At 37.3% G+C, this 72,089-nt stretch overlaps 2 protein-coding genes across 2 annotated transcripts; one reads left to right on the top strand and one right to left on the bottom strand.

The window, feature by feature from the left end:
- Positions 1 to 21,326: 21,326 nt before the first annotated feature.
- Positions 21,327 to 66,555, top strand: ZNF25 (zinc finger protein 25). Its single transcript, XM_045568296.1, has 6 exons — positions 21,327 to 21,434; positions 25,554 to 25,670; positions 52,559 to 52,685; positions 52,985 to 53,080; positions 63,410 to 63,473; positions 63,960 to 66,555. The coding sequence occupies exons 2-6, from the start codon at positions 25,656 to 25,658 to the stop codon at positions 65,026 to 65,028; spliced, it is 1,371 nt and encodes a 456-aa protein (XP_045424252.1). The 5' UTR covers positions 21,327 to 21,434; positions 25,554 to 25,655; the 3' UTR covers positions 65,029 to 66,555.
- A 1,307-nt stretch (positions 66,556 to 67,862) lies between these two features.
- LOC123649896 (histone H3.3A-like) lies at positions 67,863 to 68,320 on the bottom strand. The gene has a single exon (XM_045568201.1). It carries the CDS (start codon positions 68,293 to 68,295, stop codon positions 67,894 to 67,896), a length of 402 nt encoding a protein of 133 aa, XP_045424157.1. The 5' UTR covers positions 68,296 to 68,320; the 3' UTR covers positions 67,863 to 67,893.
- Positions 68,321 to 72,089: the final 3,769 nt, after the last annotated feature.

Below are 72,089 nucleotides of genomic sequence, written 5' to 3'. Positions count from 1 at the left end.
AGGCTATTGTATTAATAGTTAAATTTTCAGGAATCAGAAGATACATGCAGATTTACAACTGCACAGGGGCTTGGTGCCCCTAACCCTTGCATTTTTAAGGGTCAATTGTATTCTGAAAATTTGATTTAAAAAAAACAATTGAGATGTAAGCAAACAGTATTTCCCTTCAGAAAAGTTCACACTGCTTGCATCTGACTGACAGAGTGAGAGGCTGAGTAAATCTGATCTACCCTTAAACTGGGTCTGGGATCTGTTGCAACTTAAGTTTGACTTAGTTCACCATTTCTTTTAGTCAGCTCAGACTGTCATAACAAAATACTATAAATTGGGTAGCTTAAACAACAGAAATTTATTTCTTACAGTTCTGGAGAGTGGGAAGTCCCAAGATCAAGGTGCTGGTCAATTTAGTTTCTGGTTTCTCTCTTCCTGGCTTGAAGACAGCCACCTCCTTGTTGTGTCTTCACATGTCCTTTCCTTGGTGCGTGCATGTGGCAAGAAAGAAAGAGATAACTCTGTCTCCTCTTCTTATATGACCTCTAGTCCCATGATAAGGGCCCCACCTTCGTGACCCAGTCTAACCCTTACTAATTGCTAAAGGCCTCATGTCCAAATACCATCACATTGCGGGTGTTTGAACATATGAATTTGGGGGAGATACAAACATTTAGTCCATAACAACTTTGGTTTGAAATATTTTGAGAGTAGTGATCAGAATTTCCCTTACATAGGGTTTGGGATCAGAACACTGCAATATTCCAAAGATCTATTTTTGTTTTCAATCACAACTCCAGCTATCAAAATGACAGAAGAGCTCTCTCTGTTTTAAAACCTGATTGCCAGATGTTTGGGTCACTGAGTCTTCCTGGCTTTCTGTGCATTAGGACAACTTTCTGCTGATTTGTACCAGCCTTTTGAGAGTGGCTGCTTTATAGACTACGAAGGCCCAGAATACTCAGAGATTTCCTTCAGTTATTTTGCCACACTCCCACCTTTGATATCTAAATTCCAAGAGTTTCTTGAGTAGATTTTTCTTAGCTCACCTCCCACAACGTTCTACCTTACTTGGGGGAGCACTCCTCAGTGGGAATTGTGTTCCCACTTTTGGCTTTTTGTATACTCCCTAAGCAGTTGGAAAAGGCCCTATAGGAATGAGTGAATACTTACACTCTAACTGGTGATCTTTGGAATTCTAATCAGTCACATCTACCCAACTGTAGCCATCAAGAGTTCATTACAGATTTGTCTGGTGTGATAATTAATATTATATGTCAACTTGGCTAGGCTATAATGCCCAGATGTTTGATCAAACACCAGTATAGATGTTGCTATGAAGGTATTTTTAGAGATATAATTAATATTTAAATCAGTAGACTTTGAGTCACCAGATAGTGACTCCAATTACACTTGCTGTACCAGATGTGGTTTTATTGCTTGAGCCTGCTGTGCGGCAATTGATCTGGCAAATACATTTGGCAAATACATTTTTCTCCATATCTGTTAGTACAGTCCAGCAGAAGCAGCTTACTTTCAGCAATTCACCTTCACTACTCTACTTCAGGGATAAATCAATCCTCCAGCACTATCATAAGTTAGTTCATAAGGATCTCAATCACCCTTCTCTTCCACAAGACATCACTCTGATTCATTACATTGATGACATTCTGCTGATTGGATCTAGTTAGCAAGAAGTGGCAACTACTCTAGTTATACTGGTGTGTCATTTTTGTATTGGGGGTTGGGAAATAAATCTGACAAAAATTCAGGGGCCTTCAAACTCAGTGAAATTTCTAGGAGTCCATTGGCATGGGCTTGTTGAGATACCCTTTTGAAGGTAAAGAATAATTTGTTGCATCTGGCCCCTTTTACCACCCAAAGAGAGGCACAATACCTCGCAGGCTTTTGGGGATTTGGGAGCAACATATCCCTCAATTGGGTGTGCTACTCTGGCCCATTTGCTGAGTGATCCGAAGAGCTGCTACTTTTGAGTGAGACCCCAAACAAGAGACGGCTCTGCAACAGGCCGAGGCTGCTGTGCAAGCTGTTCTGTCACTTGGGTCACATGAGCCAATTAATCTAATGGTGCTTAAAGTTGCTTAAAGTGTCAGTGTTAGACAGGAATGCTGTTTGGAGCCTTTGGCAGGCCCCTATAGGTGATTCACAGTGCAGGCCTTTAGGATTTCAGAGCAAGGCCGTGCCATCATCCACAGGTAACTACTCTCCTTTTGAGAAGCAGTTTGGCCAGCTTCTGGGCCTAGTAGAAACTAAATGCTTAGGCATTAGTTTCTATGAATGCAAGGGCCAATAAGTTACCGTGTGACCCAAGCTACCCATCGTAAACTGAGTATTATCTGAGTCACCAAGCTGTAAGGTCAAGAATGCACAGCCATACTCCATCATCAGATGAAAGTGGTGGATATGAGATTGGGCTGGAGTGGGCCCTGTACATACAAATAACTTCCATGAGGATGTGACCCAAATGACAATGGTCCCCATGCCTGCTATATTACCTTCTCTCTCCCAGCCTACACCTATGGCCTCATGGGGAGTTCTCTGTGATTGATTGACAGAGGAAAAGAAAGAAAACTCAGGCCTGGTTGACAGATGGTTCTGTGTGATATGTAGGTACCACCCAAAAGTGGAGAGCTGCCACTCTGCAGCCCCTCTCTGGGACATCTTTGATGGACAAAGGTGAAGGGAAATCCTCCCATCAGGCAGAACTTGCAGCAGTGTGCCTAGTTATTCACTTTGCTTGAAAGGAGAAATGGCCAGAAGTGCATCTGTACACCCATACACTGGGTATGGCCCATGGTTTGGCTGGATAGTTAGGGACTGTAATTGTTATGAGGACTCTAATTGTTAAGAGTATTTCTTCATTATTTTGTGTATCAAATTGTATATATATATTGCTTATATGCACATGTATATATATGCATGTGTGTAGATATATATAATTCTTTGTTTTCTTCCCTCTTTTGTTCTATTATCATATACTATATATATATATATATATATATATATATAACCTTAATATCATAGTATTTAAGTTACTGGATATCAAGTGCAGTCAACATCACTAAAGGGCTTTATATTCTCTTCTGAGGAAGAATTAGTGCAGTTTTGTGTTACACAGGATAGTTGTATCATGTTAGGTGGAGTTATGACCATACATAAAGAAATATGTATGAGTGCCAAATTGATAAGAAGTAGATTGTAATGTTTAATGTTATGTGTCAGCATGACTAGGCTATGGTGCACAGTTGTTTTTATAAACACCAGTCTAGATGTGCTATTTATGTATTCATAGACAGGGTCTTGCTCTGTCACCCAGGCTGGAGTGCAGTGACATGGTCATAGCTCACTGCAGCCTCCAACTCCTGTGCTCAAGTAATCCTCCTGCTTCATTCTCCTGAGTAGCTGGGGCTACAGGTGCACACCACCACATCCGGCTAATTTTCTTCTTATTTTTTTGTAGAGATGGAGTCTCACTATGTTGTCCAGGCTGGTCTTGAACTCCTGGCCTCAAGTGATCCTCACACCTTGGCCTCTCAAAGTGCTGGGATTACAGGCATGAGTCACTGCACCTGGCCTTGAATGTATTTTTTAAATGTGTGTGATGGTTATATGAACCTATACATTCTATTAGTTCTAGTTCTCTGGAGAATCATGACTAATACATGTACTTTCTGTCTCCACAGATTTCCCTATTCTGAACTTTGATATGCGATGAAATAATATAGTATGTATCTTTCTATGACCAGCTTTTATTTTCACTGAGCATAATGCTTGTAAGTTCCATCAATATTATATTAATAGCATGTATCAGTACTTCATTTCTTTTTATAACTGAATAATATTCCATTGTATGGATATACCACATTTTTGTTAATCTGCTCATCTGTTGATGGAAATTTAGGTTGTTTCTGTCTTTGACCACTGTTATTAGTGCTGCTATAAACATTCATATACAAGTTTTTGGTGTAGATGTACGTTTTCATTTCTCTAGAAGTAGAATCTCTGAGTTATACGGAAATTCTATGTTTAATTATTTGGGGAATTGCCAAACTGTCTTCCAAAGTGACCACACCAATTTATTAATACATTCCCACCAGCAGTGTATGAGAGTTCTGATTTCTCCAGTTCCTTATCAACACTTGTTATCTGACCTTCTGATGCTAGCCATCCTATTAGGTTAAAAGTGGTTATCTCAAGGTTTGATTTCACGTCCTTAATGACTACTGATGTCAAACATCTTTTCATGTGCTTTTGGCCACTTGTATATCTTCTCCAGAGAAATGTCTAATCAAATCATTTGTCTATTTTTTAATTGGGTTATTTATGTTTTTATTACTGAGTTGTAAGACTTTTTAAAAAATATCTTCTAGATTCTCTCTTTTCTTATTTCAATAGATTTAGATGATTTTTGTTACATGAATGGTTATATAATGCTGAAGTCAGGGCTTTCAGTGTACCCATCACCAAAATAGTGCACAGTATACCCAGTAAATAGATTTTTATCCTTCTCATGTTCTCCCCTTAGTTTTTAATGGCCATTACACCACTTTATGACTATATATATCCCTCATTTAGCTCCCACTTTATAAGTGAGAACATGTGGTATTTCCTTAGGGTGATGGTCTCCAGTTCCATCTGAGTTGCTACAAAAGACATTATTCATTCCTTTTTATGGCTGACTAGTATTCCATGATATATATGTGTGTTTTTTTCTTTACCCACTCATCAGTTGATGGGCACTTAAGTTGATTCCACATATTTGCAATTGTGAATTGTGCTGTAATAAACATTTGGATTCAAGTGTCTTTTTTATAAAATGACTTCTTTTCCTTTGGGAGACACCCAGTAATAGGATTGCAGGATCAAGTGGTAGGTCTACATTTCCACCAAGGGTAAATAAGCCTTCCCTTTTTACCACATTCACATCAACATCCATTGTTTTTTGACTTTTTAATAATGGCCAGTCTGACAAGGGTAAGGTGGTATCTCATTGTGGGGTTTTTTTGTTTGTTTGTTTTTTGTTTTTTTGAGACAGAGTCTCACTCTGTTGCCTGGGCTAGAGTGCTGTGGCATCAGCTTAGCTCACAGCAACCTCAAACTCCCGAGCTCAAGCAATCCTTCTGCCTCAGCCTCCTGAGTAGCTGGGGTTACGGGCATGTGCCACCATGCCCGGCTAATTTTTTCTATATATATTTTTAGTTGTCCAGATAATTTCTTCCTATTTTTAGTAGAGACGGGGTCTCGCTCTTGCTCAGGCTGGGCTCAAACTCCCGACCTTGAGCAATCCACCTGCCTTGGCCTCCCAGAGTGTTAGTATTACAGGCGTGAGCCACCACGCCCAGCCTCATTGTGGTTTTAATTTGCATTTCACTGATGATTAGTGATGTTAAGCATTTTTTCATGTGTTTATGATTCATTTGTCTAACTTCTTTTGGAAAAAATCTGTTCATGTCTTTCATCTACTTTTTAATGGGGTTACTATTTTTTCTTGTTGATTGTTTGAGCTCTTTGTAGATTCTGGATATTAGTCCTTTGTTGGAGGTATAGCTTGTAATATTTTCTTCCATTCTGTAGGTTGTCTATTATGTTGATTATTTCCTTTGCTGTGCAGAAACTTTCTAGTTTAATTAAGTCCCATTTATTTATATTTTTTGTTTTTGTATTTGCTTTTGGAGTCTTATTCATAAATTCTTTGCCTAGGCAAATGTCCAGAAGAGTTTTTCCTATCTTTTCTTCTAGAATTTTTATGGTTTCGGGTCTTATATTTAAGTCTGTAATCCATCTTGAGTCAATTTTCGTATATAGTGCAAAATAGGGATCCAGTTTCATTCTTCTGCAGGTGGCTATTCAGTTTTCCCAGCACCAATTATTGAATAAGGGTGTCTTTTCTGTAGTGTATGTTTTTTGTTTTCTTTGTCAAAAATCAGTGATTGTAGCTATATGGATTTATTTCTGTGTTCTCCATTCTGTTCCATTCATTGATCTATATGTCTACCTTGATACCAGTACCGTGCTGTTTTGCTTACAATAGCCTTGTAGTATAATTTGAAGTCAGGTAATATGATGCCTGCAGATCTGTTCTTTTCACACTTAAGATGACTTTGGCTATTCAGGCTCTTTTTTGGTTCCATCAAGTTTAGAATTGTTTTATCTAGATCTGTGAAAAATGACATTGGTATTTTGATGGGAATTGTGTTGAATCTGTAAATCACTTTGGGCAGTATGGACATTTTAACAATGTTGGTTTTTCCAATACATGAGCACAGGATGTTTTTCCATTTGTTTGTGTCTTCTATGACTTCTTTCATCAGTGTTTTGTAGTCCTCCTTACATAGAGATATTTCACCTCCTTGGTTAAGTATATGTCTAGGTATTTTATTTTCTGCGCAGCTATTTTAAAGGTATTAAGTTCTTGATCTGATTCTCAGCTCGACTGTTATTAGTATATATAAATACCACTGATTTGTGTAACCTGAGACTTTGTTTGTAACCTGAGACTTTACTGAATTCATTTATCAATTCTACAGTTCTTTTGGTGGAGTCTTTAGGGTTTTCTAGATATAAGATCATATCATTGGCAAACAGGGATTGCTGTTCCCCTCTTTCCTGATTTGGATACCCTCTCTTTCTTTCTCTTGCTTGATTGCTCTGGCTAGGACTTACAGTGCTATGCTGAAAAAGTGCTGACAGTGTGGGCATCCTTTTCTTGTTCCAGTTATAAGAGGTAATGTTTTCAACTTGTCCCCATTCAGTATGATGTTGGTTGTGGGTTTGTCATATATGACTTTTATTATTTTGAGGTATGTTCCTTCTACGCCTAGTTTGTTGAGGGTTTTTAACATGATGAGGTGCTGGATTTTATCAAATGCCTTTTCTGCATTTATTGAGATGATTAGATTCTTTCTTCTTTTTAATATTTGTGTTGTTATAAATTTCCATCAAAACACTGCTTTAGCTAAATCCCATTGTTTTGGTTCATTGTGCCTTCATTTTCATTCATATCAAAGTTTCTAATTTTCCTTGTATTTTTTTCTATAACCCATTGGCCATTTAGGAATATGCTGTTTAACTTCTGAAATCTCTCTTTTGTTATTGATTTCTAAAGCATTCTATGTGGTTGGAAAATATATTTTGTACAATTTAAATCCTTTTAAATTTAAGAGATTTGTTTTATGTATTATCATATGGTCTACCTCAGAAAATGTTCTGTGTGCATGTGATAAGAATCTATATTCTACTGCTTTTGGGTGAAGTGCCGTATAGATGTTGGTTAGGGTAGGAGCTCATAATGCGGGCTGAGAGAAAATTCTTGACTCAAAGATTAGGATAGGTTTTAACACTCATACACTGCTGGTGGGACTGCAAACTAGTGCAACCTCTGTGGAAAGCAATATGGAGATACCTTAAACAGATACAAGTAGACCTACCATTTGATCCAGCAATCCGATTATTAGGCATCTACCCAAAAGAACAAAAGGCATTCTAACCAGCCTGAGCAAGAGCGAGACCCCGTCTCTACTAAAAATAGAAAGAAATTATCTGGCCAACTAAAAATATAAATAGAAAAAATTAGCCGGGCATGGAGGCACATGCCTGTAGTCCTGGCTACTCAGGAGGCTGAGGCAGTAGGATTGCTTAAGCCCAGGAGTTTGAGGTTGCTGTGAGCTAGACTGATGCCACGGCACTCACTCTAGCCCAGGCAACAGAATGAGACTCTGTTTCAAAAAAAAAAAAAAAAAAACGCATTCTATAAAAAAGACATCTGCACCCGAATGTTCATAGCAGCACAATTCACAATTGTGAAGATGTGGAAACAACCCAAGTGCCCATCAATACATGAGTGGATTAATAAAATGTGATATATGGATACCATGGAGCACTACTCAGCTATAAGAAACAATGGTGATATAGCACCTCTTGTATTTTCCTGGATAGAGCTGGAACCCATTCTACTAAGTGAAGTATCCCAAGAATGGAAAAATAAGCACCACATGTACTCACCATCAAATTGGTTTACCTGATCATCACCAAGGAGCACATTTAGTAATAACACTGATTGGGTGTTGGGCAGATGTGGGTGGGGGAGGGGATGGGTGTATACATACATAATGAGTGCGATGCGCATGGTCTAGGGGATGGACATGGTTGAAGCTCTGACTCGAGGGGGAGGGGGTGCAAGGACAATATATATAACCTAAACTTTTGTACCCCCACAATATGCTGAAAAAGAATTAAAAAAAAAAAAAAGATTAGAATAGGTTTTAAAGCACCTCCTCACTTTCCAAGAGAGGAGGTGTCACGGCACAAAAGAAAGAAGGAATACCGGCCATGAGGATGAGTGGCTTGGGCTTTTACTGAGATAAAGGATAGAGTAGTTATTGTTGCAAAATGATAACAGGAGGCAGTTGTGTTTGTTTTTTCTCTGTTAGGCTGGCTTTACGGGACTTCTCGGAAAGTTGTCTGGCAGATGTGGAGAAGGGTCCTACCCCTTCTGTCTGCTCAGGACTCTTCAAGTGCTGTAAAACAAATTTTATATAGATAGCATATACTTTTTTTAGTTCAGCCTGACAATCTCTGACTTTTGATTAAATTGGGGAATCCATTCACATTAATTCTTATTGATATAATTGGATTTACAACTGCCATTTTACATGTTATTTTCTATATGTCTCATATCTTTTTTCTTCCTCTATTCCCCCTTTACTGCTTTCTTTTACATTAAATAAATATTTTCTAATTCAGTAATTTAAATCTTTTAATGATTTTTTTCAGGTTTTTAAAGTTAATTTCTTCATGCTTGCTGTAGGTTTTATCATATGCATCTTATCAGAATCTACTTTAGACTTTTACTAAATTCCAGGGAGACACAGAAACATCACTGTCATGAATCTCTATTTCCTCTTCCCTTTTTGTGCTATTATTTTATACATGTTACACATATATAAGTAATAAACCCAACAATACATTGCTATTGGTAGTACTTTATATAATTTTTTGTCTTTTAAAGAAGCTGGGAGAAGGGGAGCAGGTATACATTTATAGTGTTTGTTATATTAACTTTCTTATTTACCATTTCCCATTCTCCTTTGCTCCTGTGGATTTGAGTCATCATCTGGTGTGATTTCCCGAGTCTAATATAACTTTGCTTTCACCTCCTTTTTTGTGCTGTTAATAAAAGTGTGCATTTAAATACATAACTTTTCTATATGTTATAAGAAAAAAATACAATTATATACAGATTGTTTCATACAACTGCTTTTTAGGAAAATAAATATGCATTTATACTGTTTTATACTTATATATTTACTTATACCAGTGCCCTTGGTTTCCTCATTGAGTTCAAATTACCGTCTGGTATTTGATTTCAGCCTAAAGAAATTCCTTTATTATTTCTTATAAGATGTGTTTGCTAGCAACAAATTCTCTCAGTTTTTTGTTTATCTTGGAATTTCTTTATTGTACGTTCATTTTTTAAATAATTGCCTGGTATTTTTTTTTTTTTTTCATTTCAACAGTTTGGAAGTCATACCCCCAGCCTTCTGGCACCTGTTGTTTCTGATAAAAGTCTTCATTAAATTTATGATGATTCCCTTCGATGTGACAATTCATTTTCTTCTTGCCACTGTTAAGATTTTCTCTTTATCTTTTGACATTTTAATTCTCATGTGTTTAGGTGTATCTCTTATCTTTAGCCTACCTGGGATTTATTGAGTATCTCAGATGTTACAGGTTAATGTTTTCCCTCCAATTTAGGAAGTTTTCAGCCATTATTTCTTTTTCCCTCTCTTCTTCTGTTAAAGGTATGTTGATGTGCTTAATAGTTTCCACATTTCACTATGGCTCTGCTCATTTTTTATTCTTTTTTTTTCCTTCTGTTGCTAGGACTGCCTAATCTATTAATATATCAAGCTATCTTGAAGTTCCCTGGTTCTTTTGTCAGATCAAATTTACTGGTAAGCCCCTTTATTGAATTTTTCACTCTAGTAACTGTATTTTGGACTCCAGAATTTCTACTTGGTTTTTTTTAATAATATTTTCTCTCTCTTTATTAAAATTTCCATTTGAAGAGATATTATTGTCTTTATACCTTTATTTCCTTAAATGCTGTAACAGTGGAAGGGAGGCTTAATGTAACTAGCTCCATTTTGTTTCTGATGCCCTGTGGTAATATCCTTTAGGTTAAAAACTTCTACTTAGCTTGGCAGTAGGCTAGAAGAAAGGTGACAACAACCTCTTTTTAAAAACCAACTCTTGGGAAGATGAGGAAAACATACATATGAGTAACAATGCTATATTGAAGATTTGTAGAAACATTCTTTCATCCTTCAAAGTTAACAGACCAAGAACAGAAAAGTTTTACAATCTCCTCAGACTCTTGCTGACTCCCAGATGTCTACAGTCCTTGGTTACCTCTTGCAACCCAAACTTCCTGTGTTTCCCCTTGCCTTAAAAGAAAAAGATGCCTAAAGTTCATACTCACTTATGGTGGTTCTTTAGGACATTAGTCCTCCATCTTCCCAGTTTTCTTGCTCTCCAAATAAAAAGTCACTTCCCTTACCCCATCACTTTGCCTCTTGACTTATTGGCTGTCCAGCAGCAAGTGGTAATGAGCTTGACCTTCGTTATAGTTTCATTTAGTTTTTTGAACATATTTATTACAGCTGCTTTTAAGTCTTAGCTAAATCTGATACCTGGGTTCTCAAAGGCAGTTTCTGTTGCCTGCATTTTTGCTAGCATGTGGTTATACTTTCCTGTTTCTTTGCATTTCATAATTTTTTTTGTTGAAAACTGGATATTTTTCATAATATACTGCAGAAAGTGTAGCTATCAACAGCTGGAAAAATATCCAGTTTGAGCCCCCCACCCAGGGTATATTGTTGTGTTTAGTGACTTGTCTGGGCTATTATAATGAAGTCCATTTCCCTTGCAGCATACAGCCTCTGATGCTGTTCCTTGAAAGTTCAGTCCTGGGCAAATGTACAGTTACCCTAGAATAGCAATGTTTCTAGCAAGGCTCTTTTAGATTGTCTCTTTCCCTGATCTCTTTATTAAACTGTCTGCCTCAGTTGGCTAGTCATTACTAATTTCCAGCTGATAAAGCTATTGTTTTTCACAATGCCCTAGAGCATAAGTTGCTCTTCAGTGATCCAGTTAAATTCAGGCCCCTTTGCAGGTGTAGTCTTTGAGGTCAGGCTTTGAGATTCAGTTTGATTCCAGGAGCATTCTTCATAGCTATCTTTGTGCCTGGTTTTCTCTGGTAAACTTCTAGTTGGTTTGTGGTTTAGCTTGTTGCTCTCATGGACGTATTCACCTCCTTAATTGCCAACATCCCAAAATCTCCATTGTTTTCAACAGTTTCCTAAGCTTTAACTTTCCTACACTCTGTTCCAAATACAGTCAGTTCTCACAGAGACAGCTTCAAAGCTTTCTGTTCTTAGGGCCTGTTTCTCCCTCTGTGCAAAAACCTCTGTGCCACTGCTCTGGAGCTTGGGGCAGGAACAGTGGCCCAATTCTCTGAGTAACACTGCTTTGCAGGCAAGCCATTGGATGAGGACAATGATCTTTGGTATTCTTGGCTTGCCTCACCTGTGGCAAGAGCAATCAGAGTCCCCGTATTTTCAGTCTGCTATGGCTGGAATAGAGCCTGTGTTCTATGAGTAAGGGGCTAGGTAGTGAAAGGAAGCTTCTGAACCCTCAGTGCACTTACCTGGAATATATCCTCTGGAAGAGTGGTGAGAAATTCTAGTGGCTTGTCCTTTCCAGAGAGACCTAGGAAGGCGAGTGGAGCGGGAGCCCTGTGTTCTTTGCTGCACCTGCCCATAACTGGAGCTCCCATTATGCTGAGCTGAGTGGATGGGAGGAAACAGTTCATGGTTCCAACGTCAAAGACTCTTGCTATGCTTACTGAGATTTAGTAGATTTTCTTGAGTAACCGTTTCTTCATTTTCTGTATACCCTTAAAACAACTTCCAGAGACTTTAAATGGCTGTGTTTTTTTTTTTTAACATTTTCACTAATTAAGCTTGCTACACTAGAGAGAAGGTCCATGGAAATCCTCATTTTGTCATTCCATAAGTCAACTACTTTATTTCTTTTTCTACTAGTAGACCCTCTGAAACAATGTAGAATAGAAGTGGTGTGAGTGGAATCCTTGCTGTGTTCCCAATCTTGGGGGAAAGCATTCAGTGTTTCACCATTAAGCATAATGTTAGCTGTGAGATTTTCAACAATGTTCTTTATGAACTGAAAAATTATCTTATATTCCTGTTTGCTCAGATTTGTTACCATAGTTGTTGAATTTTGTCAAATTCTTTTCTTGCATCTATGGAGATGATTATATAGTTTTTCTTTTTTTGGTTTGTTAATATAATGAATTACAACAAACTGATTTTTAAATGTTAAAACAACCTTTCATTCCCTGTAGAAACCCACTTGGCTATGACATATTATTCTTGTAAAATTATTGTTGGATTCAATTTGCTTAAAATTTAGTTTTGAAATTTTGCATGTATGTTTTCAGGAATATTGGCCCATAGTTTTATCTTCTTACAGTGTCTTTGTCTGCTTTCATGCCACACTAATGTTGGTCCCATGAAATAAATTGGGAAGTATTCGCTCCTCTTTGATTTTCTGAAAGATTTTGCATACAATCAATATTATAATTTTAGTAGTTAAGCCATCTGGAACTGAAGTTTTCTTTGTGGGAAGATTTAAAATATATTCAATTTCTTTAATAAATATAGGTTTGGATAATTTTTTTCATAAATGATACTAGGTAATATGTGTTTTCAAGGAATCTATTTATTTCATCTACATTGTCAAATTTATTGTCAAATTGTTGTTCACAATATTCTCTTATTTTCATTTTAATGTCTATTGAATCTTTAGTGATGTAACCTCTCTCATTCCTGATATGGGTCATTTGTTTGTTCCCTCTCTTTTCTTAACCAGTCTGGCTAGAGGTTTATCAATTTCATTTATTTTCTCAAAGAATAAGCTTTTGAGTCCATTGATTTTCTCTTTTTTTTCTATTACATTGATTTCCACTCTGATGTCTACTATTTCCTTTCTTCTGCTTACTTTTAGTTACATTTGCTCTTATCTTTTTAGTTTCTGAAGGTCAAATCTGAGGTCTTTCATTAGAGACTTATCGTTTTTTAAAAAAAATGTGTTTGGTGCCAAGTGCAGTTTTAGTGGCATCTCAGAAATGTCATGTGTTTTTACTTTCATCCAGTTCAAATCACCTTCTAATTTCCCCTTTTGATTTCCACTGTGACTCATGAGCTATTTAGAAGTGGTTATTTAGTTTCCAAATATTTGATTATTTTCCAGATATATTCAGGTATTAATTTATAATTTAACTCCAGTATGGTCAGAGAATGTATTTTGAATGACTTGAATTCTTTTAAATTTATGAGACCTCTTTTGTGGCCCCAAGTGTAGCCTCTTTTTGTAAATATTCCATATGTCTTGCTGTTGAAGCATAGAGTGTTTTATAGATATTAGGTTGTTTAATGTTGTTTAAGTCTTTTATTAATATATCCTTGCTTATTTTCTATTTATTCTACCAAATACAACATTTTGCATGTCTAAAAATAAGACGGGTATGAGATCTCAAACTATAATTATGGATAACTTCTCCTATGTATTTTTCAGCTCTCTTATTAGGTGCATAAACATTTAGGATTGTATGCTCTCTTGATAAAATGACCCCTTTATCTATTATGATATAATCTTCTTTTTACTTTATTGTATTTTTTTCCACTGAAATCCACGTTGTCTAATATTAACATATCTATTTTTGCTTTCTTTAAACTAGTTTAAGCATGGTATATTTTTTCATTCTTTTACTTTTAACCTATTTTTGTCTTTATATTTATCAGCAACATATAGTTGATTCTTATTTTTTAAATTCAGCCTTACAGTCTATACTTTTATATCAGGGTCTTTAGTCAACTTACATTTAATGTGATAATTGATATAATTAAGATTAAATATATCATCTTGCTATTCCTATTCTATTTGTCTCATCTGTTTTTGGTTTCCTTTTAAAAATCTTTTTCTACTTTAATTGGAATAGAGTATTTTTTAAGATTTTTGCTTATCTCCTTTTTTGGCTTATTAGCTATAACTCTTTGTTTTGTTATTCTGAGTGCTTTAGCATTCATAATGTACATCTTTAACTTATCACAGGCTACCTTCAAGTGATATTATAACATTTAAATATAACATAATATAATATAAGACCCTGCCAGTGGTCTGGTTTTATTTCTCCCCTGCTGACCTTTATGCTAATATCATACATTTTATTTTTCACATATGTCATAAACCCCATAATACATTGTTACTATTTTTAAGCAATTACCTTTTAAAGAGATTTAAATAATAAGAAAAATACTTCTATACTTACTTATGTATTTATCATTTCTGATGTTCTTCATTTCTTTACATAGATCCATGTTTTCATCTGGTACCATTTTTCTTCTACTGAATGACTTCCTTTAACATTTTTTAGAATTTGTATCTCCTAGTGATTAATTAGTTTCAGTTTTGTAGGCCTAAAAAAAGATACTTTTGAAAGCTATTTTTGCTCTGTAATATATTCTAGGTTGATAATTTTTGAGTATTTAAACATGTTTCTGCACTATCTTGCTTGCATTTTTTCTGAAGAGAAACAGAGTCATCTTTACTTTTGTGTCTCTCTACATAATGTGTCTTTTTACTCTGGCGTCTTTTAAGATTTTCTCTTTATTACTGGTATTGAGAAATTTGATTATGACATTTAAGCACAGGTTTTTAGAAAATATTTCTTATATTTGTAGTTTATTGAGCTTCTTGGTTTTCTCAACTATGGCTTTCATAAAATTTATAAAATTTCTGGCTATTAATCTTTCAAATAATTTTTCTATCTCCCCTGATTTCCCTTGTGTACTTCAATTGCATGTATGTTAGGCAGCGGAAAGTCGCCTAACCACTGTTTCATATATTTTATCTGGTTTCCTTGGTTGTTTCAAGCAAGAGGGTAAATCTAGTCCCTGTTACTCTACCTTGGCCAGAAACAGAGAGTCTGTGAATTAGATCTTGAATCAGAAAAATTATCTTTTAAAGTCTTAATTGAAACAATTAGTGAAATTTGAACATGGACTGCAGATTATATGATAGTATTATGTCTCTGTTAAATTTTTCTAATTTTGAGCACTTTATTATGCTTATGTAAGAATTTCATCCTTGCTTATAAGAAATAGACAGTTAAGAATTTAGAAGTAAAGGGGAATTATTCCTACAACTGACTCTCAAATGATTAAGAAAAATAAATACAACTGACTCTCAAATGATTAAGAAAAATAAATACCAGCTGGACACCGTGACTCACACCTATAATCCTAGCACTCTGAGATTACAACTAATTTGTAATTTATTACTGTAATTTCTTTTACCCATTTATTTTGTAATAATCTTTAACTTATAAAAAAATTACAAAAATAGGATAAAGAACTCTCATATATCCTTCACCAAGATTCTTCAGTCATTAATTTGAGCTTGAGGATTGCTTGAGCTCAGGAGTTCGAGACCAGCCTGAACAAGAGCAAGACCCAGTCTCTACCAAAAATAGAAAAAATTAGCCATGATGGCATGTGCCTGTAGTCCCACCTACTTGGGAGGCTGAGGCAGGAGAACTGCTTGAGCCCAGGAGTTTGGGGTCTCTGTGAGCCATGATCACACCACAACAGAAGAAACTCTGTTGTCTGTTGAAAGAAAGAAGACAGAAAGAAAAAGAAAGAAAGAAAGGAAAGAAAGGGAAAGAAGGAAGGAAGGAAGGAAGGAAGGAAGGAAGGAAGGAAGGAAGGAAGGAAGGAAGGAAGGAAGGAAGGAAGGAAGGAAGGAAGGAAGGAAGGAAAAGAAAAGTAAATACATACTATACACACAAATTGTGAAGCAAATATAGCAAAATTAATGACTGAAGAATCTTGGTGAAGGATATATGAGAGTTCTTTATCCTATTTTGCAACTTTTTTATAAGTTAAAGATTATTACAAAATAAATGGGTAAAAGAAATTACAATAATAAATTACAAAATTAGTTTTTAGTGTTAGAAGTCAGGATGTGTCTACTTTTGAGAAGAAAAGTAATAATAGAGAAAGGATCCTTAAGGGGGACTTCAGCACCTCTGACACTAGTAATATTCTGTTTGAATTCTCAGTATTTATATGGTTGTGTTCACCTCTTTTTGTAATTCATGTGTCAAATATACAATGATACACTTATGCTATGTGCACTTTAGTATTTTTTTAATGCTTCAGTAAAAACATTTTAAAAGTTTAAAAAAAGAATTGATTCAGATATAACAACTCTAGGATCACTTTCCTTCTGTGACTTCTTTCCTAAATCTCTGGTGACAGCCCTCAGGTCAGGGTCATGTGCTTCTTGCTGGCCCTCCTCCTTATTTCAAAAGAATAGTTTTATTCCTGTGCTGTGGAGGAGCCCAAAGAAAAAATTCACTTTATGTGAGGACTTTACAAATGACCCCAAATTGCCACTTCTTCGGGAACTTATGGACTCCTAGAAACTAACGCTGGACTTTCGGTAAATTTCAACCAGTCCCTCCAGACAGGCAGAAAATATAGTTCAGGCGAATCTAGAAACTGGAGAAATGCAGTCAGACTCAAATGCTCTGACCTGACTCCAAAAATCCCTGACAATAAAATGGCCATATGAATAGCCTACAAGTTTATCCTACTGTCATTTCCCAGGATCACTCATATAGAAATTACTAGGCTAAATTATGTGAAGAAAATAAATTTGGGCAACATTCTATTTGTGTTTCAGCTAAGGCAGTACATTTGGAAGGGAATAAAAATTTGAAATAAAATCGCACTTCATGTTTGTTTTAGCATTTCTTTGATTTTTAGTGATAGTACATATTTTTATATATTTAGAGGTTAATTGTGCTTTCTTTTTTGTAACTGCATTTCAATATTTCTGACACATGCATTTTTCATATTTTATTTTAATACCTCTGAAACTGCATCTTGCAAAACATATTAAAGTCAACGGCATGTCACAGTTTGACCAAATATTTTCTTTTGCAGTAGTAAAAATAATGGGGTATCTGGCAATCCATGGCATCCTTGATTGGATGAAAAAAATAGGCTGCTGATATTTTATTTTCATTGCATGTTGGATGTTCACCTTTTAATTGATTTGTAAGAGCCATTTATCAAGAGTATGAATACTGTGTCTCATAAGTGTTAAATAAATTTTCTCAGTGTTTTAACTTTGTGTTCTTTTGAAATTGGACTTTTAAATATTTCATAGAAAATGTTTATATCCTTTGTGGTTTCTGCTTTTTGTTTCATGTTATCTCAAACTATGTGTTCTTTAAAATCTTTTATTTATACTATAAGTAATTAATGGTTTACTTTCTGAAAATTCTAAATACTGAATATATGTATTTGTTTTCATGTGTGGGATAACAATCTAATATTATTTTATCAACACCATTTACTACATATTATACTTCACTATTGTAAACTGATATACTTCACTGTATAATTTTATGTTGCCTCAGAATCCATATAGTCCAATTGACACAGTTTCTAGTTCTCTGCCTCTCCCAGTTCCTCAAAATGATCAATTCAGACATCTACCTCATGCAACCACCTCCTGGTGACGACCTTCCTATGGGACAACTGGATACAACCTATTTGACTCCCCCCCGACCTCCACACTTGGCATGGACTATGCAGATATGCCACAGTGACCACCTCTCAGTCACAGTGTGAAACCCTGAAACCTGGGCCTGTTTATTTTAAGCCCACAAATTAGGCCCCCCTGTGGAAACCTGCTTGAGTAATGACCTAGACCCCAATAAAGGCTTTGGCCCCAGGTCTCTTGTGCCCTCTCTCTCTTGTTCCCCACCTGCTGGTTGCGTGTGCATGTCCCAGGTAGCTCTCTCCTTCCCATTGGCCATTGAGGTGTGCTACCTTCTTCTCTTTGGGATCTGTAAGTAATAAAAACTGCTTCTGTTATTTCATGTATTTTGTTGTGCTGCCTCCTTTGTGTCTCACCTGACTGACACACCTGAACCTAACTCTCTTTCCAGTCACGGCTCTTCTAGAGAGTGGCTATCTTGGTAGGTAAAAACTGGGCCTAAGTCAGACAAGAGCCACAGGGTATCTGCCATATAAAGAGGTCTTCTGTGAGATGTACACCTGGTCACACTTCAGACACTTAGGCAGTAAGGTGTCCACCAGAATAAAGAAGTATCCCATGAAGGGCACACTGTCAACATCCATGACAAAGTCCCTAGAGCCCTGTCAGGGCAGGGCTAGAATTCACAGCCACCCACAGGAGGGAGAACCCAAGACCAAATTAGAAAGAAAAAAAAATACAATATTCACACTATCTCCATTGTTTGAAATGACAATTTTAACATACACTAAATTCTCATGTATCATGTATTTGGATTTGTTTCTGTACTTTTTTGAAACAAGCACCAAGTTTTTATTTTTTGTTTGTTTTTTTTTTTTTTTGAGACTTGAGCATCTTCAGATTTTGCTATGGGGGAGGTCCCAGAATCAATCCTCCACAGATATTGAGGGATGGCTTTACTGAATATGTAAAATAAATTACATGATATAAATGACGTCAGTTAACTCTTTTTTTTTTTCTTTTTTTTTTGAGACAGAGTCTCATTCTGTTGCCTGGGCTAGAGTGCTGTGGCATCAGCCTAGCTCACAGCAACCTCAAACTCCTGGGCTCAAGCGATCCTCCTGCCTCAGCCTCCTGAGTAGCTGAGACTACAGGCATGTGCCACCATGCCCAGCTAATTTTTTCTGTATATATTTTTAGCTGTCCATATAATTTCTTTCTATTTTTAGTAGAGATGGGGGTCTCGCTCTTGCTCAGGCTGGTCTCGAACTCCTGAGCTCAAGCAATCCGCCCGCCTGGGCCTCCTAGAGTGCTGGGATTACAGGCATGAGCCACTGTGCCCGGCAAGCACCAAGCTTTTAAATTACTTTTATAATTCGCAGTTTCAAAAATGTTCCTGGCTATTTTCCAAAGTTATTTCCTGAGGAGGGTAAAAATTGTCTTGTTAAGTAAAACAAAACCAAACTCTACATCAAAAATTTTTATTAAGGTTTTCCTTGAAATTGTGTTAAATTTTATAGAGTTTTCTGTAAGAGTAAATATAAAAATAAAAGACTGTATTTTCCCTCTTGCAAAAAGGGAAAAAGACCTTTTCTTTTTCTCTTTTCTTAGAGCATTTCTTTGAGAAAACTTGGAAGTATAAATCCTTCCTGTGACCCTTTGAGAGTTAGCAAATCTTTCTAAACAGTAAGCAAGCTTATTGATAGTTTTATAACCCAGGAAAGTCTTTCCTAATGGCCTTGAGCTATGTCTTTGAAAGGTGAACATCAAGGAAGATTGCACCCCATTCTCTCTGTCTTTGTGGTAAACTCCCAGGTTCCTGGCTACATGTGTAACTATCTGCTTGTCATAGAGATACAAGAAGCTTTACTTTTCATTTGGTTAAAGGAAATTAACTAACACAGATGTTCATCCCAATTACCAGGTCAATTTAGGATGAATTATGTGTAGCATAATTACTTGAGGACAAGTTATCTTTTATCTTGAGAAAATGCTATGAGTTGTACCTGCCTGGCTATATAAAAATGTGCTATTTCTTTCTATCTTTGCAATCTCATTAGTGGATTGCCTGTGATGTTCATCACAGTCTGGTTTAATATTTATTCAATAATAAAATGGTTTTATTCTTTTCTCTATCTGTGGGGAGAATTTTATGGATTGGCAAAAAAACTTTATTTTTTATTATTTCCCCAACTTCCCATTCAGAAAAGTGTGTGTGCGTATATATTATATATATATACATTTTTTTTCTTTATATGGATTCTACATTTTAAATTAAATTTTATTATGAAAATTTAATATTTTTGAAACTATTTTCAATGGAAACTCATTTCTATGGTCGACATAAGAGTTAACTGATGGCCGGGCGCGGTGGCTCACGCCTGTAATCCTAGCACTCTGGGAGGTCCAGGCAGGAGGATCGTTTGAGCTCAGGAGTTTGAGACCAGCCTGAGCAAGAGCAAGACCCGTCTCTACTAAAAATAGAAAGAAATTATCTGGACAACTAAAAATATATATAGAAAAAATTAGCCGGGCATGGTGGCACATGCCTGTAGTTTCAGCTACTCGGGAGGCTGAGGCAGGAGGATCGCTTGAGCCCAGGAATTTGAAGTTGCCGTGAGCTAGGCTGATGCCACAGCACTCTAGCCCAGGCAACAGAGTGAGACTCTGTCTCAAAAAAAAAAAAAAAAAAAAAGAGTTAACTGACGTCATATAGTCATTGGACCAAGAAATCATGTAATTTATTTTACATATTCAGTAAAGCCATCCCTCAATATCTGTGGAGGATTGATTCTGGGACCTCCCCCATACCAAAATCTGAAGATGCTCAAGTCCCTAATATAAAATGGCCTTGTATTTGTATATAACCTCCATAGATCCTCCCATACACTTTAAATCATCTCTAGATTATTTATAAACTTCATACAATGTAAATGCTATGTAAATAGTCGTTACACTGCATTGTTTATTTAATAATGACAAGCGAAAAAGTTAGTACATGCTCCGTACAGATGCAATTTTTCCCCCCAAATATTTTCTATCCAAGGCTGGTTGAATCCACAGACATGGACCCCACGGATAAGGAGGGAGACTGTATATATTCCCTAGAGAAATGATAGCCATGATATTCAATACCATTAGGATAAAATTTGCGTAAAAATGTGAGCACAATGTATACATAACATTAATCGTTTTTTCTTTTGAGAAGCGACATATGTGGCGCTCGTCTTCTGTTTCAGCTTATGCAGGTTTCCTAGCTTATTACATGTTTCATGTACCATCTGCACAATTTTGAAAGCTAGCATTCCTAAGACAAAGTCAGCTCTTACGGGGTATTATCTTTTGAATGCACTCCTGTACGTACTTAGTCCCAAATACTTTAATTAAATTACCCACGGACATTCCTCCCGCCACGTCACGGCAGCTTTCGGCCTCCCAGCGCGGGTAGCGGTCGCCGGGTCCACCCGAGAGTCCCTGCGCGGGACGGTCGCGCCGCCGGGCACGCAGCCGCAGCCCCGTCTGCCGCCAGGGGGAGCCCCACCCCAGACGCTGTCGGAGGCGGTGCAGGCGCCGGGGCTTCTGGGAAGCGTAGTTCTGCAGAGGGGCCCGAGGCGCGCGCTGCGCATGGGCAGTACCGTCTCCTTGCAGGCGTCGGCGTTTTGTCTCCTGCCTCAGGGGGAGCCGTCTTCGCAGCGTCCAGGTCTCCGCGGTCCCGCAGAGGGCGGGGCCGGGCTGGGAGCCGGCGGGGAGCGGAGGCCGAGCCCCTGCAGGTGTGTCGCAGGCCTCTGCGGGGGGTCGGGGCTGCGGAAGCGGGTCTCGGCTTTGGCGTGGGAGGCACCCGAGGGGGCCCCGGGTCGGGAGCGGCCCTGGCGGCGAGGCCGGCGGCCGGCGGCGCTCGTCTCCAGCAGCTGTGTCCGCGACCCGCCCGAGGGGCAGCCCGAGGGTCTGGGGCGACCGGGCAAGCGGGGCTCCCGGAGGGAGCAGCTCCAGTGACGTGGCCCGGCCCGCGGCGTTGGGCGGCTCGCGACGCCGGCTGGAAAGCCGCAGGGCCGGGGCTGGGGGCCGGCGTGTGCGGACGGTGTCGGTGCGTCTCGCGTACTCACCTGTGAAATGATGGTGGTAACCTTTAGGGTCGCTTGCCGTACTGAGTGGGCCAGTACTTACAAAGCGTGGTAAAAGACTCAGTAACGGTGAGCAGCTTTTATTGGTACCAGCCATGCTGTGTTCATCATTGGTTCATTGAATCGTCATAACCATCCTTTCCCTTTAACCACCTCCATTTTAATAGATAAGAGTACTAAACCTTCAGAGAGATTCATTTACCCAATATTAGCAGATGGGACTTAAATTCTCACTTGTTTTACTCTATACCACACTGAAATGGGTTTGTGCACTTTCCCACGCTGAAACCCACAGTTTGGGCTTGTGTTTAGCACAGCAGTTGTTTCTGAGCACCACTAGAATATAGTTGTGGAGTGTACTGAACCTGATCTTCCATGTAGTGTTCTATTTCCAAAAATGCTTGGGGAGTCCTCAGAACCCATGGGCCAAAATGTTATTTAAGGCCATCCATCCAGCATCCTCCAAACTGTCTCTGTCTTCTCAGAGGACTGTTAAACGTGTAAATTGAAACCATCATTTGAGCCCTCGATTTTAAATTTTACTGGAGAAGCTGGGAATCCTATCTAGGCCAGAGGGTAGTTTCTAAAGAGGGGAATGGGATAGATTTTTTTAAAAGATGAGAACTGCAATTTATCCATGCTCCATGTTATGTTGGTGATACAATGCCTCTGACTGGCTGGTGATATCTGAGCTTATTAGGCATTTTGTGAGCACCAAGCTGGCTGGAAGTGGTTTCTGCTGGTTTTTGTTTATTTTTTAGACTTTTTTTCTATTTTTTTATTGATATGTCATAATTGTACATATTTATGGGGTACATGTGATATTTTGATACATGCATACAATGTGTAATGATCAAACAGGGCAATTGACATATCCGTCACCTTAAACATTCATCATTTCTTTGTGTTAGAAACATTACAAATCTATTTTGAAATATACAATAAATTATTGTTAACTATTGTCTTCATACTGTGCTATCGAACACTAGAACTTATTCCTGCTTATGTAACCTTGTTTTTGTACCCATTGACCAACCTCTCTTCTTTGCCCACCTCCTCCCTATCCTCTCCCTTCTCTGGTAACCATTCTACCCTTTATCTTCATGAGATCAACCTTTTTTTACCTCCCACGCATGAATGTAAACATGTGATGTTTGTCTTTCTGTACCTGGCTTATTTCACTTAACATAATGTCTTCCAATTCCATCTATGTTGCTGCAAATGACAGAATTTCCTTTCCTAGTATTCTGTTGTGTATATACACTATATTTCTTTATTCATTCATCTCTTGATGGACACTTAGGTTGCTTCCATATCTTGGCTATTGTGAATAGTATTGCAATAAACATGGGAATGCAGATATTTCCTTGATGTACTGATTTCGTTTCTTTTGACTATATACCCAGCAGTAGGATTGCTGGATTATGTGGTAGATATATTTCTTGGTTTTTGAGAAACCTCCATACTGTTTTCCTTCGTGGCTGTACTAATTTACATTTCTGCCAACAGTGTATGTATGAGTGTGCATCCTTGCCAACATTTGTTATGTTTTGTCTTTTTGATAATAGCCATTTTAACTAGGGTTAGAGGATATTTCATTGTGATTTTCATTTGAATTTCCCTGATGATGAGTGATTTTGAGCATTTTTTTATATACTTGGTCATTTGTATGACTTTGGTGAAATGTCTGTTCAGATCATTCGCCCATTTTTAAATTGGATTATTTGGTTTTTTTGCTATTGAATTGAGTTCCTTATATATTCTGGTTATTAGTCCGTTGTCAGATGGATAGTTTGCAAATATTTTCTCCCATTCTTTATGTTATTTCTTCACTCTGTTAGTTGTTTCCTTTGCTGTGCAGAAGCTTTTTAATTCAATGTGATCCCATTCATCTATTTTTTCTGTTGTTACCTGTGCTTTTGAGATCTTACCCCCCAAATTTTTGCCCAGACCAATGTTCTAAAGCATTTATCCAGTGTTTTCTTCTAATAGTTTCATAGTTTCCAGTCTTAGATTTAAGTTTTTAATCCATTTTGAGTTGATTTTTGTATTTGGTAAGAAATAGGATCTAATTTTACTCTCCTCCATATAGATGTCCTGTTTTCCCAACACCATTTAGTGAAAAGACTGTCCTTTCCCCAGTATATATTCTTGGCACCTTTGTTAAAAATGAGTTGCCTGTAAATGCGTGGATTTATTTCTGGGTTCTCTATTCTGTTCCACTGGTCTATATGTCTGTTTATATGCTAGCACCATGCTGTTTTGGTTACTATAGCTTTGTAGTGTATTTTGAAGTCTGGTAGTGTGATGCCTCTGGCTTTGTTCTTTTTGCTTAAGATTGTTTTTGCTATTTAGGGCCTTTTGTGGTTCCATATGAATTTTAGGATTGTTTTTTCTATTTCTGTGAAGAATATCATTGGTATGTTGATAGGAATTGCATTGAATCTGTACATTGTTTTGGGTAGTGTGAGCATTTTAACATTAATTTTTCTAATCCATGAGCATGGGATATATTTCCATTTTTTGTGTGTGTCCTCTTCCACTTCTTTCATCAGTGTTTTATAGTTTATAGTAGAGATCTTTCACTTATTTGGTTAAATTTATTCCTAGGTAATATTTTCGTAGCTATTATAAATAGAATTGCTTTCTTGATTTTCTTAGATTGTTCACTGTTAGTGTAGAAATGCCACTGATTTTTGTATCTTGATTTTGTGTCCTGCAACTTTACTGAATTCTTTTATAAGTTTTAACTGTTTTTTGGCAAAGTCTTCAGGTTTTTCTAAATGTAGGATTATGTTGTCTGTGAACAAGTATAACTTGACTTCTTCCATGCCGATTTGGATGCCCTTTATGGTTTCTGCTGCTTATGAAAAGGACCTCAGGATTAAGGCATCTGGTTGTCTTTTGCTACAGACATAAAGTACGTGTTTGGGAATTATGGTGCCAAACTATTATTTTAGAAGCTATATTTTTGTCATAGCAACAGATTATATGTCCATGTCAGAGTTCATCAGGATCTCATTAAATTTTACCTTAGGCCCAGCCCAAGTTTCGAGGGTACAGTGAATTCCAGGTACCCTGTCTGGATTTGTGGCTCTATGTGAAGAGTTACAGAATCATAATGGCACATGAAGGTTTGTTCAAGATTATCTGTTCCCTCTTCATTTTAAAAATAAATCATTGAAACTAAGACAATCACTAGGTTTGTTAATAGCAGAGCCTAGGGTAGAACTCAAGTCTCCAGGTTCGCTATATCATATTTAAGTCATAGAAAGATTCTTGGAGAAGTGGTTTTTTAGAAACTGCAATTTAGGGAGAATAATCATCCTATTTTTGAGAACTTTGAAAAAGACTTTACAATGCTGTGGGGTTTATAATGTTCATAGGGAAAATTATGATATAACTTAAAACAGCTTTTATGTATTTGATAAATATGTCTTTCAACATCACTTCTAATGTCAGCATAGGGTTCCATACTTTGGATATGTTAACACCTGCTTCTTAATAATCTGCTACTACTGGATATTTGTTTTTATTTCTTTTGTATTATTCAGTAAACAGACTCATAATTTTCAAAACAGCCAATAGGAAAAAAATGTTTAGATTCCCTCAGAAATGTCCTAGGTTCATCATGATTTATTTGAGAGTCACCAGTGGACAGGTGGGTACTACTTTATCATGTTCCTTCCTAATCCTTCTGATGGGTCATAGGAACATTTTCCCAGAGGTACATATCTTACTAAAATGTTATATGGAAATTTCTCACAGGTGATTCCTGGAGCTGCAAGATAAGGTCTCTTATGACTTCCGTCTTCCAACTTTCCCTGCTCTGGCTTCATAGTTTCTATACTTTCCAAAGAACAGCAGAAAATGAACAAGTTCCAGGTGAGTCATTTATTTAGCCCTTACTTTGTTTCAGTGTGTGTGTGTGTGTGTGTGTGTGTGTGTGTGTGTGTGTGTGTGTTTAATGAATTTTATGAAAGAGAGTCCATAGAACTAGAAAAGTGGAAATATTTAAAAATCACCTTCAGGGAAAATACTATTTGCATAAAACTGCAGTTCTCAAAGTGTGGTCAGCAGATCCCTGGGAGCCCAAGACCCTCTCAAGGGGTCTGTGGGGTCCATACTCATAGTATTAGCAGATATTTGCATTGATGGTATGAAAGCAATGCGTAGATTGCTGCCTGTTTTGCATGAATTAAGACAATGATACCAATACTAACAAATGTGATTTTAAAGTGTATTTTATAATAAAATGTCAACATTTGAGTAATATTTCTAAGGTATATGCTCAGAGACAAACTCAGCAACTTTTGAGGGCAGAGCGATACAGATAAGAAAGGAACAGGTTATAGGTTGATTAGGGAATGACACTCCAAAAGGTAATATTTGAGGAAAGTCCTGAAATAAATGAGAGAGGGGGCAATATAGAAATCTGGGGGAAGAACATTCTAGGTAGAAGGAACTGCAAATACAAACACTCCGAGGCATGTTCTAGAAACCGTTTTGAGGACATTGAAGCTAGGGAGAAGTGACTTAGGGAAAGCATGGTAAGAAGTAAGATCAAAGAGGAAAGGAAAGCTAGGACACATAGGACCTTGTACACCATAGAAAACTTTAATTTTATTTGTTAATTTAAAAATTGGCTGGGTGCAGGCACTCATGCCTGTAATCCCAGCACTGTGGGAGGCCAAGGCAGGAGAATTACTTGAGCCTGGGAGTTCAAGACCAGCCTGGGCAATAGCAATACCCCATCTCTACAAAAAATTTAAAAATTAGCTAGGTCTGGTGGTACATGCCTACGGTCCCAGCTACTTGGGAGGCTGAGGCAGGAGGATCACTTGAGCCCAGGAGTTGTAGGCTGCAGTGAGCAATGATGATGCCACTGCACTCTAGCCTGGGCAACAGTGAGACCTTAACAAAAATTAAAAATCTTTCTTTTTATACAATCAAAAGAATGTACATAATGTATATAATATATGTATGATTTAGGTGATATTGATAAAGCAAACCCCAGTATATCCCCTATCTGGCTTAAGAAATTATAATTACTAGTATCTTTGAAGCCCCTGTGTGTCCCTCCTCAGTCTTATCCCTACTATCACCCAGAGAAAATGAATCCTGAATTCTATGATAACTATTTCCTTGCTTTTTTAATTTAATTTTTTATAAACAAAACAATATAATTGACAATTAATTAAACACCTAACTCTCTGGTAAGCACCTGACATTGTTTCGCATAATCTTCACAACCACCTTTTGAAGTGTTATTATTAATGTGTCAAATTTCAGTGTCGACACCATCTGCTTGTCTTTCAGAACCACAGCCTTTGGGCATCTTCATAGAGAGAAAATCTCTAGAAAGAAGGACAAAAAGTGTAGGAGGAAGTTGAAACAATTTAACCTATTCTACAGTTCTGCTTCAGTTGATCTTGAACATAATTCTGACTTTTATGTGAAATTCTTCTTATCCAAAATTCACTGGAGAGTACACATGAGGTGTTTTCCCTACGTTATGGTCTATAACTAATTGCTGAATGGTCTGGAATAGTAGAAATGACTAGTTATCTTTTTTATTTTTTGAAGTAATTCTGAGTGCAGTTGTCACTACTAACTCCTGGGAAAGTTTACTTGATGCAGATCTTCGAACTTTTTGTTTGTTCATAGCCATTTTGGCTAGATTAGATCTCTTTTACATTCTTTCTTATGTTTCTCGACTTCTGTTGGAATAAATTTCTTCTGTTCAAAAACATTCTTCATAATTACTATTATTTTGTTTTAGTGAGGATCTGCTGGTTGAAACCTTTCAGTTTGTTTATCTAAAATATTCATGAAGAACTTTTTCATGGTGTATGGAAGTCTTGGTTGGCAGTTTTCATCCTTTAAAACATTGAAAAGAATTCACTGTCTTCAATTACTGATGCTGTTGAAAATTCACATGTCAATTTGCCAGACCTTTGAGGGAAGTCTATTTTGGGCTAGCTACTTTTAAGATATCTTTTACTGTAATGTATTTATGCGTTGATTTCTCTTTATCCCAATGAGATTTATTTGTGCTTCTTTGGGGTTGAGTATTTGAGTGTTTTGAGTATTACACTGCATTTTCTTTATTGAGTTTTAAAATGTACTTTTTTGCGGTGTTTGTTGATTATACTAGAGATTATAATATACATAATTAACTTATCACAGCATCTTCAAATAATAATATACTTATTCACGGACAATGTAATAAACTTTCAGTAGTATTATCCTATTTACTTCCTTTTTACCCTTTGTGGTCTTTGTCTCCTATCTCATTTCTCATGTATTTTAACCCCAAATACTTGCTAATTTTGCTTTAAACAGTTATTAATCTTTAAAAAAATCTATGTGTGTGTATGCAAATAAAATAGCATACATATATATCCTTCAGAGGCTCTTTATTCCTTCCTACAGGTCTCGGATTCTCTGGTCATATCTTTTCCCTTCAGCCTAAACAACTTATTTTTATCATTTCATGTACTCAGGGACTGATGGTGACAAATTCACTTGGCTTTACTTTCTGAAAATGCTTTTATTTCACCTTGATTCTTTTTTTTCTTTTCTTTTTTCTTTTTTTGAGACAGCATCTTGCTCTATTGTCAGAGCAGGAGTGCAGTGGTGCCATTATATTAATATGTCACTGCAACCTCCAACTCCTGGGCTCAAGTAGTCCTCCTGCCTCAGTCTCCCAAGTAGCTGTGACTGGACTACAGGCATGCACCACCATACTAGCTAATTTTAAAATTTTTTGTGCAGACAGGATCTTGCTATGTTGCCCAGGCTGGTCTCTAACTCCTAGCCTCAAGCAGTCTTCCCACCTCAGCCTCCCAAAATGCTAGGATTATAGATATGAACCACTGCACCTAGCCCATTTTAACCATTTTTTAAGCTTTCAATTCAGTGGCATTAAGCACATTCATACTGTCATACAGCTGTCATCAACATCCATGTCTAGTGTTTTTTTTTAATTTTGCAAAACATTTGTAAATTTCTGGGTTATTTGGATGATAGCCATCCTAATGAGTGTGAAGTGGTTTTGTTTTTCTTTCATGATTGTGTTTTTATTTTTATTTATTTTTTAACTTTAACTCTGTACCCATTAAACAACTCCTTATACTCTCTTCCACCAGCCCCTGGCAACCACCACTCTATTTTTTGTCTCTATGAATTTGATTACTCTAGTATCTTATGTAAGTGGAATCATACATATTTGTCCTTCTGTGATTAACTTATTTCACTTAGCATAACGTCTTCAGGTTCATCCATGTTATAGCCATGTTATTGCTTGTGTCAAATTTCCTTTGTCTTTAAGGCTGAATAATATGTTGTTTGTATATACCACATTGTGTTTATCTGTTCATCCATTGATGGACACTTGGGTTACTTTTCACCTTTTGGCCATTGTGAATGATGTTGCTATGAGCATGGATACAAATGTCTGTTTAAGTCTTTGCTTTCAGTTCTTTTGGGTATATACTCAGAAGTGGAATACTGAATCATATGGTAATTCTATGTTTATTTTTTTTCAGGAACTGCCATACTGATCTCCATAGTGGTTGCACCATTTTATATTCCCACCAGTAATACATAAGGTTTTCAGTTTTTTCACATCCTCACCAATACTTGTTAATTTCTGGGGTTTTTTTGGATGATATCCATCCTAATAAGTGTAAAGTGGTTTTGTTTTTGTTTCATGTTTTGTTTTTATTTTTATTTGTTTTTTAACTTACAGCAAAATTTACTCTTTTGGGGTGCACATTTCATTGAGTTTTAGCACATGCATAAAAGCATGTAATCATTTTCATTACCATAGTCAAGCTACAGAACAGTTCTATCATCTCTCTCTTTGTAGTCCTGGCAATCATTGATCTATTCTTCATTGATATAATTTTGCCTTTTCCTGAAGGTCATATAAATTGAATTATATAGTATGAATTTTTTTTTAATTCTCAACAGCACAATATTTATTTATTTATTTATTTATTTATTTATTTATTTATTTTATTTTTTTACACTAGTTCCAAAAGGCTTTATTTCAGATGGATGTTATCAGACACTTTCTCCTCAGTGCCAAACTGTGTGCATGGCTTATTCCAGCAGTGATGCCATCCTTTCCAAAGCAAGAATATGCAGTGCTGCCTCAGGGACACAGACAATTATGAGGGGAGCACATAAATTCTGTCACCTGTTGACCCCAGGATTTAATTTCAATGCAATGGGTGAAATATTTTTTTTTAGTCAGGAGATAATGTGAGATGCACAGATACCACTGAGAGTCATTTGAGTGAGAGTGTTAAAGAGAATAAAATGAGCTATCTTGAAATGGAGATGAAATGCAGTCACCGCATTTGGAAAGTTAGAATCCCTGATACTCAAAGTTCTGTGGCTGGTAAAAAATTCAAAGAGTTAAGACTTTGGGGCTTAGTATGAAATTTTTGAGACTGCTTTTTCTTCATTTAGCATAATACATTTGAGATTTGATTATGTTGTTACATGTATCAGTAGTACATTATTTTTAATTGCTAATTAGTATTCACTATAGAATAAAAAATGGGATAAATAAATTATACCCCATTTATTTATCCATTCACTGGTTGAACAAACATTGAAAACATTGTTTCCAGTTTTTTGGCAATTATGATCAGAGCTGTTACAAATATTTGTGTACTGATTTTTGTATGCCTAGCAATACACTTGTTGAGTCATATGGTAAGTATTATGTTTAACTTTATAAGAAACTGCCAAACTGTTTTCCGGAGTAGCTGTACTATTTGACATTCCTACCACAATGTCTTAGAATTCCATTTGCTTCATGTTACTTGTCAGCACTTAGTATTATCAGGTTTTTTTTTAAGTCATGCTGATAAGTACATAGTAATACCTCATTATGGTTTTAATTTGCATTTCCCTAATAACTAATGATATTGGACATCTTTTGGTGTGCTTATTTGCTGTCCATATATGCTGTTTTGTGAAGTATCTCTTCATATCTTTTGTCCATTTTTAAATTGGGTTGTTTTCTTATTGTTGAGTTTTGAGAGTTTTTTTTTTCTTTTTGCTATATATACTTTATAGGATGTTTTTGTTTTAATTTTTTTTTATTTCACCATATTATGGGGTTACAAATGTTTAGGTTACATGTATTGCCCTTGCCCGACCCGATTCAGAGCTTCAAGCATGTCCATCCTGTAGACAGTATGCGCTGCACCCATTACATGTGGATATACCCATCCCCTCCTCCCCTCTCCCATCTGCCCGATACCCGATGAATGTTATTAGTATATGTGGACTTAAGTGTTGATCAGTTAATACCAATTTGATGGTGAGTACATGTAGTGCTTATTTTTCCATTCTTGGGATACTTCACTTAGTAGAATGGGTTCCAGATCTATCTAGGATAATACAAGGCGTGCTAGAACACCATTGTTTTTTGTGGCTGAATATAACTCTATGGTATACATATATCACATTTTATTAATCCACTCATGTATTGATGGGCACTTGGGTTGTTTCCACATCTTTGCAATTGTGAATTGTGTTGCTATAAACATTCGAATGCAGATTTTTTTTTATAGAATGTCTTTTGTTCTTTTGGGTAGATGCCCAGTAATGGGATTGCTGGATCAAATGGTAGTTGTACTTGTATCTCTTTGAGGTATCTCTGTATTGCTTTCCACAGAGGTTGTACTAGTTTGTAATCCCACCAGTAGTGTATGAGTGTTCCTATCTCTCCACATCCACACCAACATTGATTGTTTTGGGACTTTTTGATAAAGGCCATTCTCACTGGAGATAAGTAATATCTCATTGTGGTTTTGATTTGCATTTCCCTGATGATTAGAGATGTTGAACATTTTTTCTTATGTTTCTTAGCCATTATTCTGTCTTCTTTTGAAAAGTTTCTGTTCATGTCCTTTGCCCACTTTTTGATAGGGTTGTTTGATTTTTTCTTGCTGATTTTCCTGAGATCGATATAGATTCTAGTTATCAACCTTTTATCAGGTGTGTAACGTGATATTTTTTCCCATTCTGTAGATTGTCTGTTTGCTCTCATGATAGTTTCCTTGGCTGTGCAGAAGCTTTTTAATTGGATCAGGTCCCATTTATTTATTTTTGTTGTTGCTGTGATTGCCTTTGGGGTCTTCTTTATAAATTCTTTGCCTAAGCCAATGCCTATAAGAGTTTTTTAGACATTTTCTTCTAGAATTCTTAAAGTTTCACGCCTTAGGTTTAAGTCTGTTATCCACTGTGAGTTTTGTGAGAGATGAAAGGTGCAGAACCTGTTTCAGTCTTCTGCATGTGGCTATCCAGTTTTCCCAGCACCATTTATTGAATAAGAATTCTTTTCCCCAGTGTATGTTTTTGTCCGCTTCATCAAAGATTAGATGGCTGTGTGAGGATGGTTTTATATCTGGGTTCTCAGTTCTGTTCCATTGGTCTATGTCTCTGTTCTTGTGCCAGTACCATGCTGTTATAGTTACTATAGCCTTGTAGTATATCTTGAAGTCTGGTAAATTGATGCCTCCCAATTTGTTCTTTTGGATTAAGATTGCTTTTTTTATACGGGGTCCTCTGGGGTTTCATATGAAGTGTGAAATTCTTTTTTCTGTATCTGTGAAAAATGATGTTGGTATTTTAATAGGGATTGCATTGCATCTGTAGATCACTTTGGGTAGAATAGACATTTTAACAATGTTGATTCTGCCAACCCATGAGCATGGTTTGGTTTCCACCTGTTTACGTCCTCTGGTATTTCTTTCCTCAATGTTTCATAGTTCTCCCTGTAGAGGTCTTTTACCTCCTTAGTTAAATATATTCCTAGGTATTTTACTTTCTTTGTTGCTATTGTGAAAGGTATTGAGTGTTTTATTTGGTTCTCAGTTTGACTGTTGTTGGCATACATGAATGCTACTGATTGCTGTACATCGATTTTGTAACCTGAGACTTTGCTGAATTTGTTTATCAATTCCAGTAGTCTCATGGCAGAATCTTTTTTTAGATAAAAGATTATATCATTATCAAAGATAGATACTTTCACCTCTTGTGCGCCCATTTGGATGCCCCTGATTTGCTTCTCTTGTCTGATTGCTCTGGCTAGGACTTCCAGCACTATGTTGAATAGAAGCAGTGATAAAGGGCAACCTTGTCTGGTTCCATTTCTAAGTGGGAATGCGTTCAGCTTTTCCCCATTCAGTATGATGCTGCCTGTGGGTTTGTTATATATGGCTTGTATCATTTTTAGGTAAGTCTCGTCTATGCCTATTTTGTTAATAAGCATTCTTATCATAGAATGGTGTTGAATTTTGTCAAATGCTTTTTCTGTGTCTATTGAGAGAATCATATGGTCTTTGTTTTTGCTTCTATTTATGTGGTGAATTACATTTATAGATTCGCGTATGTTGAACCATCTATGCATCTCTGAGATGAAGCCCACTTGGTTGTGATGGATTATTTTTATGATAAGCACCTGAATTTGGTTTGCTGGGATTCTGTTGAGAATTTTGGCATGTATAAAGGATATTGGTCTGTAGTTTTCTTTTTTTATTGTGTCCTTTCCTGGTTTGGTATCAGGGTGATGTTGGCTTCATAAAACATGTTGGGGGGATTCCTTCCTTCTGTATGCTGTGGAATAATTTCTGCAGGATAGGCACTAGTTCTTCTTTGTAGGTCTGGTAAAATTTGGGTGTGAAACCATCTGGTCCGGGACTTGTCATTTTAGGAAGATTTTTTATTGGTGCTCTATTTCGGTATTTGATATTGGTCTGTTCAGGCATTGTATTTCTTCCTGATTGAGCCTAAGGAGGCTGTGTGTTTCTAAGAATTTGTCCATTTCCTCCACATTTTCCAGTTTATGTGCATATAGATTTTTATGGTATTCATAGATGATATTTTATATTTCCATGGCATCAATTGTAATTTCTCCTTTTTCATTCCTGATGGAGCTTATTAGAGTTGTTTCTTTTCTGCTTCTCATTAATCTAGCCAGAGGCGTGTCAATTTTGTTGATTTTTTCAAGGAACCAACTTTTTGTTTTGTTAATCTTCTGTATAGTTTTTTTTGTTATCAATTTCATTTAGTTCTGCTCTGATATTTTTTATTTCTTTTCTTCTGCTGGGTTTGGGGTCAGTTTGCTCTTCCTTTTCCAGTCCTTTGAGATGATTCATTAGATTGTTTATTTGTGATCTTTCTCTCTTTTGGATGTAGGCATTTATGGATATAAATTTTGCTCTCAGAACTGCTTTAGCTGTGTCCCACGGATTTTGATAACTTGTGTCTCCTTTGTCATTTAGTTCGAAGAATCTTTTGATTTCCTCCTTAATGCAATAATTTTTCAGCACAAGGTTGTTTAGTTTCCATGTCTTTGTGTAGAGAAGAGAGTTTCTGTTGGAGTTGATTTCTAATTTTATTCCACTGTGGTCTGAGAAGATGCGTGGTATAATTTCTATTTTAAAAAAATTTTTGAGACATGCATTGTGGCCTAGGATATGGTCAATCTTAGAGAATGTCCTATGAGCTGATGAGAAAAACACATATTCAGTGATTTTGGGGTAGAATGTTCTGTAAATGTCAGTCAGGCCCATTTGTTCTAGAGTTCTGTTTAAATCCACTGTTTCTTTGTTTATTTTTTGTTTGGAGGATCTGTCCTGTTCTGTCAGAGGACTGTTGAAATCTCCGGCTATTATGGTGTTGCTGTTTATCATTTTTTTTAGATCAAGTAGGATTTGCTTTATGAATCTGGGTGCACCTGAATTGGGTACATAAATATTTAAATTGTTATGTCTTCTTTCTGAACTGTACCCTTCACCGTTATATAGTGACCCTCTTTGTCTTTCATCACTTTTGTTGATTTGAAGACTATGTTATCTGAAATCAAAACTGCCACGCCAGCCTTCTTTTGGCTTCTGTTTGCTTGAAATATTGTTTTCAATCCCTTCACCTTGAGTCTGAATGCATACTTCCAGGTTAGATGTGTTTCCTGAAGACAGCAGACACTTGGCTTGTGCGTATTTATCCATTCGCCCAGCCTATGTCTCTTTTTTTTTTTTTTTTTTTTTTTTTTGAGACAGAGTCTCGCTCTGTTGCCCACGCTAGAGTGAGTGCCATGGCATCAGCCTAGCTCACAGCAACCTCAAACTCCTGGGCTTAAGCAATCCTACTGCCTCAGCCTCCTGGGTAGCTGGGACTACAGGCATGCGCCACCATGCCTGGCTAATTTTTTCTATATACGTTTTAGTTGGCCAGATAATTTCTTTCTATTTTTAGTAGAGACAGGGTCTCACTCTTGCTCAGGCTGGTCTCGAACTCCTGACCTTGAGCTATCCACACACCTCGGCCTCCCAGAGTGCTAGGATTACAGGCATGAGCCACCGTGCCCGGCCCAGCCTATGTCTCTTTAGTGGGCAGTTCAAGCCATTCACATTTATGGAGAGAATTGATAAGTGGGGTAGATTTCTGTTCATCCTATTAAGTTGAACTTTGTTGCTTTGTTTTCTCTCTTGAACCATTGTGTTATCTGGCCTTTGACCTTTAGCTTTTGGATGATTTTACATTTGTGAGTGTTCATTGTGCTGATCCGTGTGTAACACTGTTCTGAGTACATCTTGGAGGGCAGGTCTTGTCTTGATGTTGAGAGTTCTTTATGTGTTCTGGATACAAGTGCTGTTAGCGTGGGAATCCACTAGAAGCTCACGGCACAGGTGGAGAAAGAATGCTCACACAAAGATTAGGATAGAAAGAAGTAAAAAGTTTATTTTACTTTTTCCCAGAGAAGGTAAAAAGGACACAGCACAGAAATAGAGAAGAAGGGAGTGCTGACCCTGAAGCCAAGCAGCTTCAGGCCTTTTATTGGTGGTTGTAAAGGGTTAAAGAAAAATTTATTGCTGTAGGCTAATTAGCAGAAGACAGCTATGAAACTGCTGCTTTTGCTTTTTCGTTTTTTTCTTGGCTGAAGACTGATAACAGGAGGTGGCTGATGGCCATTTCTCCTTTTCTTTTCTTCTTCTGGAGACTTGCTTATCAGCTTCTCTGGAATGTGGTCTTGACTACCAGACCCTCTGGCAAATGGAAAGGAGAATTTACACTTTCCTTTTGTAGCTCAGCTCCTTTCAAATGCTATGTAAACATCCCTGCAGGCTGTAAAAAGAACAGCTCCACAGTTAGTTAATCTGAGAAGACAGGTGATTAATCTCAAGAACAGCGAGTTTATGGTTAATGTCCCTTCCGTCAGTTTCGGAGACAGTGATGGTTTACATTTTAGATGGTTTATGTTTTTCGGAGAGATAGTTCATTAGCAAAGCTGTCCTTTCAAGTGCCTTGTTAGATTTGTGACTTTCAAATATTTTCCATGACTTCTCTTTTCACCCATTTGTGTTTTTGCAGAGCAAATTTTGGTGAACTCCAAATGTTTTCTTTTTTAATTTCTTTTTGTGTCATGTCTAAAAAGTTGTTGCTTAACTGAAGGTCTCAAAGACTATTTCCTGTCTTCTAAAAATTTTATAGTTTTGCATTTTATATTTAGCTGTGTGATTCCTGTTGAGGTGATTTTTTATAAAGTATAAGTTATTAGGTTAGGTTTATTTTTTATTTATAGATTCACATATATTCCAATGCCATTTATTGAAAAGCAATGTGTGCATGTGTATATTTATATAATCTTAATACATATTGGCTTAACTGGCATATGCATAAATAATTATAGATATGTGTAAATAAATTAGTCAATATATTTACATACATATATTTACTAACTGTGCTGAGAATGCCTAGAAGCTGAGGCTAAAGAAAGAAGCTGAGGCAAAATTAATATAGAGAGTTTATTTGGGCCAAGTTTGAAGACTGTCACTCAGGACATGCTCCAAGTTGCCTTGGGGAGTGCTCTCTTCAGCCTTTGTTACAAGCAGGTTTTTAAAGACAAAGGGGACTAGAAGTGGGCTGCTAGAAAGTTATTTGATGGGAAGTCTCACGGATAACTCATCACTCATTGATTAGTTATTGGCGCTACATTGTAGAACTATAGGGTATGAGTTATGGTGTCTGGCATATGGCATTTTATGGGTACTTGGTGTCAGTCTAGAGCCATATAGCAAGTGGCTTCAAGAGGTAATAATTTAGCTCAAGGGACGAGTGAGACGTGACTGCTCTTGCATTTCAGTGCCTCTCTGGGCCTGATAATTAAAGGGGGCTCTGATTCCTCAGATAAAAACTTTCTTTTCTTTCTCAAAGAAACATCCCAGTATCTCAGCATCCAGATCTTGGATACCATTCTCCAACGAAAGGAACTAGAACTTTGTGGAGAATTGCTTGATTCTAGGACCCAGGCAAGGGAAATGCAAAATAAGCCCAGAGCATTTTGTGGTATCAGAAAGTAAGAAATAGCTTTAAAAAATGATGGATACATGTTAAATATTAATAGACACAGGAGCTTATCTGAAATAGCCCCTAATGGGCAAAGCTGGAATGATTTGAGCAACAAAACAAATAGCATAGTATTGGATTCTTACTCAAAGCATAAAATAAACACACAAGGCCATATTGATAAAAATAAACAATTGAATAAATCAATAAATGGGTAGAAGAGACAACTCTGCTTTATGAATTCCAAATAATATGTGTAGATACTGTCCCCTCTAGGTGGTGGAGCCTATTCTCTCTCTCCTTGAATATGGACTAGACTGGAATTTGATTTGCTCTTAAAGAATAGAGTAAGAAAAAGAAGAACAGTTACTTTACAGTAGAGAAAACTAGCAAACACTATTTGTGACATTATAATGCATACATTTTGATTTTTCTCTCCCTGACTACTGGCTCTCAGCTTCTATAAGCCTTTTCATTTCCTAACTGACTAGAGCAATAAGAATATCCTTTGTTAAAGTATTTGGTCTTTTGTTCTTGATTCTTGGAAGTAGCTCTTACATGATAAAGGTGAAAGACAGTCTTTTGTTACTAACTTTGACAAGTTTTTTCAAATACACCTGAGCTTATGCTAATGAGGCTATTTTTGGAAAGCCCTTAGATACCAAGGGATGGGGACTCATTGCCAGGGAAACTAGCCACAAGCTCAGAGAGTTGGTCCTTTCAGCTCCAGCCCCAACCTCTGGGGAGAGAAGAGGGGGCCAAAGGTTAAGTTGATCATCAGTGGCCAGTGGTTTAATCAATCATGCCTACTTAATGAAGCTCCTATGAAAAATTAAAAAGAGACAGGATTCAGGGAGCTTACAGATAGTTGAACACTTGGTGGTTTACACATCCATGTGCTGGGAGGATGTCACAATACAACTCTGCATGGACAGAAGCTCCTGTGCTTGGGACCCTTCCAGACTTTGCCCTATGTATGTCTTCATCTTTATTTGTATCCTTTAAAATATCCTTTGTAATAAACTGCTAAATGTAAGTAACTGTTTCCCTGAGTTCTGTGAGCCACTCCAGCAATTAATCAAATCCAAGGAGAGGGCTGTGGGAACCCTGATTTATAGCTGGTTGGTCAGAAGCACAGGCAAAACAAAAACAAAAACAAAAAACCTTGGGCTTGTGATTGGCATCGGAAGTGGGGCTCAGTCTTGTGGGACTGCATCTTCAACTTGTGGGATATGATGCTGTCTCCCAGTAGATAGAGTCAGAATTGAATTGAATCAGAGGACGCTCAGATGGGATCCACTGCAGAACTGATTGCTTGCTTGGTGTGTGGGGAAATAACCCCACACATCTGGTCACAGAAGTATTCTGTATTGATTGTTGCAGGGTGAAAGCAGAGGAAAAGTGGTTTGTTTTTTCTACTCATTTGGTGTCAGTGACAAAAGGTTTCCTAGAACAGCCCTATCTCACAGAAACATGTGATTCGGGAAGAGAAGGGGTGAAAGGGGTGGGGGATGAGGAACCTTTGCTCTCTGGATGGCCCCCTAGACACTCCTGGTATGAAACTGCACCTGCTCTGCATTCAGTGACTAAAGGTAAAAGTTACCAGTGGAATTTAGAAATGGTGGTAGACCCAATTCCAAAGGAGTTGGCTCATTGGATACTTAAGGAAATGAAAAATAAGAATCATGATAAAGACATAATCTCTTGGTTATTGCTGCCTGTAAAATGAAAGTAAAAGAGAAGTGCTGGGTTAGACCTTAAGGCTCTACCAAGTTCCGATGTGGGTCTGTCTGAGCTCAGGCCACTGGCCTCAAAGCCACCCACAAAGGGGAAGATTATGCCAGGACAACAGGAAGTACGTCTGCAACCTTTGGTCACCAAGAAAGTAGTCAATGTTGGGGGAAGGAAAAACCAAGAAACTACTGATATCAGGGAGTATAATGTGAAGGAATTGTCTCATTTTGTGGATTGGTATCATCAGCTCCCTGAAATGGATTGTGAGGATAACTCATTTAGGAGAGTATCCTTGGTTTTAAATGCTACAGAATGGAAGAACATGTTTGGGATGATGCAGGACCAACAGCTTACTATTTAACAATCAGAGATGGCTATACATGATCCAGACACATGGAAGATTCTTCCGGAGGGAACGGCCAGCCTGGGGGACTATCGATAAAAACCATTATAAAGTGTGTTTATGCTGAGAAGGGGGACTGCCAGACTCTCCCTATAAATGCTAAGCAAAGGACACCAGAGGAAGGAGCTGACCTGCTTTGTGTGCAACCGGTATGGCACTGGTTATGATGACTGGGATATTTACCTGCTAAATATGCCCATTACCCAGGTTATGGTAAATGCTGTGGTTAAGGGTGTCCCTTCTGCACCAATGCAGACATTACCCAAAACCTTACTTGATTTGCTGTCTTAACTTCCCTGTATTGGTCTTACTGACACCACGGATATTAAAGTGATTAAAAAGAAAATGGGGAGAGAGGCAGAGGAGAGAATCAGGGAACTTTGGTTATTAAAAAATGGGATGAATGTGGGAGATGTTGATGGGGCTGAAACAAAGGCATTGATACAACACCTTGGGACCCCACCATTACTAACCACCAACCTTAAAATGCCCCAAGTAAGTTTGCTCCATTATCCTAGTCTGGAGGAATTTAAAAAGTCAGAAGGCAACAATTACGTGAGAAATCTCACCTGGGATCACCTTGGAGGATGGTTATACTGATTAATCTGGGTAATGATTGACAGATCAGGGTCTCCTGGTCCAACCCCCCATAATCTCCCCCAGTCCCCCCACCCCCACTGGGGACCTGAGGCCATGTGCATATGTATAGGTAAAATGGCCAGATGGGGGAGAAGAAACATTTTTGATACTTTTTGACACAGCAGCCCAATACACTGTGATGCCAAAGCCAAATCTTAATGGTGGCTAAGGTTAGACTGGGAGGATATGGACTTGCAGCAGTTGATGGGACTAAGGTGAAGGTTTGGATGAAAATTCAGATTTTTAAACAAACTTTATATGAAGTGATCACGTCTCCTTTACATTATAATCTCCTGATTGTATTACTGGGATGGGTATTATGTCTACTTGGGAATCACTTCCCCTACCTAATACTGTAAAACAAAAGGCATGTAAGGCCACCCTCAGGCCAGTTGTGAAGAGGCATGCTAAATAGGAACCACTAGAACTGCCTGGACCCACACAGGTGGTTAATTTAAAACAATATAGAATACCTGGAGGGCAGAAAGAGGTTACCATTTTAATCAATGACATGCCAGAAGCTGGAGTGCTGGTACCAAAGGAAGTCTGTACAATAGTCCTGTGTGGCTGGTGAGAAAGGTGGATGGCTCCTAACAGCAGACTGTCGAGGCTTGAATGAAGTTGTATTTCCCAGAGGCTCAGCAGTCCCAGACATAGTTTCAGCCATACAGAATATACAACAGGCCAAAGGAGACTGGTACTCAGTGATTGACCTTCCAAATACCTTCTGTATCTCAGTTTCAGAAAAGAGCTAACCACAGTTTGCTTTCACATGGGAAGGGTCTGCCACAGGGTTATGTGAATTCAGCTTACTGTCACAATTTGGTTAGGAGGGATTTGGACTTGATGCAAATCTCAAGTATAAATACACTATATCAATGATGTTATTGTGAACTAAGATAAAACCTTAAGGCTCACCCTCCCACCGGCTGACTGAAGGGACCCCCTGGTGTCCAAAGGAATATCCTAAAACTAAATTGCCTGCCAGGTGGAGGGAGGTCAGACATGCCTCATCATGCCCCCGTCCCTTCCTGGGGACATCCTTTGTAACCCATTAACAGGCCTAAGGGTATGCAAGACAGACCTGCAAGTCCTCAATTTACACAACAAATCTATGTCTGGTGGCTTATCTCTGATAAAGGGCTCCTTTTGTTGAAACATTCCAAGCCTTTAGACAAAGCTTCATGTCTTTAACCAATTACAAGTCAAAGAATCTTTAAACCCACCTATAACCTGTAAGCGCACCCCCCCTTGGAGATGGCCCACCTTTTCAGGCCAAACCAATGTATGCCTCCCATGTATTGATTTATGACTTTACCTGTAACCCCCGTCTCCCTGAAATGTATAAAACCAAACTGTAACCCAGCCACAGCGAGTCCACTTGCTCAAGGCTTCTTGGGCGTGGCTCTGGGTCATGGTCCTCAAATTTGACTCATAGTAAATCTCTTTAAAATTATTTTACAGAGTTTGGCTTTTTTTCCCATTAACATTATGATAGTATTGGAAACTAAAGAGCAGGCTAGGACTGATTTGAAGTTTTCAGTGTAGTGTACAAGTCTTACACCTCCTTAAGTCAGTTTATTTCTAGGTATTCTATTTCATGCTACTCTAAATAGAATTGTTTTAATTTCCTTTTTGGATTTTTAGTGCTGTCATATAGAAGAACAGTTGCTTTTTGTGGATTGATTTTATATCCTACAATTTGCTGAATTTATTAGCTTTAAAATTTTGTGGGGTTTTTGATGGATTCTTTGGAATATTCCATAGTAGGTCATGCCTTCTGCAAATAGAGATAGCTTTACTTTTTGCATTCCAATTTGGGTGCCTTTATTTCTTGTTCTTGTCCAATTGTTCTGTGTAGAACTTCCAGTTCAGTGTTGATTAAATGTGGCAAAAGCCATGTCTTATTCCTAGTCATAGTGAGAAAGTTTTCAGTCTTTCACTATTGTGTACTCTGTTATCTGGGGGAAGGAGGAGGCAATCAATCATAAATGCTGTTTATCATGTTGAGAAACTTCCTTTCTATTCTTAGTTCACTGAGTGTTTTCAATTATGTAAGAGTGTTGAATTTTGTCAAATCTTTTTCTGTATCAATTGAACTAATCATCTACTTTTATTTCTTTGTTCTGTTAATATAATTGATTTTCATTTGTTGAATCACCTTTGCATTTCTAGGATAAATCATACAAGGTGTCAAAAGTCAAATAAAATACAGAGATGAATCTCTCAAAACATTTTATTTGGGAGGAAAGAATTGCAATTCAGGGCATAAATGCAGACCAGCTGGTCTTTGGTATCTCCTGAGAACAGGAGGTTAGAGGTTCTATAAAAAGGAGAAATTTTAATTATTGCTCTTTGAGAAATTCCATTGGCACTGGTGAGATTTTAAGGACCTGGCAGGTTCTGACTGGTAAGTAATTGTAGTGGGCAAAACTAGTCTTAAGAGTTACAGCAGGTCTTTTCAGTAACCACTAGATAAAAGTGGTTTCAGGTTACATCAGGCAGTTTCAGCCACTAGGCTTGCAGAGTAATACATTTTTGGAGTAATATTTTGTGCCCTGAGTGCATTTCCCTCTGGCCTCTCAACTCTGTTTTAATTGAGTCTGACAAGAATGACCCAATTCGTATGATCAACTTTCACAAAGGTTACCGTATGTAATTTTTTATTTTGAGACAGGATCCTGCTCTGTCACTCAGGTATAGTGACATGACCTCCAACTCTTGGGCCCAAGTGCTTCTCCTGGCTCAGCCTCCTGAGTCGCTGGGACTACTCAGGCACATGCCAGTACTCCAGGCTAATTTTTTTTTGTTTGTAGAGATAGGGTCTGGCTGTATTGCCCAGGCTGATCTCAAATTCCTGGCCTCAAGTGATCCTCCTGCCTCAGCCTCCCAAAGTGATCCTTCAAGGTATAAGCCAGTGTACCCAGCCAATAATCTATTTTTTATGTTAATAGGTTTACTAGTAATTCATTAATTATTTTCACTTCTATATTCATAAGAGATATTAGTCTGTAGTTTTGTTTTCCTTTGATGTCTTTTTCAGGCTTTGATATCAGAGTAATGCTGGCCTCATAAAATGAGTTAGAGTTCAAGAAATGTTGATGTTAATTCTGAATGTTTGACTGAATTCACCAGTGAAGCCATCTAGTCATGGAACTTTTTTTGAGAGGGAGGTGTTTGATTATAACAATCTCTTTACTTGTTATAGCTCCGTTAAGACTTTCTGTTTCTCATTGAGTCAGTTCTGGTAGTTTCTATGTTTCTAGGATTGTCCATTTCATCTAGGTCATCCAATTTGTTGGTGTAAAATTGTTCTTAATATTCTCCTGTGATACTTTATATTTCTGAAAGGTCAGTAACAATGTTCTCTCTTTCACTTCTGATTTTAATTGTTTTGTCTTTTTTTTGTTGTTAGTCATTCTAGCTAAAAGTTTATCATTTTTTTAAAGAACTGACTTTTGGTTTTGTTTGTATCTGTATTGTTTTTCTATTCTCTGTTTCATTTATCTCCACTCTAGTCTTTATGTTTCCTTCCTTTGCTAGCTTTGGGGTTACTCTGCTTTTTCTTGTTCCTTAAGGTATAAAATTAGGTTATTGATTTGAGATTTCTTTCTTTTTTAATGTAGGTATTTAGTGTTATAAATTTCTAAGCACTGCCTTTGTTGCATCCCATTAAGTTTTGGTATGCTTTTTTTTTTTTCATTTTCATTCTACTTTTAAGTGTTTTCCCACTTTCCTTGTGATTTGTCTTTGACCCTGTGGTTGTTTAAGAGTGTGGTGTTTAACTTTTACATTTCTTTGTGAATTTCCAGTTTTTCTTGTTATTGATTTTTCCCTTTACTCCATTGTGGTTGGAGAAGATACCTTGGAAGATTTTAATCTTTTTAACTTTATTGAGTCTTCATTTGTGGCCTAACATATGGTCTATCTGGGACAATGTTCCATGTGTACTTGAGAAGCATGTTTATTCTGCTGTTGTTGGGTGTAATGTCCTATATATGTCCGTTAGGTTTAGTTGGGTTTAATGTTGTTCAAGACCTCTATTTCCTTATTGATCTTCTGTCTAGATGTTCTATCCATTATTGAAAGTGAGGTATTATAGTCTCCAACTATTATTGTCACACTCTCTATTTCTTCTTTCAAGTTTATCATTTTTTGCTTTATATGTTTTGGGCCTCTGATGAGTATATGTTTATAAATATATCTTTTTTTTTTTTTTTTTTAGAGACAGAGTCTCACTCTGTCACCCAGGCTGGAGTGCAGTGGTATGATCATAGCGCACTACAGCTTTGAACTTTTGGGCTTAAGCAATCCTCCTGCCTCAACCTCCCAAGTAGCTAGGAATACAGGCATGCACTACCATGCCCAACTAATTTAAAAAAAAATTTTTTTTTTTTAGAAACAGGGTCTTGCTATGTTGCCCAGGCTGGTCTTGAACTCCTGGCCTCAGGTGATCCTCCTGCCTCGGCCTCCCAAAGTGCTAGGATTATAGGTGTGAGCCACTATGCGCAGCCTGTTATATCTTTTTGAGGCACTGACTCTTACCCATATACAATGTCCTTCTTTGTCTCTTGTATCATTTTTTTAAATTTGAGGTCTATTTGGTCTGATTTTATTATAGCCAGCCAGCCCTCTTTTGGTTACTATTTTTGTGAAACTTCTTTTTCCATCCTTCACTTTTACCTTATGTGTGTCTCTGGCTCTAAAGTGAGTTTTAGACAGCACACATTTGGGTCATGTTTTTATTATCCATTCTTCCAATCTCTGCTTCTAAATGGTGAGTCTTATCTACTTATATTTTAAGTGATTTTTGATAAAGATTTACTTTTACACCTTGATATTTTTTTCCTACATGCCTTATATCTTTTCTCTGAATTCCTATATTACTGCCTTCTTGTGTTTGACTTTTTTCTATGTACCAGTCTGCTTTCCTATTCATTTCCTTTTGTGAATATTTTTTTAGTTGTTTTACCTAGGTTACCCTGGGGATTGCAATTAACATCCTTAACTTATAACAATCTATTGATTCTCTCCCCTTTATGTTGTTACTGTCACAAATTATATGTTTGTATGTTGTGTGCCCATTAACATATAGTTATTGTTTCATGCAGTTGTCCTTTTTGTTTTTTCTTTTTTTTTTTTGAGACAGGCTAGAGTGCAGTGGTGTCATCATAGTTCACTGCAACCTCAAACTCCTGGGCTCAAGTGATCCTCCTGCCTCAGCTTCCGAGTAGCTGGGACTATAGGCATGTGCCACCACATCAGGTTAATTTTTCTATTTTTTTGTAGAGACAAGGTTCTTGCTCTTGCTTAGGCTGGTCTCAAACTCCTGGCCTCAAGTGATCCTCCTGCCTCAGCCTCCCAAAGTGCTAGGATTACAGGTGTGTGCCACCACACCCAGCCACATTTGTCTTTTAAGTCATATAGGCAGCAAAAATAGGAATTGTAATCCAAAAATACAATAATATGGGATTTCATGTTTACCTATATAGTTACCTTTACCTGTGTTCTTTATATTTTCATATGACCTTGAATTACCGCCTAGTATCCTTTTATTTCAGGCTGAAGGACTCTTTCTAACATTTCTTGTAGAGAAGATCTACTAGCAACTAACTCTTCTAGCTATTCTTTATCTTAGAATGCCTTAATTTCTTCTGCATTGTTGGAGGATAGTCTTGCTGGATATAGACTTCTTGGTTGATAGGTTTTTTTTTTTTTTTTCCGTTTCTTTCAGTACTATAACGTCATCACATTGCATTCTGGATTTCATGGTTTCTGTTGAGAAATCTGCTTTAATCTTAATGAGGATTTCTTGTACGTGATGAGTCACTTCTTTCGTTGTTTTCAAGATTCTTTGTCTCTTCACAATTTGATTATACTGTGTCTCAATGTAGATCTCTTTTGAGTTTATTCTACTACTTGGGAGTTTATTGGACTTCTTGGATGTGTAGATTTCTGTCTAGCATCAAATTTGGGAAGTTTGGGATCATTATTTTTTCAAGTATTCTTTCTGTTCCTTTCCTTGTCTCTTCTACTTTGGAACTTCCATTCTTCTTGTGTTGGTACACTTGATGGTGTCTTATAGGTCTGTTAGGCTCTGTCCATCTTTCTTTATTCTTTTTTCTTTCAGCTCCTCAGACTGGATCATTTCAGTTGTCTTATCTTCAAGTTTGCAGAGTCTGTTTTCTGCTTGCTCGAATCTGCTGTTGATCCTCTCTAGTGAATTTTTCATTTAGTTATTCTACCTTTGAGCTCCATAATTTATTTTTTGTTCTTTTTTATAACTTCTGTCTCTTTATTGATATTCTTTATATATATCATTCTCCTGGTTCCCTTTAGTTCTTTCTCCATGGTTTCCTATTAGCTTTTTGAGCATACTTTAAAAAGTTGATTTAAATTGTTTATCTAGTAAGTCCAATGTCTCAATTACCTCAGGAACTATTCCTGTCCATTTCTTTTTTTCCTATGAATGGGTCATACTTACCTGTTTCTTTGTATGTCTTGTAATTTTTTGTTAAAACCTGGACATTTTGAATATTATAATGTGGTTACTCTGGAGATCAGATTATGCCCCATTCCCAGGGTTTGCCATGGTTGCTTATTGAAAGTTGGAGTTGTTCATTTTTTTAGTTATTTTTCCAAACTGTTTTTTAAAACTTGTATCCTTTGTAATGTGTGGTCACTACTGTCTCTGTGCTATTATCTCAGTGGTCAGCTAGTGATCTGACAGAAGTTTTTTTAAACTTCTGGAGCCAAAAAGAAAAATCAAATAGTCTTTACAGATTGGCCCTGAACTGGGCCAGTCCTTCAACACTTAGCCAGACTGCCTGTACCTCTGTCTGAGCCTTCACCTCTTGGCTTGTACAAAGTCCTAAAATCAGCCAAAGGTACAAGCCTAGTGTGCTCGCAGGTATTTTCTGAGCATGTGTCCAGCCATGGGCATGCATGTTGCTCTCTGGATTCCCCAGTTTGTGTGCTAAAGTCCTTCAAAGCTCTACTCTCCCTAGTATCCTCCTCTGCATCCTCCTTCCTGGGTATTTGGAACAGTCTCCTGATTGCCTCATGCTGCATCCCCTGAATGGCCCCATGTGTCCCTCATGGATGTAGATAGTTTAGAGAACTTTTAATTGACCCTGGCCCAGGAAGCCACTCCAGTCTCAGAGGGGTGAAACAAAGGCACATCCCTACACGTGTCCATCAGGTAACTGTCAGATCAAAATGCACGGCAATTATTTAAGAACAAGGTCCTGTAGCACAGCAGGCTGCACCACAAACATGGGCCTTGTCCTCGCTACTACCAGAGCTAGAAAGAAGGGGATAGTAGGCCAGTAAGGAAAAAATGCTACATGATTTCTTCCCAAAATTTAGCAGCCTCTTTCTTCATTAAGTACTCCACTGTTTGCTATAAGTTTTTTTAAATTAAATTCTAGAGTTCCAAAAAGTTGATTCTATCAGTTTTTGCAAGTTTAATGGTGCCTCAATAGAGGGTCCAATTTTGGAGCTCCCTGAGTCACCATCTCTCGTGCCATCATTCATGTTGAATATAGGACTAATAGACTAAGGACTTCAGCTTAGGTATTTTTTTCCTGATTTTTGGTAGTTTGTTTCTTTCAAGGAATTGGTCCATTTCATCTAAGTTGTCAGATTTATGGGCATAGAATTGTTCATGGTATTCTTTCATTATCCTTTTAATGTTTGTAGGATCTGTAGTAATTATCTTCCTTTTCATTTCTGATATTGTTAACATGTATTTTCTTTTTTCTTGATCATTGGATATATTTTTATCAATTTTCTTGGCTTTTTCAGAGAACCAACTTGGCGTGTTACTGTTTTCTAATAACATTAAAGTGCTTGCCTATTATTTCCCAACATTTGTTGATATTCCAGATAATTTTCTGTTGTGATTACTAATTTAAATCTGCTATAGTCAGAGAATATATTTTGTATGATTTCAATTCTTTTAAGTTTAAGGTTTGTGTTTTCTGGCCCAGAAAATGGTCTTTCAGTGAATATTCCATGAAAAGATGTGAGGACTTTGCTAGCATATTTATAAGTATCTTGGAAGGACAGTGTGATTGTTTAGTATATGGAACAGTCTTTTCCTTCTCACTTCCTCTGTAAGCAATCCATTTTAATTTCCACAGCTTCCTATTATGGCTATACCAGAAATAATTTCTTAATCTTTTATGTCTGTTAGCTTTTATATCTGGTTTGACATGTACTTTTCTTTCATGGTTTCTGTGAAGTGTGTTCTAGAGTGCTTTGCAAAACAGGTGAATAGTTTGTATGCGTATAAATTTGTGTGCTTTTAACATCTTTGTGTTCATGAAAACATCTTTAGTTTTTTTCTTATCCTTGAATGAAAAATTTGGCATGGCATGGAATTCTAGGTTCAAAACCTTTATCCTTTAGAATGTATGAGCATTCCTTCTTTGTCTTTTGGCATTTGGTTCTACATATGAAAAGTTGTATGTCAGTTTTATTCTTATTCTCTTAAGTAATCTCTTAATTGCTGAAGTGGGATTGCTATACTCTAGAAAAATAGTACTTGTATATATTTCACAAAAATCTTGCTTTAAAAAATCCATATGTATTGTAAAAGAATGTGTGTGTGTGTATACCACAATTTTGTGTTTCTCTTTTTGGCTGTATTGTGCCCATATTCAGAAACCCTGAATTACTTCTCTATGTGAGGAGTTCTTTTCATCATCTTTTGCTTTCTGCTAGATGTCGTTTGTTTAAAAAAAAGTGAGGAGTCATTAAGCTTGACTGACAGATCTTTATTTCCCTATCTAATAATCAGTCATTCTTCTGCCCTTGTCAAACCCTAGCCCTTTGACTCTGAACATAGAAATTTTCATGAGCCTTTTGTTAGGATCTGTGTCCAGAAGCTTGATTCTCTTATCTAGTCTTATGAATTATAGATCTTTCAAAAATTTCTCAGAAGTCTTGCTTACTGATTACAGCCTTCACGCCTTTGCTGCACTGTTATGGAACAGAATAAATTTAGACTTTTCACATTTGGATTCTGAACTAGAACTGCCTCTTATTTGTGAGTCTCCCTTTCTTTGGTTTCCTAAACACTCTCCTCCTGGCATACTCTTACAGTTAGAAGCTCTCTCAGACTTCACTGTCTAGGCCTAGATTCTCCTGCCCTCATCTCAAACAGTGCTGCTCCCATGTATTCATTTTTGGGCTCTTCTAGAATTCTGTTTTTTCATATATGTGAAGACATTATTTGTGGAAATTTACTTATATGTATATCTGCCAAAATGGGCAATTCCAGCTCTGTGTTCCATAGTTACTTCAAGCACGGCATGAACAAAATTCAAATCATTGCCTCTTTCTGCCCAACTTATCCTTTTCCTTGTGTTCCCATTTTCATTTATGGATTTACTGGTTGCTATAGAATAATGTTAGTGGGTAAAATTCAGATGTCTTCATATGCTGTAACCCACTCCTACTATATGACTAAGAGACAGGAAACTTCAATTCACGTATAAGTTGGGAGATTCATGCCAAAATGGCAGAAACAGCTTGGAAGTGACACCAGAGCAAGACGTCAGGAGGAAAGAGAAGAGTTGCTGATATTATAGCCATAAAGGAAGCAGACTTTACACCTACTTTACAAGTAGGCATGTTACTGGAAGAGAACCCTCACTGGGGAAGGATGGAAAAGAGGTCTAAGATGTGTGGGTTCTAAGCACCGGCACTGGGAATAGAAAGGAAGGGACTAGAAATATGTGCAGGAACACAGGTGGCAACCTGGAGCAGGTAACACCTCACAGGAAAGGAAGGAATGGTTCAGATGCTTGATAGTGAAGGCTAATAAGAAAGTAAGCTGCTAAAATTGGGGGTCCTAGAAGTATCACAGAACCTAAATACACCATTCCAAATGGTCCTGTGGAAGAATATGTAACTTACTGTGCCAAGAGTAGAGGGAGCTTTTGAACTAAGCCTAGAGTAACCCCTTCACTCCTCTCCACCATAAAAATCAACTTTTATCTTCATTTGATCATGAATAAAATAAGTTACCCAACATCTATATAATACTAATATAAGATGAAAGCAGAAAGTATGAATTAACATTTTTAATTTATATAAATCTCCCCCAAACAAAAACAAAGTAGAGGAAAACTGTACTTCTCCAATATTAAGTAATTTCAGATAGGAAAGAACCTTAAAAACCAGAAGTTAAAGACTCACAACAGAAATAGAAAAACAAGTAAATATAAAATATAGGTGAATTAACTCAGGAAACAAGTAGTAGAATAGAAAATCACTCAAATTTTTGAGTAAGTTCCAGTGTGCCCAAGGAGAAGAGATGAACAAAAGTGCAGTATTGACATGTAGGAGGAGAGGGGTGAAAGAGACCAAAGTGGGGGATGAAACAGAATTGACAAGCATGAGGAAGACAGTACTAAAAATAGAAAAAAGAGTGGAGTCCAAAAGTAATAAAAACTAAATAGTGAAAGTAAACACATATTGAAACTATTATCCAAGGAAACTTTCCATAAATAAGACTGAATATACATATTTAAAAGGCCCCCTGAATGCCAGAGAGAATTGACCCAGAATGGTAAATGCCAAGAGAGACTATTAAAACTGCTATATTTAGGCCAGGCACGGTGGCTCACGCCTGTAATCCTAGCACTCTGGGAGGCTGAGGCGGGCAGATCGTTTGAGCTCAGGAGTTTGAGACTAGCCTGAGCAAGAGCGAGACCCCATCTCTGCTAAAAATAGAAAGAAATTGGCTGGACAACTAAAAATATATATACAAAATTAGCCGGGTAGGCACATGCCTTGTAGTCCCAGCTACTCGGGAGGCTGAGGCAGTAGGATCACTTGAGCCCAGGAGTTTGAGGTTGTGAGCTAGGCTGACGCTACGGCACCTAGTCTGGGCAACAGTGAGACTGTCTCAAAAAAAAAAAAAAACTGCTATGTTTTTTTAAAAAAAGGAAAAAAAATTCCTTTTGGTCTCAAGGGAAAAAGTCCAAGTCATTTGGCAAGGAAAGAAAACAAAATTCACTTAATTCTTAAAAGCAACATAGAAACATATAAAACAAGAGTGGTAGAACAATTATTTTCAGGAAACTCAAGAAAAAAGTATGAACCAAGAATTTATATCTAGCCAAGATGTTCTTCAAGTGAAAATACTATATTTTATGGAATATAAATAAAGTAATGACTAGAGGAAATCTGATAGCCTTAAATAGTCCTATCAATACAGATGAATGAAAATAATTGGCATTCTGACTCTAGCCACTACCAAAGCATACAGACACTGTGGGAACGATCCTTCCCATTTCTCCCAGTGGTTTTTAGTTAATTTCCAATTAATTACAAAGTTGTATTATACTTGTTTCTCTCCAATACTGCTACTTTAATGCAAACGTGTATTACATTTGTCTCTTCCTGCTCATGTGCCATTTGTCACTTTAGAGTTTTCTTCTGAACTACTAATCCACTCCTGTAACCCCAGTGCTCACCTGTCTCTTCTGTGGCTCCTGCTGTCTGTATTTGCATCTGCAAGTGAAGCATGAGCATCCCAAAACTGTGTAAGACAGTCCACATAGTATTATATAACAGAATATTTATATTTTTCTCACATAGATAAAAAACTTATTTTTAATAAACCAATTAACATAAATGTATGTAATATATTAATAAACAGAGATCTATTATGTACGTAAAATATATTTTATTGGTCCAAAACACAAATTCAGAATTTCTTCACGTTCTGCCACCTGACTTTATAACCTTTTAACTAATCTTGGTTCTACACCCTATTCTCATATCATGCTGTTATTTGTAGCTTCCTAAATTTGACATTTCTCATACATCCATGCCTTTGCCAATTGTGTTTTCTTTATTCCCAAAGTTTACATTAGTCAATTTGACCATCTAATAAAATCTAACATGATAATACAAAATGCAAATAACTGTCTCCATTTGTGACCATCTTTTATTGTGTGCATATTTGTGTCATAGCACCTGCTACGTCCATTGCATTTTAAGCACTTGTATCTTTGCCTCTGTGTCAGATGGAAGCTCCCTGATAACAGGAATACAGCCATGCACCATTTAGCAACAAGGATATATTCTGACAAATGTGTCTTTAGGTGATGTCATCATCGTGCAAACATCATAGAATACACAGTACTTACACCAACTTAAATAGTACACTTAGGCTATATAGCCTCTTGCTCCTAGACTACAAACCTGTACAGCATGTTATTGTACTGAATACTGTAGGCAGTTGTAACACAATGGAAAGTATTTGATATCTAAACATAGAAAATATCTAAACATAGAAAAGTTACAATAAAAATAGAGTATTATAGGACTGCTGTCATATATTCAGTCAGTCATTGACCAAAATGTCATTATGCAATGCAGACTGTAGTTGCTTTTATCATCTTTGTGTCTCCAGAAGAGTTCCAGGCATGGACTGGTAGCTCAGTAGATAATGGGTTGAGCAAATATTTGACCTATGTATACAGCAGGATACAGAGTAGCAGCATACCATAACTTTCCAGAGTAAACTCTACAGTTGGTCTGTGTCTGTTCAATGGTACTCTATTCTGGTTACTCCAGATTGAACTGAAATATGTTGTTCCAGGGACCAGTGACACTAAAGGATGTTATTGTGGAATTCACCAAGGAGGAATGGAAGTTACTGACTCCTGCTCAGAGGACCCTGTACAAGGATGTGATGCGGGAAAACTATAGTCACCTGGTCTCAGTGGGTGAGAAAAACTTCCCCATATGTAGCTCCCATTAGTTTGCATTTCCTTTCCCAGTTGCTGGAACATTTAAGGTCCCTATAGGGTTGAATGATAATAGGTTTGTTTCAGAAGTCAAAGTCAATGAATCCATTTTGGGTGGTAGGAAAAAATATTTGTGTACCTACATCCCCACTGAAAGAATCTAAATTTGCCAAGCCTAAGTGGGACCTTTATTGTTCTCCTGAAACTACTTATTTATCCTTCAGAGTCCCTACATTCCAAGCAATTTGTGTCATTTCCTTTATCTTTTGCATTAATAGGTTATCATGTGAATAAGCCAAATGGAGTTTTCAAGTTGAAGCAAGGAAAAGAGCCATGGATATTGGAAGTAGAATTTCCACGTCGGAGCTTCCCTGGTGAGCTAGAAGAAATACTCTGTGTTAGGTGGTTGGTGCCTCTTGCCTTTTGAAATCTTTTTCAGGACTTTCTTTCTTAAATATTATCGTTCTGGAAATGATTAAAGACACTCGATGTACACATGTCAGAAAGCTAAATCACACCTCCAATCTCTCCACTTAAATTCTCTTCTTTGCTTGACTTTTAAAAAATTGATTTACTTTTCTTTCCTATATACAAACTCTAATCTCTACATAACCTTGTCTGAGACTTTCATTTTGTCTTTTTCTGTAGAATTCCCAGTTACTCTCTGCCATTGGAGTATACAACTATAATCTTAGTGTTTATAAATCTGACTTACAATTTTTTTTCAAATGACATCTCTCTTCTTTTACTAACAACAAAGTGTCTCAATTATTTTTGGCACCAGGTTTAACTTCCTATTCATTCTGTAAACTCTGAATGAAGATTATAAATCATTATGCCACTCATCAGTTATTAGTATTATCATTTCAGAATTGATACTTCCTTCTATCTTGTGTTTATCTTTCACACAAAATGCTGATTATCCTTCCTAAAATCTCCTGCACCTTATTTGGAGTGTTATAACACTAAGATAATCTCATCCTGCTTCCTTCATTGTTTTTCTTGTATTTTCTGACTTGTGCTCTGATGTGTTGCCAGGATCAGGAACAATGCTTGGTACATATTACTTGCTCACTAGATATTTGTTGAAGTGAATTTTTATTAACAAGAGACAGACACTCTCTATCTTTTGCTTTATACTCTTCATAGTAACTCCTGCAAGGGTTCATCCATTATTGAGGATTGGTTTTTATGCTAAGAAGTCCTAAAATAAAGCTCTCCAGCATCCTTGTTGTATTTGTATTCTGGTCCCATATTTTACATTCTTATAAAATAGTTCCACTGATTCTGCTTTCTTTCTTCTTACAATCAGAAACAAATTCTTTTGGTTTTTTTTTTTTATTTCAGCTCTTCCTGGGGGTACATAAGTTCAGTTTATATACATTGTCCATGTCCCGCCCATCCCCCTGAGTCAGAGCCTCAAGCATGTCCATTCTCCAGTCAGTGCGCCTGGCACTCACCATGTAGTCATACCTCCATCCTCTACCCCCACCCCCCACCTCCCCGAGTCAGCACCTTCAAGCATGACCATTCCCCAGACAGTGTGCAACGCACTCATCCTATAGGCATACACCCATCTCCTCCCCCCACCCCCCGTCTCAGTCTGATATCCAATTGGTATCCTTCCCCGATGTGCATTTAGGTGATAATCAGGGAAATCAGTTTTCTGGTGACTACATGTGATGCTTGTTTTTCCATTCTTTGGATACTTCACTTAATATAATGGGTTCCAACTCTCTCCAGGAGAACCAAAGAGATGTCGTATCACCGTTATTTCTTATAGCTGAGTAATACTCCATGGTATACATATACCACAATTTACTAATCCATTCTTGGATTGATGGGCATTTGGGTTGTTTCCACATCTTTGCAATTGTGAATTGTGCTGCTGTAAACATTTGGGTACAGGTGTCTTTGTTATAGAATGACTTTTGTTCTTCTCGGTAGATGCCCAATAACGGGATTGCTGGATCGAATGGTAGGTGTACTTGAATCTGTTTAAGATATCTACATAATGCTTTCCACAGCGGTTGCACTAGTTTGCAGTCCCACCAGCAGTGTATGAGTGTTCCTGTCTCTCCGCATCCACACCAACATGTGTTGTTTTGGGATTTTTTGATAAAGGCCATTCTCACCGGAGTTAAGTGGTAGCTCATTGTGTTTTTGATTTGCATTTCCCTGATGATTAGGGATGTTGAGCATTTTTTAATATGTTTGTTAGCCATTCTTATATATTCTTTTAAAAAATTTCTATTCATGTCGTTTGTCCAATTTTTGATATGGTTGTTTGATTTTTTCTTGCTGATTTTCAAGAGTTCTAAATAGATTCTTGTTATCAGTCTTTTATCTGATGTGTAGTATGCGAAAATTTTTTCCCATTCTGTAGGCTGTCTGTTTATTTTCGTGACTGTTTCTTTGGCTGTGCAGAAGCTTTTTAATTTAATCAGGTTTCATTCATTTATTTTTGTTGTTGCTGTGATTGCCTTGGGGGTTTTCTTCATAAATTCTTTGCCTAGACCAATGTCTGTAAGAGTCTTTCCTACATTTTCTTCTAGAATTCTAATCATTTCCCATTTAAAGTTTAAATCTGTTATCCACGGTGATTTGATTTTTGTGAGAGGTGAAATCTGTGGGTCCTGTTTCAGTCTTTACATGTGGCTATCCAGTTTTCCCAGCACCATTTATTGAATAGGGATTCTTTTCCCCAGAGTATGTTTTTGTCTATTTTGTCAAAGATTAGATGGCTATATGAGGATGGTTTTATATTTGGATTTTCTGTTCTGTTCCACTGGTCTGTGTCCCTGCCCTTGTGCCAATACCAGGCAGTTTTAAGAACCACAGCCTTGTAGTATAGTTTGAACTCTGGCAAATTAATACCTCCCATTTTGTTTTTATTGCTTAAAATTGCTTTTGCTATACGGGGTCTTCTCTGATTCCATACAAAGTGTATAATTATTTTTTCTAAATCTGTGAAAAATGATGTTGGTAATTTAATAGGAATTGCATTGAATCTATAGATTACTTTGGGTAGTATAGACATTTTAACAATGTTGATTCTTCCAATCCACAAGCATGGTATGGATTTCCACCTATTTACATGTTCTGCAATTTCCTTCCTCAGTGTTTCATAGTTCTCTCTATAGAGGTCCTGTACCTCTTCAGTTAAATATATTCCTAGATATTGTATTTTCTTTGTTGCTATTTTGAAAGGTATTGAGTCCTTAATTTGGTTCTCCCATTGAATGTTATTGGCATATATGAATGCCTCTGATTTGTGTGTATTGACTTTGTAACCTGAGACTTTACTGAATTCATTAATTAATTCCAGGAGTCTCTTAATTGAGTCCTTGGGATTTTCCATATATAACATCATATTATCAGCGAAGAGTGAGAGTTTGATCTCTTCTTTCCCTATTTGGACACCCTTGATTCTGCTGTCTTGCCTGATAGCTCTCGCAAGGACTTCCAATACTATGTTGAAAAGTAGTGGGGAGAGTGGTCAGCCTTGTCTGGTTCCAGTTCTGACTGGGAATGCTTTCATGTTTTCCCCATTCAGTATGATGTTGGCTGTAGGTTTGTCATATATGGCTTGTATCATTTTTAGGTAGGTCTCGTTCATGCCTATTTTGTTAAGCGTTCTTATCACAAAAGGGTGTTGAATTTTGTCAAATGCTTTTTGTGCATCTATTGAAAGGATCATATGAACTTTATTTTTGCTTCTTTTTATTTTTTTTTATTTCAGCTCTTCATGGGGGTACAAAAGCTCAGGTTATATACATTGTCCGTGTCACGCCCATCCCCCTGAGTCAGAGCCCCAGGCGTGTCCATTCTCCAGACAGTGCGCCTGGCATTCACCATGTAGTCATACCTCCTTCCCCTCCCCTCCTACCTCCCCGAGTCAGCACCTTCAAGCATTACCATTCCCCAGACGGTGCGCAACGCACTCATCATGTAGGCATACATCCATCCCCTCCCCCAACACCCCCACCCCTGCCTCAGTCTGATATCCAATTGGTATCCTTCCCCGATGTGCATTTAGGTGATGATCAGGGAAACCAGTTTTCTGGTGAGTACATGTGATGCTTGTTTTTCCATTCTTTGGATACTTCACTTAATACAATGGGTTCCAACTCTCTCCAGGAGAACCAAAGAGATGTCGTATCATCGTTATTTCTTATAGCTGAGTAGTACTCCATGGTATACATATACCACAGTTTACTAATCCATTCGTGGATTGATGGGCACTTGGGTTGTTTCCACATCTTTGCGATTGTGAATTGTGCTGCTATAAACATTCGGGTACAGGTGTCTTTGTTATAGAATGACTTTTGTTCTTCTGGGTAGATGCCCAATAATGGGATTGCTGGATCGAATGGTAGGTCTACTTGAATCTGTTTAAGGTATCTACATAATGCTTTCCACAGGGGTTGCACTACTTTGCAGTCCCACCAGCAGTGTATGAGTGTTCCTGTCTCTCCGCATCCACGCCAACACGTGTTGTTTTGGGATTTTTTGATAAAGGCCATTCTCACCGGAGTTAAGTGGTAGCTCATTGTGTTTTTGATTTGCATTTCCCTGATGATTAGGGATTTTGAGCATTTTTTCATACGTTTTTTAGCCATTCTTATATCTTCTTTTGAAAAAATTCTATTCATGTCATTTGCCCACTTTTTGATAGGATTGTTTGATTTTTTCTTGCTGATTTTCCTGAGTTCTAAATAGATTCTTGTTATCAGTCTTTTATCTGATGTGTAGTATGTGAAAATTTTTTCCCATTCTGTAGGCTGTCTGTTTATTTTCGTGACTGTTTCTTTAGCTGTGTAGAAGCTTTTTAATTTAATCAGGTCTCATTCATTTATTTTTGTTGTTGCTGTGATTACCTTAGGGGTCTTCTTCATAAATTCTTTGCCTAGACCAATGTCTGTAAGAGTCTTTCCTACATTTTCTTCTAGAATTCTAATCGTTTCCCATTTAAAGTTTAAATCTGTTATCCACGGTGATTTGATTTTTGTGAGAGGTGAAATCTGTGGGTCCTGTTTCAGTCTTTACATGTGGCTATCCAGTTTTCCCAGCACCATTTATTGAATAGGGATTCTTTTCCCCAGAGTATGTTTTTGTCTATTTTGTCAAAGATTAGATGGCTATATGAGGATGGTTTTATATTTGGATTTTCTGTTCTGTTCCACTGGTCTGTGTCCCTGCCCTTGTGCCAATACCAGGCAGTTTTAAGAACCACAGCCTTGTAGTATAGTTTGAACTCTGGCAAATTAATACCTCCCATTTTGTTTTTATTGCTTAAAATTGCTTTTGCTATACGGGGTCTTCTCTGATTTCATACAAAGTGTATAATTATTTTTTCTAAATCTGTGAAAAATGATGTTGGTAATTTAATAGGGATTGCATTGAATCTATAGATTACTTTGGGTAGTATAGACATTTTAACAATGTTGATTCTTCCAATCCACAAGCATGGTATGGATTTCCACCTATTTACATGTTCTGCAATTTCGTTCCTTAGTGTTTCATCTTCTCTTTATAGAGGTCCTTTACCTCTTTAGTTAAATATATTCCTATATATTTTATTTTCTTTGTTGCTATTTGAAGGGTATTGAGTCCTTAATTTGGTTCTCCGATTGAATGTTATTGGCATGTATGAATGCCTCTGATTTGTGTGTATTGATTTTGTAACCTGAGACTTTACTGAATTCATTAATTAATTCCAGGAGTCTCTTGGTTGAGTCCTTGGGATTTTCCGGATACAACATCGTGTCATCAGCGAAGAGTGTGAGTTTGATCTCTTCTGTCCCTATTTGGACACCCTTAATTCTGCTCTCTTGCCTGATAGCTCTCGCAAGGACTTCCAATACTATGTTGAAAAGTAATGGGGACAGTGGGCAGCCTTGTCTGGTTCCAGTTCTGAGTGGGAATGCTTTCAATTTTTCCCCATTCAGTATGATGTTGGCTGTGGGTTTGTCATATATGGCTTGTATCATTTTTAGGTAGGTCCCGTTTATGCCTATTTTGTTAAGTGTTCTTATCATAAAAGGGTGTTGAATTTTGTCAAATGCTTTTTCTGCATCTATTGAGAGGATCATATGTTCTTTATTTTTGCTTCTATTTATGTGGTGAATTACATTTATAGATTTTCGTATGTTGAACCACCCCTGCATCTCTGGGATGAAGCCTACTTGGTCGTGATGAATTATTTTTTTAATAAGCACTTGGATACGGTTTGCTAGGATTTTATTAAGAATTTTTGCATCTATGTTCATGAGAGAAATTGGTCTGTAGTTTTCTTTTTTTGTTGCGTCCTTTCCTGGTTTTGGTATCAGTGTTATATTGGCCTGGTAAAATGTGTTGGGGAGAATTCCATCGCTCTCGATATTGGAGAATAGTTTATGTAGGATGGGCACCAGCTCTTCTTTGTATGTGTGGTAAAATTCGGGTGTGAACCCATCTGGACCAGGGCTTTTCTTTTTGGAAAGGTTTTTTATTGCTGTTTCAATTTCAGTTCTTGATATTGGTCTATTCATGAATTCTGTTTCTTCCTGATTGAGCTTGGGAAGCCTATGTGTTTCTAAGAAATTGTCCATTTCTTCCACATTTTTTCCAGTTTGTGTGCATAAAGATTTTTGTAGAATTCATAGATGATATCGTGTAACTCTGTGGCGTCGGTTGTGATTTCTCCTTTCATGTTCCTGATGGAAGTTATTAGAGATTTTTCTTTTCTGCTCTTGGTTAGTCTAGCCAGTGGTGTGTCTATTTTCTTTATCTTTTCAAAGAACCAACTTTTTGTTTTATTAATTTCCCTTATAGTATTTTTGTTGTCCTTTTCATTTAATTCTGATTTGAGCTTAATAATTTCTCACCTTCTACTGGGTTTGGGGTCAGTCTGTTCTTCTTTCTCCAGCTCTTTGAGTCTGTTCATTAAGTTGTCTATTTGTAAGTTTTGTGTCTTTTTGAAATAGGCATTTATGGAAATGAATTTTCCTCTGAGGACTGCTTTAGCTGTGTCCCCATAGACTTTTATACGTTATGTCTCCTTTGTCATTTAATTCAAAGAATGTTTTGATTTCTGACTTGATTTCTTCCTTTACAAAATACTTGTTCAGGAGAAGGTTGTTTAGCTTCCATGACTTTGAGTAGGAATGAGAGTTCCTGTTAGGGTTCATTATTACTTTTATTCCACTGTGATCTGAGAAGATGCAGGGTATGGTTTCTATTTTTTTAAATTTTTTAGGACATGCTTTATGTCCTAGGATATGGTCAATCTTAGAGAATGTCCCGTGAGCTGATGAGAAGAATGTATATTCAGTGGATTTCGGGTAGAATGTCCTGTAGATGTCAATCAGGCCCATTTGTTCTAGCATTCTGTTTAAGTCTACTATTTCTTTGCTTATTTTCTGCTTGGAGGATCTGTCCTGTGCTGTCAGTGGGGTGTTAAAGTCTCCAGCTATTACAGTATTGTTGTCTATCATTTTTTCAGAACAAGTAAGGTTTGCTTTATGAATCTGGGTGCACCTACTTTGGGTGCATATTATTAAGTATGGTTATGTCTTCATGTTGAATTGTACCTTTCACCATTTTGTAGTAACCATCTTTGTCTTTTATTACTTTTGTTGATTTAAAGACTAAGTTATTGGAAATTAAAACTGCCACACCAGCTTTCTTTTGGCTACCATTTGCTTGAAATATCGATTTCCATCCTTTTATTTTCAGTCTAAATGCATCTTTGCAGGTTAGGTGAGTTTCCTGAAGACAGCAGATACTTGGTTTGTGTTTTTTTATCCATTGGCCCAGTCTATGTATCTTGAGTGGGGAATTCAGACCATTGACATTTATTGAGAGAACTGATAAGTGGGACAGATTTCTGTTCATCTTGTTGGGTAGAACTTCATTGCTATGTTTTCTCTCTTGAGCCATTGTGGTGGTTGGAATGTGATCTTTAGCTCTTGGGTGGTTTTACATTCGTGGGTCTTTCTTGTGCTGATCCGTGTGAAACTCTCTTTTGAGTACTTCTTGGAGGGCTGTTCTTGTCTTGGTGAATTCCCTCAGTCCTTGTTTATCTGAGAATGTCTTAATTTCTCCTTCATATAGAAAACTTAGCTTAGCTGGGTACAAGATTCTAGGCTGGGCATTATTCTGTTTCAGAAGAGTGAGTATGGGGCCCCAACTTCTTCTTGCTTGTAAGGTTTCAGTTGAGAAATCTGGCGTAATTCTAATGGGCCTCCCTTTGTATGTTACTTGTTTCTTTCTCCTTACAGCTCGAAGAAGGGTCTCTTTAGTGGATATTTTGGTCAGTCTGATGACTACGTGATGTGGTGTTTTCCTATTTGCTATGAATCTCTCAGGGGTTCTTTGAGCTTCTTGAACCTGTATATCTAGAGTTTTAGCAAGGCCTGGGAAATTTTCCTCTGTTATGTCTTCAAATAGCTTATCCAGCCCTTGCTTATTATCTTCTTCACCCTCAGGGATGCGGATAACTCTCACGTTAGGCTTCTTCACATAATCCCACATTTCTTTTAGACTCTGATCTTTTTTCTTATTTTTTTGCTTTATCTCTGTGACTGACTTATTTAATTGGAAAGAGTTATCTTCAATCTCTGAGATTCTTTCTTCTGTTTGATCTACCCTGTTCTTGAGGCTTTCCACTGTGTTTTGTAGCTCCCTGAATAAATTCTTCATTTCTAGGAGTTCAGTCTGGTTTTTCTTCAATATTTCCATTTCCTTAGTGAAGTTTTCTTCCAAATCCTCGATTTTTTTTTGTGGTTTCTTTGTGTTGGTTATCCATTTTTTTCTTGTATATTATTCAGCTTATTTATAATCCATAACTGAACTTCTTCCTGTGTCCTGTTGGTATTTTGAATCTGGTTTGTGTCATTTGGAAGAGAGCTGGTATTTCTCTTTGAGGGTGAGGTTTCCGTTTGGTTCTTTGTGCTCCCCATATTTTTCTGCTGAGCCCTTGCCATCTGGATCTATCGTTAGATCTTTTCTCACAACTTTAGTCTGGCTAACAGCATGCCTTGTACTCTGTTCTTAGGCTCTGGCTTTTTTTTTTTTTTTTTTTTTTTTTTTTTTGAGGCAGAGTCTCACTCTGTCACCCCGGGGAGAGTGCAGCAGTGTCATCATAGTTCACTGCAATCTCAAACACCTGGGTTTAAACGATCCTCCTGCCTCAGCCTCCCACGTAGCTGGGACTGCAGACAGGTACTGCCACACCAGGCTAATTTTTTCTATTTTTGGTAGAGACAGAGTCTTGTCTTGCTCAGGGTGGTCTCAAACTCGTGAGCTCAGGTAATCCTCCCTGACTTGGCTTCCCAGAGTGCTAGGATTACAGGTGTAAGCCACTTCACCCAGCTTCAAAAACAAATTCTTAATTTAAATTTTCATAGTAGTTATATAATCTGGCAAACTTATATTGCCACTAGTCTGTCATGGTAAACTTACACTCACTCACTATTTCAATACACATTTAAATTAATTTTCTGTCAAGAACTAGTCTGGCCCTTTCTTGCCTACTGCCTCTTATTTCTCCTTATAGCCCCAAAACACATGTTAATCTCCATTTTACTATCCTCTTAAATATTTTCCATACATAGGATCTTATTTAGTCTGTATTGAAGTTACACAAGTCCCCATCAAATGACTTTTCTTATGTGTGACCCACAAATGCCATGAAATTCTAACCCCTAGCCTCTGCTTATGGTCTTTCACTTTTTTCCATGCATTTAAAGATGAATAAGTATGAAAGTCAGTGAAGGTTCTAGAATGATGTTGAATAATCTGATCTTTAAAGATTATGTAGCAAATTGGAAGTAGAGATGTAGGAGGCCAGATATGAAAGCAGAACTCCTAGTGCTGGGTCGTGAGTAACGCTACTTTGGAAGTGCAGGATTTGGTGCTCAGTCTAAGTGCAAGGTTGAAAATCTCTGATGATACAACTGGGAATTCATCTTTGGATAGACAGCTTACCCTCTGCTTTTTAAAAAAATCCTTCCTTTTGGATGTATGTGTTCCTGGGCCTTCCTGTCTGAGTGACAATTAAGCCAACTAGATGGAGAGTGAAAGCCCAAGCTATAGGACTATTCCCCTAAGTAGGAGGAAACTGATGTTCTGAGAAAATCACTTTATTGTTGACATCGACATTGTTGTAGATGGATAAAGAGGAAACAAAGTAGAAGCTTATAGTTGGCTAACTACTAAGAATCCTAACACAGTAATCTAGTTTTGAGGGGATAAGGCCTATACTGTAGCTCCTTTATCCAATTTAATGTTTTCCCTGATATTTCCAATGAACACAGCTTTTTCTTACCCTACTTCCTGTTCATTGTTCTTTTTTTTTTTTTCCTGTTCATTGTTCTTAAGGGACTCACAGCATTCTCTATGACTCCTGCATTCCCTTTCAGCAACACTTTGAATATATTTTGTTCTCTGCTTCCTATTTTTTGTTTTTTATCTGAACTTTCTCTTCCAAGTTTTTAAAAAACTTTGTAAAAGTGTCAGAGTACCTGGGTTTATAACCAGGTTCCTCCCCCTGTCTGCTACAGTGTTTTTTACAGTTTTTTTCTAAAACAATAGGAGAGAGGAAATTTGCGTTTGAGAGTTCTTTAATTTTGAGAGATTGGCCTGAAGCTAGAATCAACCCTATGATCATAATAATGTGTTAAGATTTATTAAGCATTAAATTTTGGATTCCTTTGTAGAAGACCTATGGAATATTCATGACCTAGGAGCAAGAAACCAGGAAAGCCAAGCTGGAAATTCAAGGCAAGTTCAAGAATTAATGTTTAAGATAGAAGCTTTGTAAAAACAGAATCCTGTAGTGGTTACTGGAAATGGGAGAGCACTAGTTAATACTAATGTGATAAAACTAACACTGGAGTGAATCCCAAAGAATATAATCCAGATGGGAATGCCATTTTTCAGAGAGACCTTATTCAGGATTAGGAAATTCAAACTTTGAAGTAATCTTTTGACTTTTCTGAACTATGTAATGAGGAAGACTTTAGTACACAAAATAGAACACAGGCAGTTGAGAGACCCTGTCAACCTAATGCAGGTAAGGTTCATTCTATCAGATGTTAAACTACAGTGTATGTCAGAGAATGCACACAGTGGAGAAGCCCTGTGGATCTAATGAATATGGGAACATCTCTAAAAATCAGCCCTCAGAGTTACTTGGAAAATATACACAGCAGGGAAAAGAAGCCTTAAAATTCTCATACATTAATGAATTTGGAACTTTTTATCTAGGAATGGAAAACTCAAAAAACATCAGAAAACTCATACCGGAGAGAAAGCCTATGAATGTAAGGAATGTGGAAAGTTCTTCTGCCAGAAGACTGCCCTCATAGTACATCAGCATATTCATTCAAAGAACAAATCCTATGACTGTGATAAATGTGGGAAATCATTCTCTAAAAATGAAGAACTCACAATACATCAGAAAACTCACACCAGAGAGAAAACCTATGAGTGTAAAGAATGTAAAAAAATTTTCTACCACCTGTCATCTCTTAGTAGACATCTGAGAACCCATGCAGGGGAGAAACCCTATGAATGTAATCAGTGTGAGAAATCCTTCTACCAGAAGCCACATCTCGTTGAACATCAGAAAACACACACGGGAGAGAAACCTTTTGAATGCACTGAATGTGGGAAGTTCTTCTATGTGAAGGCTTACCTCATGGTACATCAGAAAACACACACAGGGGAGAAACCCTATGAGTGTAAGGAATGTGGGAAAGCCTTTTCCCAGAAGTCACACCTCACAGTACATCAGAGAACACACACAGGGGAGAAACCCTATAAATGTAAGGAATGTGGGAAATTATTTTCTAGAAATTCACATCTCAAAACCCATCAGAGAACTCACACAGGAGAGAAACCCTATGAATGTAAGGAATGTGGAAAATGCTTCTACCAGAAGTCAGCCCTCACAGTACATCAGCGAACTCACACAGGGGAGAAACCCTTTGAATGTAATAAATGTGGGAAAAACTTTTACTATAAATCAGACCTCACTAAACATCAGAGAAAACACACAGGGGAGAAGCCCTATGAATGTACAGAATGTGGTAAATCTTTCTCTGTGAATTCAGTCCTCAGATTACATCAAAGGACCCACACAGGAGAGAAACCCTATGAGTGTAAGGAATGTGGGAAGTCCTTTTCTCAGAAGTCACATTTTATCATACATCAGAGAAAACATACAGGGGAGAAACCCTATGGGTGTAAGGAATGTGGGGAAACCTTTATCCAGAAGTCACAACTCACTGCACATCAGAAGATACACACAAAGAAGGGAAAAGCTGACAAGTAGTATGAGTTGAAAAATCCTGTCAGAATTCATCCTTTAGAATAATAAGATGATTCACATGAGGGCAACCTTATGAATATCAATAGGGAGTGATATTCATAATGTTCATTCATAATGATATTGAGGTGTGAATTCCTAGAGATATCATCAAAATGGTAAAATCTTTAGCCACAATCTTTCCTTGCAGTATATCAACAAATACATAAAAATTCTGTAAACTTATTAGGGAGAAATTTTTACCATATGGTAGACTTTACTAAATATCAGACAGCATAAGTGGCAGAAATCATACAACTTGTAAAACATGAGAGGAACCTTTCTGTTAAAAGTCATATTTTGTTTTATAACAGAAATAACACAGAGAAATCCTGTAAGTGAAATAAGTGTCAAGAAGTTTTCTGTCAGGGCAGCCAGCATTAGACATGGAAAATGTCACATGAGTGAGAAACTCCTTTGAGGATCCTGAGTATTCAAAAATCTCTTACACAAGTGGGGCTTTTATATCAGAGAATTCAACAGGGATTACTACAAAGATCCTGACAGATGTAGAAGCCTTTATCAAGAATTGATATTTCATTGACTGTCAGATCAATGGTACTTGGATAGATACTTTAAATATTTGAAAGATTTTTAACAAAAATTCAAAGAATTTGAACAAGAGAAATAATTATACTAGAAGTCCTATTGCAGATCTGATTTTAAGGTTTTTTTTTTTTGTCTTTAAAGGAAACCTTTAAATGTCGACATATATGAAGCTTTTAAAAAGCACAAATAAATTAAAAAATCAGCCAAGTCCTTTAGTATGCAGGACTTTGTAAGCGTGCTACAAAACATATCTTGTGCGTGTTTGGCCTGTATGTGGAACCCATCCATAATTGTACATAGGGAAATATATAACCTTAGTTCAATAACTATTATGTGTATGAAGATGTCTCACATTAAGTCTCAGTAGTGACTCTTGTTAATATATATTGTAAGTGTAATATTTTTAAATTATAATGTATCTTTTTATCCTACTTGTAAATGGGATGTAGACATTGTTACTAAACTAACACTTCAAAAAGAAGCTAAAATGTTTTTGTAAAATTTTCAACTGTCTCGTGGTCAGCCAAATTTTGCCTTTATTTATAGCAAAAGCCTGAGCTGTTTTTCAAGCAGCTGAAAACAGTAATATTTATTACAGTCTACACAATGAAATATAATAGTGCTATGTAAGAAATATTATTTATCATACTGTTGATGTTTTAGCAGGGTGCAGAGCTATCTGTGTTTGTATTTTGTCTGGGAGTCCTAAATGTTCTTCACTACCTTGTCCTTCCCAGTAGAAGCAACATGGCATAGTTGAGGGTGTGAACTCTGGACTCCTGCTGCCCAGGCCCAGCAGATTCCAGCATGAGGCATGCCGCTGCACCTCTCTGTACCTCAGTTCTTTTTCTGTAAGAGTAGTGATAGTAACAACTCCTTAGGATTGCTTTGAGATCCGAATGAATTAATATTTTTAAAGCACTTAGAACAGTGTCTGAGACACAAGAAGAGTTACATGTTAGATATTATTATTATTATTATTATTATTATTATTATTTGTATTTCCTGAATTGTGCTGGGAAAAAAAAAGTTGGCTACCCAAATTCATGCTCCACCATATTGCTGCTAATGCCTTGATTTGGTTTGGTTTGGTTTGGTAGGTCATTTTCCTGTAAGTGATTCAGGGTCAGGTCCTGAGGAGGTGAAGTCAGGGGTTGGCAAACTATAGCTGTCAGACAGATCTAGCCCACTGCCCATTTATGTAGCCTGCAAGCTAAGAAGGGTTTTATATTTCTAAATGCATGAAAAAAATCAAAGAATATTTTGTGACACATGAAAATTATATGATATTCACATTTCAGTGTCCATAAATAAAGTTTTGAGAACACTAACACAAACAAAAACCATTTGTTTGTGTTTTGCCTGTGGCTGTCTTTGTACTACCCCTGCATGGTTGAGTAGCTGTGGCGGATACCACGTGGCCTACAGAGCATAAGGTACTGACTCTTTGACACGTCACAAAATAAGTTTTTCTGTTACTTAGAGCTGCAAACATCACAACCAATGTAGAGATACACTTTGATAAATGATATGTGTTTCAGAATGATGCAGACAGCAATTTGTGGGTGGGTGGTTTTTGTTCAGTATATTTATTTTGTGTATTATATTTATATGTTAAAAGCCTAAGCTTAGAAGTATTTTTTCCCAAAGAAATGTGTTTTTTACTTGCTGAATTGTTATAACATCAAAATAAGATGTTTCCTGATGGAATGAAGTAGTAAATATATGAAATAAACATTGTCTAAATTAAATCAAGTTCTTTTTTTTATAGTTTAATGTGTTTTAATAGCAAACTTACAGGAACAGCACAGAAGACAGACAACATTAAAAACATGTACTTGCATGTAGGACAACTCAGAAAAGTGTAGTGAATGGATGGAATCTACTGTATGATAAAAATGCTACAAACACCATTTAGTTGCTGTCAAATAAGAAATTTATTTTTTAAAAAATCCAAATGCTGGCACTGTCCAGAAAAATTTAACAGGTTTATTTATAATTGTTATAAAGTTGAACTGCTGAAACTTGTTCACTGAAACCTTTGACTTGCATTAATGCTTCACATCCCTGCATTTATATTAAAAAGTCACACACAAATGAAAATGGAAAAACTGCCAATACCTGATTTCTGTCCCCTGTTTTTCCACTCGCAATCATATACTTAGGTACCTTTTGACCCCATGGGGGAAAAAAAAAATCTAACGTTCAGAACTACCAATAACAAGAAGAAGAGATCTTTTTTTTTTTTTTGTGAATGAAATGTTTTCCCATCATAGTGGATTCTTAAGCACGTTCTCCACGTATGCGGCGTGCTAGCTGGATGTCTTTTGGCATAATTGTTACACGTTTGGCATGGATAGCATGGATAGCACAGGCATTGGTGTCTTCAAAGAGGCCAACCAGATAGGCCACACTTGCCTCCTGCAAAGCACCAATAGCTGCGCTCTGGAAGCGCAGATCTGTTTTGAAGTCCTGAGCAATTTCTCGCACCAGACGCTGGAAAGGAAGTTTGCGAATCAGAAGTTCAGTGGACTTCTGATAACGTCTAATTTCACGGAGTGCCACTGTCCAGGTCTTCACCCCTCCAGTAGAGGGCGCACTCTTGCGAGCGGCTTTTGTAGCCAGTTGCTTCCTGGGTGCTTTACCACCGGTCGATTTGCGGGCAGTCTGCTTTGTATGAGACATGGTAGCAAGACCCCCTCACTTACCGCTTCTCCTTCGGCTGGATCTCGGTGAGCCAGAGGCACCACTGGCATTTGCGAGCGACGGTGACACGGCGGCGGCTGCAAGCACCAAATCAAATTCTTAATTGATTCCTCCCCACAGTATTCCTTTATTTTCTTCCAAGTGAATGGCCAGTTTTTGCTATATCATCTTATAATTATATTACTATCCCACAAGATACCATCTTTATGTCATATTTAACTTACATAATCCAGTAACAAAAAACTTATACCAATTACACCAGCTACATTACTAGTAACCTATAAAATTATTTTATTGCCTGCATTTCCTATAATTTTCAAATGCTACTCCAACCTAAACCCTGCCAGCATCTTGCTTCTCCTTCCTAATACAGATTATTTTCACCGATGTTCAACTTCTTAAGCATGATTCCTCATTCTGATTTGTCTTATGTTAAGCACTGATGAACACCTAATATGAAGATATTTAGTGATTAACTAAGGTATACTCTGTACTTACATGTTATAACTTCTGAATACTCTATGGGAAGATATTGTTACCAGTATCTCATTCTACTCAGCTCTGTTGTGAGCAAGCCATCTTGATAGAGGCTTATGGTAACATCTATCTATAGGTAGGCCTTTAAGGTCGTGGGGTTGGGGGAGGGGATGGGTGTATGCCTACATGATGAGTGCGTTGTGCACCATCTGGGGAATGGTCATGCTTGAAGGTGCTGACTCGGGGAGGTGGGGAGTGGGGGTAGGGGATGGAGGTATGACTACATGGTGAGTGCCAGGCGCACTGTCTCGGGAATGGACACGCTTGAGGCTCTGACTCAGGGGGATGGGCGGGACATGGGCAATATATATAACCTGAGCTTTTGTACCCCCATGAAGAGCTGAACTAAATAAAAAAAAAGAAATAAACTTTCTAAATTCTTCAGGCTTCTCAATCAAAAATTAAATATAAATTAGTACTTTCTGGGGACAATCAAATAACTGACAAGGCAAATCTGTTAAAAAGAATAAAGCCTATACTTTTGGGAATACTTAAAAAAATGCTCTAGCTGATGAGACTATTCCTATTCAATAATTCAATGATGTTCCTATTCTCCAAATTCAAACCTGAGACTGTTTCTTGGGCATAGTTGCAAGCCATGAATTGGTCACACCAAAATTAATGAGACAACTGATCAAACATTGATAGAAATTAATTGATCCCTTATCAGCATACACGCTTATGAAGTCCACCCAATCTGTGACAGCAACACATTTCTGAAAGGCAGTCAACAACAGCTTTCACGCTAACCATGCTTTGGAAAGTTAGCAAGTTGGCTCAGCCCAGTGACCACACTTTTACAGCTGAAAGAAAGCCAGTCCCTCAACACTCCTGCTTTCGAAAGCTCGCTGTTCCCTGAATCCTCTATTTCCCAAAGCCTTGTATCATCTCATACTTTGACTGTGATTTACAAGTATGGTTCTTTGGTTAGTGTGATGGCCAGAAAAGCACTATCAACTCCTTCCCTCCTGCCACTCTGTTCATAACAGGGAGATTCTCTTTCCCATCCTTGAATCTGGGCTGGCCTGTGACTTGCTTTGGCCTAGTAGGATATGGCAGAGGTTCTAGGCATACCCTTTAGGAAGTGTGGAAACTTCCACTTTCCTTCTTGAAGCTAACCATCATGCAAAAAGTGGGACTAGTCTGTGGACATGCCACGAAGAAAGTCAAGCCACCTGTGGTGGACCCCATGGTACTAGGCATATGAGTGAAGCCTTCTTAGCCTCTCCAGCCCAGCCTCTCTGCTGGCTGAACATAGCTGGCATGATCGGAGACTCCAGCCAATGCCAAATGTAGCAGAAGAACCACCCAGTCTACACACAGAAGTAATAAATAAATAATTGTTTTAAGCCATTAAGTTTTGGGCACTTTGAACTGAAACAGGAAATAAGCAATAAAAAAGTTTTTTTGAGAAACTGGATAGTCTCTTCTTTCACAATAATAGTTATGCAGTGTGAGTGGCCATTAGAAGTTTGCAAACATTTAGAATGACAATTGTTTAATCTGATTTCTAAAAAGGACTTACTCAAATATAACAACCTTCCCCCATGAAAGAGAAGCAGTGTTGGTGAAATTAGATTGTCTTATAATGCATGGTGTCACCCAAAACTATGTCCAGACCTTGAAACTTATTTAGCAAAGAATACACCCAAATAACAAGAAAAACCTGTTCATATTTTTCTAAATAAGGATTTTATCCAGGAGATTCAACAGGTCATCAGATCTTGCCTTATCTGTAAAGTTTGAGACATGGCTTGGGACCCACCCTCACAGAGCATTTAGCCATTTACAAATGAATTCAATTCAACTGCTTCAAGCATGAAATGTTTTTAGAATAGTTTATGTAAATTGTTTGGATTAAAAACTTTCCCTTGTGAAAGAACCAATATTTTGATTCAAGAGTGTTCTGATTTTTTTTTTCCTACCTTGGGATTCATTTCCTAATGAAATACTCAAACTATGAAGATACTCTCATTAAAAATAAGTTTCACCATCTACGTAATCCACAAATCTCTGAAAAGATAAAAAAAGTGAATTGCTTTAGATTCAAAATTTTCTCTGTGTTCTAAGAATGTAAATGTTGGACACTGTGTGGGAAATTTGGTATAGCCACAGGAGAAAATGAGAACAAGGCTTGGTAGGAAGATGTTTATTACACTCACAGGTCCCAGAGAGGGGTCACCATGTGCCACACAGGGCTACAGCAAGCCACCAGTGTCAGTCAGGAGGCAGAAGCAGGATTGAGGGGAAGGCCTAGGCCATGCCCTTTATTGGGGTATCCAGGGAAAAGGCAAGGCAGGGTACACAAACAGTTTAGGATTGGCTAGTGTAAATAATTCCAGCAGGCTTTAGGGTTGGTCTCTAGTTATCTGATACCTGACTTTGGGATGATTTAGGGTAGGATAAATACTGGCTTGATGTGTGAGAGTGAGATAAGGAGGTGACTGGGGTTGGGACTGTCAGTTTGCAAATCAAAGATGTGCTCCAGGCGGAGCACTTTGCTATCGTAGGAATTGTCTAATCTTGGGAGGGGCAGTCTCTCTGGGGCCAGTAAGTTTTTTAAAATGTCAAAATATTATAGATACAGAAAATTCTAAAAACCATAATTAATATAATACACTATACTTTCAAAAAATTTCATATTCCTTAGCTGAAAGTTCTATAACTATCCTTAACGATAATGACAATATGATCTAAACCTTAAAATACCTATAAACTGTCATCATATAAAATTGTGACTAAACAATCTGAAACTTGGCTTGGATTTTCCCCTCACAGATTCCAAATTGAGATTACCAAATAACTCATGTTAGGCACACAGTCATATGCCCAACAGTTGAAAACTTTGGATTTCCAAAGGGGAAGTCACCAGAAACATCTCTACATATTATATAATTGTTAGAGTAGGAGACAAGGCTGAGAGCGGGTACAGGGTCTTGCAGAGTGGTTGCAGGTGTTTAAGTCTAACTAAGGGGAGTTGATAACCAGAGACCAGAACCAGCTTCAGCCAGCTTGTCAGCTATCTTTGTCACCTTACATGAACTTTGGCTAATTACAATATCATTTGCATTGTGGTTTTAAAATTTCTCTGCCCTTGAAATCACCATGAAAGTTCTGAAACAACTATATAAAGTATGAAAATGGGAAGGAACCCAATTCTAGGAATTACTACCCAAATTATTAGTAAAAACCAACCTCTTAGCCTTGAATATTCCTCCTCCAAATTAGTAAGACTT

This window comes from Lemur catta, chromosome 14 (genome assembly GCF_020740605.2).
Source record: "Lemur catta isolate mLemCat1 chromosome 14, mLemCat1.pri, whole genome shotgun sequence".
Taxonomy (NCBI): domain Eukaryota; kingdom Metazoa; phylum Chordata; class Mammalia; order Primates; family Lemuridae; genus Lemur; species Lemur catta.
This window is presented reverse-complemented; position numbering and strand designations above follow the sequence as displayed.

Coding starts and splice junctions, on each gene's coding strand:
- ZNF25 (XM_045568296.1), top strand. Junction 52,686..52,984: donor TAGTCACCTGGTCTCAGTGG/GTGAGAAAAACT, acceptor TTGCATTAATAG/GTTATCATGTGAATAAGCCA. Junction 63,474..63,959: donor AGCCAAGCTGGAAATTCAAG/GCAAGTTCAAGA, acceptor CTTTTTATCTAG/GAATGGAAAACTCAAAAAAC.
- LOC123649896 (XM_045568201.1), bottom strand. CDS start 68,295: ATGTCTCATACAAAGCAGACTGCCCGCAAATCGACCGGTGGTAAAGCA.